We start from the raw sequence: 72089 nt of genomic DNA, 5'->3' as shown, positions 1-72089 counted from the left end.
GGTATGCAAGGTCAGGCAAATCACAGGAATTACTATTATTTTTTAATAGGTTTTTCCAGAAAAAATTCCGTAAAAACCAACGGTAGATTCGTGAGTGGCAAAGTCGTTTTTACGTCCAATCTTCGAGGTGTCTAAAATGGATGCTATGACTGAGGTCGAATTCAGTGAGGCTGTGTAGTCCCTCTACGTAGGTCATCGGGAATGTCGTCATGCAGCTCGTTCGCTCTCATTGACAGTTTTCTAAGTGACAGGGGGAAAATGCGTAATTCTCCGAAAGTATTTTATCATTCATGAAAATGTTGTCCAGTATTAAAGTTCCCAGTTTTGTATTGTTTAGTCTCTCTAATGCATGTTGAATGGTTCCTCCAATATCTGGGTTATTGCTTAAAACAAGGTACTTGAGGTTATTAAAATTTGAAAAGAAACCTACTTAAATTGTGTTGATACTGTTGTTAGAGAATGTAACCTCTTCTAAACCTTTTGTGCAAAATGAAATCACTTTTGGTTAATGTGGGTGTCCAAGAGTTCATAATCCTGCATGTTTTGTTATAACATAACTTGTAATAAATACGGCATCTCCTTTGCAAGGTTTATGACATGTAAATTCTGAATAGTCTGTGCATTTTATCATCATACAGGAGGTATCAAAAGATTGGACATCACCGATATTTGCATTATCAGCAAATCTTTCAGAAAAAAGGAAATATTACATCCTAACAAAGCAAACGCATATTTCTGTCCTTTGCAAACATTAATTACAAATAACACTGTCCTAATTAAGGTACATTCCCCTTTTTAATCCCCTACCGGAGAGGACTATGATTTCCTCCTCGTCTGCCTGTGTGTCTGTCTGTTTTTCCATCCGTTTGTCAGTCCCTCTGTCCTACTTGGTTTTCCGCACTTATTCCTTAAATGGATGCAAATATTGAGTCGAGTTTTGGTATGTGAGTCTACCTAAATGAGTTACGGATCCGATGTGCATTTTGTTCCGCTTCAATGACTTTTGATGGAATTACGTTCTTTTCAGTTTTTAAGGGAACGAGATTACACTTGTTGGTAGGGGACTTGTATTGCTTATACAATAATCTGACAATGCTTGTTCTTTCTGTCATTTTGTCCTTTTTTAGACCCCCATGGGTTCTGGCTTAAGGGGATGAAGGATACATGGTCACATGACTTTGTTAAACTACGTCATAGTCTCCATTTATATAAGTGCAAAACGTGTAAAGCATCAGTTCTTGTATAAATTTTGACATTTTTTTTTCTTTAATTACCATCTTATATTAAAAAAAAATAAAAAGTTCTTGTAAACATTAACAAATTATGAAAAAAGATTGATCCACTCCTCTGTTTCTTTAAACTGCGCGTCCAACAAGTCGGTGACGTCATACACGATCTGCTAGTACAGCAAGATCATACTCGGTGAATACAAGGGCGGTATTATTATGTAAAAACAGGTCATCATCAGTATATGATGAAATATTTTGAGAAACAGGGAACATAAAAATTATTTTTGCAAGGCTGATGATGGAAATCTTTTGTAGGTATATCTTATTTCGCTTATTTAGCTTACGTGTGACGTCATAGTTAGTTTTTCCCGTACTCGAGAAATGTAAACATGACAAGTTTTTGTCCTGCTTATGTCGTCTTTAACGATGTCCTGTGCAATATTGAGGTCAGCATCACCATTCGAAATTTTTACAGTTAATAAATAATTTGAAGGACTTGCATTTCAACGTAAATTTAAAAATATTGAATGATAGGATTTTTTTGTAAATTACGTTTTTTGTTGTTTAAGTTGTCTTAAAAAGTTCGTAATTTTCCCTATCCAGATGCAGTGTGATAGATGAAACTTGCCTTTTCGAATTTTAAACCCAATTCATACTCTGAAATATTTTAAAAGATACATGTTCACTTACATATTTTTTATCTATGCTTTTAAAATCCAATTATGAACAGAGTAATGAGCCCGGAAACATGGAGAATTAAAACTCCACTTAGATACTGTAGGGCATAGTATTTGTCAATCAATATCTCTAAAATAAGGTAAGAAACCTAATGATATAACTGCTTTAAGATATGTGGGACATACTTAATAAGAAATATACAAAATATAAAAAAAAATTGAATGACAGGTATTTTTTCAGCTAAAGGTCCTTCTTCCCCTTAAATCAAGGTTTGAGGTTAGTAAAATTTGAAAAGAAACTTGCTTTGATACTGTTCTTAATAAATGTAATCTTTCCTAAACCTTTAGTGCAAGGCAAGAGGAAATCACTTCACGAAGAGTTCACGATCTTGCATGTTTTGTTATCACTTGTAACATACTTGTAACAAGCTTTTCCTTGACAACGTTTGTGACATGCGCAATCTGTGAATTTTTTCTCAATAAAAGAGGTATAAAAAAATTGGATATCATCGAAATCAGCAAATACTACAAAAAAAAGGAAATAAATTCAGTAAGTTTTAATATCCTTGCAAACGCATGTTTTTTTTACCCTTTATATAAAAATGTACTAATAATACTGCCATAATTAAGGTAAGTTAGACTTTTCTTTCTGTCATTTTTAGTCTTTATCTCATTTTTAAAGAGCCCCCCCCCCCCCTAAAGATTTTTCAAAAGTACATACATTAAAAATAAATGTTAAAACAATTAACATTAATTTTTTAGAGGTAATATAAACATTGTGACTCCACATATGAAACTACATGTACTTTTTCTTAATTGTGGTGATCCTTAAATAAAGAATTTGAACAGGGATCTTTACATTAAAACGGGCTTCCATACAAAGTTACATAGTATTTAGCTATTTTCGGATTAGCTATTAATATTTTACCCCTATTCGAACAGGGGATCTGTATACATAAGCAGTCTCAAGATATATCTCATGATAAATTGATCTAAGCCTTTCTGACTGTTACATGTATAACGCAAAGTGCACCCCATGGGGAAAAGAACACATCCTTTGAACTTAAATTACACATGATATCCAAGTGTGCTTCACGTCGGTAATGACATCTTTGAGTGTACAAGTATTTCCGTTTATTCGATCTAGAATCAGTAAATTCCTTCAAAGCACGGTGTTGTTCTCGTTAGAATGGTGAAACAGATAATACAATAATGAAACAAGATGTGTTTGTGAAACACTGATGCCCCCGTATGGCAGCTTATGGCGAAGGTTAAAGTTTCTCAAATGCAAGTCAAAATCCAGGCCAAAAGATAAAAAATGTTGGTACCCAAAGAAAGGACTTGTCTCGAAGAATATACCTGTAAAATTTGAAAGTCCTAGCTGCAACTGTTCAGAAGTTATGGCGAAGGTTAAAGTTTTTTAAAAGTAAGTAAAACGTCAACGTCAAGGTCAAAGTTGTTGGTATCCAAAGGAAGGTCTTGTCACAAGGATTACATATGTGAAGTATGAAAGCCCTACCACCAACCATTCAAAAATTATGACCTAGGTTAAAGTTTTTCGAAAGTAGGTCAAACTCCTATGTCAAGGTCAAAGTGGTTGGTATCCAAAGGAAGGTGATGTCACAAGGATTACATATGTGAAGTATGAAAGGTCTAACATCAACCATTCAAAAATTATGGCCAAGGGTGAAGTTTTTCAAAAGTAGGTCAAACTCCTAGGTCAAGGTCAAAAGGTCAAAGTGGTTGGTATCCAAAAAAAGGTCTTGTCACAAGGATTATATATCTGAAGCATGAAAGCCCTAGCTCCAACCATTCAAAAGTTATGGCCAAAGTTAAAGTTTTTCAAAAGTAGGTCAAACTCCTAGGTCAAGGTCAAAGGGCCAAAGAGACAAGGTTAAAGTTGACAACAGACAGACAGGACAAAAACATTATACCCCCGGAATCTTTCGATCCGGGGGCATAAAAAAGGATGGAACTAATGAGCATCCTATAGTTTAAACTATTCCATCGTGCTACCGTTTTATAGTTAAGAAAAGCTGCAGTTTTTAAAACTAATATCAGCCAGCTGGTTTACATATTAAGTTATGTTTTTTCTTCATGGTGTAGGTAAAAGTCTCTGTTCGTCACACGCGCCATAAGAATTCAGTAATCTTCCTTTTCTGTGACTTTTTCTGAATTTGACGTAGACATTTGTTGCTATTACAACGATGACCATTAAACAGCACAAAACAATGGCGGTGATGACGTATTTATTAAATGGTTGACAATCTGTTACCTTTGGGGTGAATTTATCCAATGTTTGGCCTTTCCAGTCCGGTGGTTCAAAGCAATGGTATGAGTGTTGCCACTCGTCAACAATTTTTTGCAATTTTTTCTCAAGAACCCAATTTTTGTAAGGCATTAAATCGCATGTACAACGAAACGGATTTCCTGAGAGATTGAAATCAGTTACATTAGATGGTATGAAATTTGGATGCACCAATTCAATCAAATTATTTGGCAACCAGAATTTTTTTAGATTTTTGTTAGTTTGCTTTGATATGCAATCCAATGTTGAAATGCTGTTGTTGTTCAATTTCAGTTCCTTCAAGCTGTCCATTTGACTGACTATACAAGGAAATGTTCCTAACCCAGTTGAAGTCAAATCCAGTTTTTTCATTTTGTTTGTTATTGGCCCAAAAAGAATTGATAATTGTGGTGAATTCCACGACGCCATGTTCCATTTTTGCATTTGCAGACGTTGTAGTTTGTGCAAATTTTGAAAGGAGTTCATGTTATCTATGGAAGGTAGAAAAGGATAGTTTACTACATCATTGACACTCAGAGTGAGCAGATTCTTTGTTTTGATAAATGTAGGTAGCTGAACCATGTTTCTTATTCCGTTCATATATAGATGCTCTAGATTTGGGAAAAAAGAGAAGCTTCCGTTTGTTAGTGGCACTATAAACCTACATCGGTTTAAATACAGGGATCTAATATTTGCGAAACAGTTATTTTGGACGTCAACTGCGGATAGATTTACATCATTTCCTTCAATATGCAACACTGAAAGATTTGGAAGTACACAGGTGTAATTTATTTGAAACGTACTATTCCACCGAAAACCTGAATATGATAATCTCAAACGTTTCAAAGAGGATGCAGTTCTATTCATGAAAAACGTAAGGTTTGTGTTGTAGGAAAGATCCAGACTACGAATATTTGTATTTGAAATGTAATCCGTCGAAAAAAGCGCAATGACGTTGTTTTTAAGAACTAAATGTTTCAAGGATTTTGGTAGAAAGAGGTGTAGATCTTCCAAAATCGACGAGTTTACTCCCACATTTTCCAAAGACAATCTATTTAATTTAGTTTTATTTATATACAACAAACTATCCCTGACTGTGTTACCCTCCAGTGGGAGATTCGTCAGTCTTAAGTCTAAAAGATTAACGAACTTTGAGAAAAGCTCTTTTTCGATAAAGCGTATTTTAGCATCAGACACGTGAAGGCATGTCAGATTCTTTATATCTTTAGACAATATATACTTTTCCGTTAAATTTTGTCCATGCATGGTCTTCGACGTTATTGTAATACAGCCGGATTTTTTTGATTGACAAGGTAGTTTGCCCGATGTCAAGGCCCGGATGTTCCAAAGAAACAGGAAGCTCATGGCAGTGGAAAATACTTTCGCTTTCTGAAATAGCAAAAATAACTCGTATATTAAAAGGAAGTTGCGATTAAGCACATTTTGCATAATAATTATTTAAGAAAGTGATAATATATAATTTTATCGCTCTTTGTTATACTAGTACTGTAACGTATTTACATTAAACACAGGGATCGTACCTGGTCAATTCCAGGGTTTGGGGTGTTCAACATTAAATGATTGGAAATAATTGGTCTGATTTTAGTGGACTGCCGAAATATACAAATATGTCCTAACCTTATCTAGGTAAAATAAAATCAACTAGTAAATCACCAGAATAATCAGAGGCAAGCAACAATTAATTAACTGGTAGTCCTAACCTAAAACTGAAATAGAGCCCAGTCGCCCTCAGACTACCGCATATACTGTAGGATGCCTTATTCAGGACGGACAGTATATGTGATAGCCCTTCAACCACTACACTCACTGTAGGATGCCTTATTCAGGACGGACAGTGAGTACAGCAGCCTGGACGGACTGGTCAGCCAATGCAGACGAGATCAAACAAACTATGGCTATAGCCTCCATATTGGAGGTCAACCTCGTTTGTGGCAGGCCTTAACTGGTTTGGCCTTCAATATTCTCTCTCTAACTGTAAAGCAGGCGAGGAATATTGAACGTGAATACTTTATTCACTCCACTCGTCTTCTAACCTTGGCTGAGTCCGAAGAACAATTGTAAACGACTGCGGAGTCTCCGTATTTATACCCTACTAATGTCACGTGATGTTCACGGTGACTAATTGAGAAATCCGCATGGTCGTACCTTAAAATTCTGTAATCATTAAAGTACTTGATTTTAATTACTCGAATATCTGTAATAACAGAGTAGCTTAAGAATTAAGAGTTCATTTTGCAAAGTTTCATAAAGGTGAAATTCATATACATACACGGACACCATACATGGAAATGGCGAAGTGTGACAATAACATCATGAAGATTTACATGACTAGTATATTTTTCACTTGCTAGTTTTACTGATTTACATAATATCCACTTATTAGTCCCCTACCGGTGAAACCGGAGGGGACTATAGGTTTCCTCTGAGTCTGTCCGTCCGTCTGTCTGTCTGTCTGTCCCACTTGGTTTTCCGCACTTTTTTCCTAAACGCTTGCAGATATTGAGCTGATTTTTGGTATGTGAGTGTATCTTGATGAGTTACAGATCAAGTTTGCATTTCGTTCCGCTTCATTGATTTTTGACGGAATTACGGCCTTTTCAATTTTTACAGGTTTTCCGCAATTTTCTTCTAAACGCTTATAGATATTGAGCTGATTTTTGGTATGTGGCTTTACCTTGATTAGTTATAGATCAAGTTTGCATTTCGTCCCGTTTCATTACTTTTTGACGGAATTATGGCATTTTTAATTCTTAACGGGAACCAGATTACACTTGCCGGTAGGGGACTAGTATTGCTAATGCAATACTCTCAGAATGCTTGTTTCTTTTGAAAAGTGGCACGATTATCGTGATGTGAATTTTGAATTTTTTGGAAATTTTTGACATATTGAATTTACTCGCTGAAGGTAAATGCAAAATTTACATGATAACTAGTTATCATGTTGTAAATTTTGCATTCTCCTCCATCTAGTATATTCAAAATTTCCAACATGATACGACCTTAGGTTACACAATTTGAAAGAAATGGGGCTTACATGATAAAATATCTCTTGAAACATCTGCAGAAAGACGCACAATATGTAGTCGAATAAGATTTATAGCATACTAGTACATATCATTTAGACATCCTAAACATTTGGTGGTGATGATATTTTCTATGTTATAATCCTTTTAACCATTTTAGTTATTACTAGTGATGATATTCTTACTTGTGACAGAAAAATGATATACAAGTTTATTACACTAACATGGAAAACTAATGTGCACAAGATACAATGTCTAAATAATTGATAGGGGATTTTAATTCCAGACTTTAATTATCTTGATAGAACAGCTTGGAATATGATATTGATGGAGTAAACTATAAGTTGTAATGAAATCGATCAGAATAGAAGTGTCAATCCCTTCGATGCTGAGTAATACAATAGAAAAGAAATACAAAATAACTTTTAAGATTTTTAAAAATGAGCATTAACACTGGAAAGTTTGGAGTAGATATAAGCAAATTAAAGGGCTCGAGAAACAAAACTACTTTTGTGAAGGGGGGGGGGACTAAGCCCTTAAATGTCCCAATTAAGAATATTACTTGAATGAAGGGTCGTGCCATGTAGGGTTTCGTTATTTGATTGATTGTATGTTGTTTAACGTCCCATTCGAGAATTTTTCACTCATATAGAGACGTCACCGTATGCCGGTGAAGAGCTTCAAATTTAGACCTATGCTCGGCATTCAGTGAGGTTTTTTTTTCGTGCCAACGCCTACTGTGACACGGGACCCCAGTTTTTAAGGTCTCATCCGAAAGACCCGTGACTGCAACTTGGCAAAGGACCAGTCACTATACCTATTTTTACGTCTTAGGTGTGACGCGGGGCGGCGAACGAGAATCGAACCCGGGCCTCCCGATCACGAAGCGAGCGCCGTACCTCTAGGCTACCGTGACCGGTCGGGTTTCGTTAAACAACAGAGAGAGATAAGGGCATATGAAGATGATGGACAGAGATGAGGGCATATGTAGATGGTGGACAGAGATGAGGGCATATGTAGATGGTGAACAGAGATGAGGACATTGGTAGTACATGTAGGTGGACAGAGGTGAGGACATAGGTAAATTGATAAGACTTGTTAGGATAATGAGAACACTTAATAGAAAGGTTTATTCGAATATCACAAATACTGTTTGAACTTGAAATATCATGATAGTTGGAAAAAGCTTCTCTTTTTCCGACTAAATGTTCATCATCCCTCTCTCTTATCAAAGGATCGATTAAAGTTAAAAACAAAGTTAAGAATTTTCATGACCTAGTGGACTGCGGCAATAGTTTGGATTAACCCAAAAACTCTTTTATATACGGACGTTAAAATTGGTTTAATGTAACGAGACTCCTGATTAAATCTACTAGTATGATCATTGTGAATATTTATAAACTTATTTGATCACTATTGATTTAAGAAACTTAACAGTAAAACGAATACATTTTGTTCTTTGTGTACACATACTCACCATTGTGGATTTAAATGTTTCCTCGTTGATTTGATTATAAGCACTTATTTCTGTTCGGGGTTTTACGACCCCGAAACTATCGAGGAAGTACATGTTCATTCTCACGATTTTTAAAGGAAGGCTCTATTATTTCCGCATTAACAATATGTTTTGGGTAAAAGATAATTAGGACCCCGCTCTGCGGGCACCCTATAGTGATCAGTCTGTCCGTCCGAGATCTCTTGCCTGGAGCATATCTTCTCTCTCCTTGGCCCAATCTGGCTCATACTTCACCCACAGAGTGCCTTTAGGTAAAGGGTGTGTAGTGACCTTGAACCATGGTTCTAGGTCTAAGGTTAAGGTCATAGCAGAATTATATGAAACATCCTTGTCCGGAGCATATCTTCTCTCCCCTTGGTCCAATGTGGCTCATACTTCACTAACAGAGTGCTACTGGTCAATGGATGTGCATTGACCTTGAACGAAGTTTCTAGGTCAAGGTCAAAATAGCCTCTCTGTTTAAAATCTTTGTTCGGTGCATAATTTCTTTCCCTTAAGTCCAGTCAGCCTCAAACTTTACCAATTGACTTTGGGTGCAGAACATTTTTCCTTCCATATTTTGATAGAGGATATGCAACAATTTTCATAGAGGATATGCAACATTCGAGATTTTCGTGCCATTTTTTTTATTATAACAAGGATGACATAGAAGCATTTAGAGACTCAAACAACACATCCCTTAATAGTACACAAATGTTCCTCTTCATAATAAACCCTTTTCAGTTACCTTACATTTTCATGTTCGTTGCTGAAAGCGGGGCCCATTTAGATGGCCACCATCTCAATGATTTCTAGTTAAGGTTTATTGACCCTCTTATAAGAGAAATAACTCTCACCAGTATATTAAATGACTATCATCACTGTATATAAATGTCAAGTTAAAAGACTATTTCTGTCAAAGTTTGCCCTACAAGGTACAGTATTTAGGCAAGTTGAAATTATGTGCATTTTAATTATAAATTAGATTTCTATTGGAAAATCAGTAGTGTTAATGCAGAATTTTATGAGTGAGCAGAGGGATGAGGAACCTAAGATACTTATTTTCATCGTCAGTAACCAACACAGTGTGTAAAAAGAGAAAACCAATTTATAGCCTTCCTAAAAAACAATTCATATATATATATATATTTAAAAATGATCTTTAATAGTTGACGTCATTTTCTCTTTTCAAGTTTACACCCACTAAGTTCCCATAAAAAGACAACTTGAACACAATTGTCGTTTTTAGATAAAAAGAAAGAAAAATTACATTCATCATAAAATACACAAGCACTGGAAGTGTGAACTGGTTTGTATAGATTGAGAGAAATTTGCATTTGAAGATGAAAGGGAGACAAAAACAGAATTTTGAAATACTCATTTAAATCAACAAATCATTGATACAACTGAAGGGACATTTGCCGCAATAATCAAAAGGGTATTATCAATAAAAGACAGTTGTAATTAAAATATCTTTCGATGTTTGTTATAATGCCTACATCTCTTACATTTTGCACATTATATATATATATATATATATATATATATATATATATATATATATATATATATATATAAAGCACTAAAAACCAACAACACTGTATATCCTAAGTGTCGGATCTACTAAGTAGATACAAGGTCACCTTCAATTTATATAAAGCACTAAAAATGACCAACGACACGAACAATAATAATTGTCAAATTTTCGGGACGACCTGTCCCTTCCTCAGGACAAAGAAAAAAGTTAAGAAGTCATAAAAACAAAGGAAATAGAGAAGCAAAAACAACTAGCACTACTACTAAACTACCAAACACTAAATATTTACAATGTTACATGTTTAATTTGGAGTTTATAAACAGTTGTGAACAAAGAAATCCAGAGCGCTATGAATTGCGTCCGGTCTATCGGGTGTACACTGGTGAAGTGTGATTTACATAATTGAACGAATTAATTATCGCTAATTAATTACGACCAACAGTAAATCGTACATTGTCTTATTCTCTCAAAATAGCGTAACTCTACATGATAAAAAGAAATTAAAGAAAGATAATATGGAAGGGCAATTTTGAAATATGAATTTGGAAATATTATAAATTTGGAAATCGGAAAAAAGAAATAAACAAAAATGTAACCTGTAAATATTTGGGTAGGTTGTTCCAGGATTGCTAAAACGAATTAACGGTAAAGTTTACACTATATAGAGAGAATGAACTTGTTTGTTACAATCCGGGATTGGGTCTAGTTCACGTTCATCCTGGTGAAGTCATTAAGTTTGTTAATACCATTAGGGCGGAATGACTTCAGCCTGTGCATCCAGAACTTTTCCTTGCCTGTCCATCTTGGATTATGGTCAATAACCACTACTGTCATGTCCTCCCACTTGTGACCTTCAAGGTTGAAATGTTCCCCAACGGGTTCATTGAGTTTTTTGGTCCTAATGGTAGAACGGTGATTATTGACTCTCCTGCGGAGATCTCCTGTTTCACCAACATACTGTTTGGAGCAAACTTTGCAACTGATGAGATAAATGCAGTTGTCTGTTTGACAGGACAAATTCCCTAGTATTTTGTAGCTGCGGCCTGTAACGGGGCTGTTAAAACTGTCTGTGTCAGAGCTGTACTTACAGAGAAGACATCTTCTGTCAGAGCAAGTTTTAAAGCCCCCGAATCGGAGACCTCACTTCTTTCCAAGGGGCTGAATTTCTGTCCCACGCCACATGAGGTCGACGAAAAACAAGTCAGAGTGGACACCCGAGCTTTCTTTCGGAGACTTCGGTTGAAGGAGCACTTTTCTAGAAAAAACTCCGAAGTTGACTCATATGACTCTTCTAAGCCACAATTGCACGACCTAGAGGAACACAAACTCTATCGGCCAAAAAGTGACTGGGAACCTGCACCGGGCAAATGCGGAGCCCTTGAGTCGTATATTGACGCCATTGAGTCAGACATAGAGAAACTCCTTTCAATGCCAGACAAGGCTCCCGACAATTTGAGTAAGGAAGAGAGATCCGCCTTACAATCATTAAAGAATCGGGATGACATTGTAATCAAGAAAGCAGACAAAGGCTCTACAGTAGTAGTACTTGATAAAGAGACGTACATGGCGGAGGCCATAGACAACTCTCAGACGAACGTTTCTATAAGAAACTGGACTCTGACCCTACTAAAGAATTCTCCACCGCCATCACCAAAACTCTTGACGAAATGTTTGAGAAAAACGAGATTGGTATCAACGTCTATGAGACACTCAACCCTATTGACTGTAGACCAGGACAATTTTATCTGCTTCCTAAGATACACAAAGAAGGTATGCCAGGTCGCCCTATAGTTAGCGCTATTGGACACTCCACGGAGAAAATTTCTGAATACATCGATTTACATCTCCGTCCACACGTAGAGAATTTGCCATCCTATCTCAAGGACACCACGGACTACATTAACAAGACGCCCTCTACTGGCCTTCCAGATCATACCCTTCTCGTGACTATGGACGTCACATCTTTGTACACCAATATTCCGCACGATGAGGGTATCGAAGCCTGTAGAGAAGTCTGGGATAGTAGATCCATACAAATTCCTTCTACCGAGTCCCTTGCCAAGCTCCTTGAACATGTTCTCAAGTAAAACAACTTCATGTTTAATGGAGAACATTACCTGCAGGTTAATGGCACTGCTATGGGTACGAAAATGGCACCATCTTATTCCAATACTTTCATGGGCAGACTGGAACGCAACTTGCTACTTCAAGCACCATTTAGGCCCCTTAGCTGGTTGCGTTTCATTGACGATATAGAGATGAAGTGGGTGGAATGTTGCGAGAGCCTCGAGGCATTCATTTCGTTTGCCAACACCTTTCATCAGTCTATCAAATTTACAGTAGACGTATCTAATTCGAAAAACATATTCCTAGATACTACATCTACCCTGACTGATGGTGAAATCGAGTTCAGTCTCCACACGAACCCACAGATTCCCATCTGTATCTTATGCCAACTAGCTGTCATCCCCCACACACATTTAAGGGTGTGCCTAAGGGTCTAGCCACCAGAATTCGGCGCATCTGTTCATCCCCTGCCTTATATCAAGAACAAAGCGGTCTCCTTAAGTCCCACTTATGCAAGAGAGGCTACAATGCCCGCACCGTACAAACTGCTATTGATGAGATGGCGGGACATGACAGGCAAAACCTATTACGCTACAAGGAAAAAGACAATAGCGGCAGGGTCCCTCTGGTAACCACATACCATCCCGTCCTTAAGAATCTCAGCGGTATCCTTCAAAAGAATCTGCCAATTCTCCACTCAAATAAACGAATGGCAGAGGTCTTTAAGGAGCCCCCATTGGCTGCATACAGGAACCTAAAGGACATGGTAGTAGGAACCAGATTGGACAATCCATTACCTAACGGGGGCTTTAATACTTGCTCTGACAGAAGATGTCTTCTCTGTAAGTACAGCTCTGACACAGACAGTTTTAACAGCCCCGTTACAGGCCGCAGCTACAAAATACTAGGGAATTTGTCCTGTCAAACAGACAACTGCATTTATCTCATCAGTTGCAAAGTTTGCTCCAAACAGTATGTTGGTGAAACAGGAGATCTCCGCAGGAGAGTCAATAATCACCGTTCTACCATTAGGACCAAAAAACTCAATGAACCCGTTGGGGAACATTTCAACCTTGAAGGTCACAAATGGGAGGACATGACAGTAGTGGTTATTAACCATAATCCAAGATGGACAGACGCGCAGAGAAAAGGCAAGGAAAAGTTCTGGATGCACAGGCTGAAGTCATTCCGCCCTAATGGTATTAACAAACTTAATGACTTCACCAGGATGAACGTGAACTAGACCCAATCCCGGATTGTAACAAACAAGTTCATTCTCTCTATATAGTGTAAACTTTACCGTTAATTCGTTTTAGCAATCCTGGAACAACCTACCCAAATATTTACAGGTTACATTTTTGTTTATTTCTTTTTTCCGATTTCCAAATTTATAATATTTCCAAATTCATATTTCAAAATTGCCCTTCCATATTATCTTTCTTTAATTTCTTTTTATCATGTAGAGTTACGCTATTTTGAGAGAATAAGACAATGTACGATTTACTGTTGGTCGTAATTAATTAGCGATAATTAATTCGTTCAATTATGTAAATCACACTTCACCAGTGTACACCCGATAGACCGGACGCAATTCATAGCGCTCTGGATTTCTTTGTTCACAACTGTTTATAAACTCCAAATTAAACATGTAACATTGTAAATATTTAGTGTTTGGTAGTTTAGTAGTAGTGCTAGTTGTTTTTCCTTTGTTTTTATGACTTCTTAACTTTTTTCTTTGTCCTGAGGAAGGGACAGGTCGTCCCGAAAATTTGACAATTATTATTGTTCGTGTCGTTGGTCATTTTTAGTGCTTTATATATATATATATATTAGGGATGTCAAAAATATTTATTATCCTTAGTCGATTATTCGATTGCGTTATTCGAACGATAGTCGAATATTCGGAATATTTTCTTAAAATAAAATTTTATTTCAAACTTCACTGGAACAGGACGTATTTATAACTCAGAAACCTTTTAGTTAAATTTAAAAAGTAACATATGAAATAAATTTAGATTCCTAATTCTCCAATATGTATGATCGGTCAGTACATGCAGTCAGTTTTTATTTAGCTATATATAGTAAGCATTAAAAAAATTGCCAGGCGATATTTTTAAAGTTTATTATGAAATGAATTGGGGGAAGGGGGGATCTCACACGGTGCCCGTGAAATTGTTAAACAGTTAGATAATTGATTGCTCCGGCTATTAAAATGTCCTTAAACAGTTTATAATGTAAGCGAATTGCTTTAAAAATTATCGAATTAAGAAAGATAACAAAAGATAATTGGTACCTGGTATTAGATCAAGTTCAATTAATAAATTTACAAACAAAGCCCAGTATATGCATGGGGTGGGTAATTTATTACAAAAACAACACAGGCGGTTACTGAAAAATAATTCTAGCACATATAATTACTGTGCTTTCTATACGTACATGGAGTCAATCGTTTTTTGTTGAGGAAAATTATCGATTGTCTCTGAGGAAAGGAGTTTTCTCAATTTAGTAGTGAGAATTCCATCTCGTTATTGCATTTTTTAAATTATAATAATATTCGAATGTCGTTTCATTATTCGATCGTCGGTCCATTCGACTGATAGTCGAATAGTCGACTATTCATTGACATCCCTAATATATATATATATATATATATATATATATATATATATATATATATATATATATATATATATATATATATATATGATTGTTAGAAACATACTGATGTAGGGCTATAAATAATATATCTTTCTTATTTCCGGGAAAATCTGTTTGTTTTTAATCCATTTAATATGGAGCTTTAAGTTTTCTCTACATTTAATCAAACATTTTGTTAAGTAGCAAGGGCGGAATCAGCTAGCAGTCCGTTGTAATCGACGATATCGGAACTTTGGATGCGTCTTTTTGTTAGTCTTTCTTTCTTTGTAACATTCAACAATATTGGTCACAAAAACTATCAGTACCATTAAACAGCACAAAACCATGGCAGTGATTACGTACTTGTTAAACGGTTGACAATCCGTAGGTTTTGGGTGAAAAAGAACTAGACTCTTGTTTCTTTTCTCTAAGGGATGAGCACAGAAGTATGTTTTTCTCCATTCCTCTACTAGTTTACTAGTATACAGTTTTTGTTCTTTGACCCAAATAATGTATGGAACTAGACCACACGTGCACCGAAACGGATTTCCGGAAAGATCCAATGTTTTAACAGTGTTTGGCAAACCATGAACATCCACAATTTCTATTCTATTATATTGGAGGTGTATATTTTTGAGAATCATGCTTTTAGATATGGCATTACCCAATTCAGTAATTGTGTTATTTGTTAAGATTAAATTTTCCAACTTTGAAAATGTCTGAATAACCGTTGGCAAAAAATTCAGGCCATTGCAACTGGCATCTAAATATGTCAGGTTTTTCAGTGGTTTTAAAAAGATCTCTAAACTACTGTGTTTCCAGGCTCCGAGGTTAAGTTTTCGAATTTCAAGATGTTTTAGTCTCATCAAATTACTGAACATATACATGGTATTATTATTTTCACTGAAAGTAAATTTAAGATCGTTCATATCCAAATGTTCCAATGGCATACTCATAACAGGTACTTGATATATATTAAATGTTTCGCTTAAGCTTAAATTTTTTAAATTAGACAAATATTTGAAGCTGTTGTTGTATAAACCATCTTCAAATATGCAGTGCTTAACAATAAGATATTGCAAATTTTGAAGACAGTTGTTTGCAACAGCTATCGTTGAAACGTTTACGAAAGTATGCGACAAGTTGAGGTATGCAAGTTCAGGCAAAACACAGGAATTCCTATTATTTGTAAACAATTTCTTCCAGAAAAATCCTGTAAAAGCCAACGACAGATTCTTCAGTGGCAGAGTCAAGTTTACGTCTTGAACTTCGAGGTGTCTAAAATGGATGTTATGACTAAGGTCGAGTTCAGTTAGGTTGTGTAGTCTCTGTACATAGGTCATCGGGAATGTCGTCAGCTCGTTCGCTCTCAGTGACAGAGTTCTAAGTGTCCGGGGTAAGAACGCGTAATACTCTGAAAGTATTTGATCATTCATGGAAATGTTGTTCAGAAATAATGTTTCCAGTTTTGTATTGTTTAGGCTATTTAATGTATGTTGAATGGTTCCTCCAATATCCGGGTTCTGGCTTAAATCAAGGTACGTGAGGTTAGTAGAATTTGAAAAGAAACCTGCTTGAATAGCCTTCATATTGTTGTTAATGAATGTAATATTTTCTAAACCTTCTATGCAAGGCAAGGAGAAATCACTTATGTTTAAAGTGGGTATCGGAGAGTTCACAATCGTGCATGTTCTGGTATCATTTGTAACACCGGCATTTCTGTCACATTTTTTGTTGTAACATGCGCAACCACTGCATTTTACATGTATCATCAATACAGGAGATATCAAAAGACTGGATATCATCGATATCTGCATCATCTGTAAATACTACAAAAAAGGAAATAAATCCTGTTAGTTTTAAGATCCTTGCAAATGCATGTTTTTCTGCCGTTTACATAAACATGTACTAATAATACTGCCCTAATAACATGAATAACTAATAGTATATTAGCTTTTTTCTTTCTGTGATTTGTTCGTCCTTATTTTATTTTTAAGCCCCCCCCCCCCCCACACACACACACACACACCACCACCACCAATAAAAAAAAAGATTTTACAACTTGAAAATAGTGACTGTTGAAATCTTCAGCACAAGGAATCAATTATAAATTATTAAGTTTGTAAAAATATTGTGGACATGGTCATTTTCTGTAGGACTTTATATCTAAAATTGTTACATTAATGTGTGTGTTGCATTTTGTTAGAAGATAAGCGAACAAGGCGTGCAGAATGCCTAAAGCTTCAAATATATAAAATCAATTTGTGAATTGAACATTTAGGGTAGAGTTCTCATTATTGATATTTTTTTAAATAATGACAAACAAAACTTATCTGAAGAATAATTTTTCGTCAAAAATTATTTTATTATTAAAAACTAATGTGGTAACCTTGTGGTTCAAATCCTAGCAGTTAAAATCTTGAGTATCACTTTCTATTGAGACTAACACGCTAACAACAATGCCAGGCAACTCCTGATAAAAAGTGGCATTTAAATCATGTGTGTTACATGACCCTTGACTAAATGGACCAGGGTTGGGGTCAATTACTTTTAAATGTAATTAAATACTTTCAAATACATTGAAAATTTGTCAAATACATGCAATTACAATTACATTGATTTTTACAAATGTAATTAATTACTCTCAATTACTTTGAAGAATGTAATTAAATACATTTCAATTACTTCTGTTTCACTTTCAAAAATATTGAAGAACAAATACATGTAAATTTAAAGGTAGGGGGACTATTTAAAATAAATAATGTCAGGTACCTGTCATGTTTGTGTATTTCATCAACAATATAAGACCTAGTCCTTAGACATGTACATTTATCAATTAATTGACTGCCTTTATGAAATTTGATTAAAAGCGAGTTTTCAAGAGTTTATGAATCAACCATAAATTACTCTCAAATTATTTCAGCTACAGGTAGGCAAGCTAAACACCTTAAATTGCAAATGAGCTTTCTTAATAGTATTTAACAAATCACCTCTAACGGTCATATCTTTAATTTAAACAAAGCATGGTATAAAATTGTATAAAATTTTGGAGGGTTGTTTTGATGGCAATTTACAGCTGGGAGTTGAAGGGCAACAAGGCAGGTCTTAATGACACATAAAATTATTTTCTATTCTTTTTTGATAATCAAGCAACAAAAAATTGAAATGTTTCATGCTTATACCAATGAGAGGTCGAACAAAAATTTTGATAAACATTAAACTAGTATTAATTCTTTATGTGCATTATAATTATAAAACAAACTAATATTTTCATATACAAGCCAATATATCAAATTCATTTGTTGAGAAATAAAAGAGTTTAAGCTTTTTTTTGAAAAACAGAAGGGCTTCTTTGAATAAATTAAAATAACTATAAAATGTGACTGTGTTCGAAATATTTTCCTATTAAATACACATAATATGTATTATGTAAAGTAATTGAAATGTAATTGAAAAGTAATTGAAATTACAGGGTATTTTTATGCCCCCGGATCGAAAGATCCCGGGGGTATATTGTTTTTGTCCTGTCTGTCTGTTTGTCTGTTTGTTTGTCTGTTTGTCCGTTTGTCTGTTTGTCTGTCTGTCTGTTGTCAACTTTAACCTTGCCCATAACTTTTGATTGGTTGGAGCTATGACTTTCATATTTCACATGTGTATTCCTTGTGACAAGACCTTTCTTTGGGTACCATCATATTTGACCTTTTGACCTTGACCTTGGAGTTTGACCCACTTTTGCAAAATTTTATGAGACGTTAACCTTGGCCATAACTTCTGAACAGTTGGAGCTTAGGGTTTCAAACTTCACATGTGTATTCTTTGTGACAAGGCCTTCTTTTGGATACCAACAACTTTGACCTTTTGACCTTGACCTTGGACTTTGACCTACTTTTGAAAAACTTTAATCTTGGCCATAACTTTTGAACAGTTGGTGCTTAGGGTTTCAAACTTCACATGTGTATTCCTTGTGACAAGACCTTCCTCTGGATATCAACCACTTTGACCCTTTTGACCTTGACCTAGGAGTTTGACCTACTTTTGAAAAACTTTAACCTTGGCCATAACTTTTGAATGGTTGGAGCTAGGGCTTTCATACTTCACATATGTAATCCTTGTGACAAGACCTTCCTTTGAATACCAACGACTTTGACCTTTTGACCTTGACCTAGGAGTTTGACCTACTTTTGAAAAACTTTAACCTTGGCCATAACTTTTGAATGGTTGATGCTAGGGCTTTCATACTTCACATATGTAATCCTTGTGACAAGACCTTCCTTTGGATACCAACCACTTTGACTTTATGACCTTGACCTAGGAGTTTGACCTACTTTTGAAAAACTTTAACCTTGGCCATAACTTTTGAATGGTTGGTGCTAGGGCTTTCATACTTCACATATGTAATCTTTGTGACAAGATCTTCCTTTGGATACCAACTACTTTGACCTTGACCTTGACGTTTGACTTTTATTTAAAAAACTTTAACCTTCACCATAACTTTTGAACAGTTGTATCTAGGTCTTTCAAATTTCACAGGTGTTTTCCTCGAGACAAGATCTTTCTTTGGGTATCAACATTTTTTTTATCTTTTGGCCTGGATTTTGACTTGCATTTGAGAAACTTTAACCTTCGACATAAGCTGCCATACGGGGGCATCAGTGTTTCACAAACACATCTTGTTTTCCTTGTAATTAATTTTATTCAATTACAAGTAGTTGAAAAAATGGTCAATTACAAATTACTTCCAATTACTTTGAAAAATGTAATTATATAATTACACTGAATTACAATTACTTTTATCAATTACCCCATCCCTGAAATGGAGCAAAGCTACAAATGAGTGTTTTTTTAAGGTATAGTGGGTCTTTGCTCCATGTTTTTGTTAACTAAAACATTTATATTTTTACGCAATCTTTAAAAAAGGTGGAGCGAAAATTCACTCATATAGAAAAATTGTGTAACAATATAAGATAACGATTCTTTTTGTCCTCTTTGCAGTGTGTAAGCTATTTCAATGACATAGTTTCAATCTTTGTTAGAGTTTTGCAAATTATGGAGATTTTAGTATACTTTAATGTTAGAGAAAATATCGAAGAAAATTTTGTTATACTCGTAATTGAGGTTGACTTGTCACCTTTATACTTGTCCCGCCATAGGGAATTCGCTCGCCTTGTTCACCCATCTTCTTCCGTCACTATTATACTAAGTGACAAGGAAGTATTAGCATGACTGGAAAGAAAAAAAACCCTTTTACTCGTTATGTATAACCTTTTTAGACAAAATATTAATACTTATAAACTTAAAGGGTTTTTATAATTTACAGTAAATAGATATCGCTGTTTCAGAAAAAGATAAAGGAAATAGTATAGTTAAATATTGACGTACCATTTTCCGATGTTTGATAATCCCGTATTTTAGTTGATTGCCATTTTATTACGGAAGATGTTTATATATTTTATTTAAACTAAAGCACATAAAAAGTTCCTGGTTACATTGTTTAAACACATCTGTCACAACTTGATTAATGGAATTTTTCCCTGTATGCATTGCCCTAGAAGCATACAACCACCGAGTGCATGAGTATGTGCATTCGTGTGATATATATCACTGAGTGCATGAGTATGTGCATTCGTGTGATCCACTATATATACATACATACATACATACATACATACATATATATATATATATATATATATATATATATATATATATATATATATATATATATATATATATAACACTAAAAATGACCAACGACACGAACAATAATTATTATTGTTCGTGTCGTTGGTCATTTTTAGTGCTTTATATAAATTTCCATCCGTGACCTTGTATCTACTTAGTAGATCCGACACTTAGGATATACAGTGTTGTTGGTTTTTAGTGCTTTATATATATATATATATATATATATATATATATATATATATATATATATATATATATATATATATATATATATATATCGCGCTTCATGAAATATGCCGGCGTGAAGCGTCGTAGTTCATGTCCTCATGAATCTTCAAAAATTAAATTCATTTCTTATATTTACATTATTTTTTCCACAATTTACGCAATTCAACTGTCATTTTTAAAGCAAAACAGTTTGCACTATAGCTTTGACGTCAAGTACGGTATTCTGACGGAACAATGGAGATATTCATGCTCATCCATGGTAGTTCTTGAGAAAATGAACAGTCTTCTAATTTGCAAAGAATCTTAAGGAAAAATTTTTGGAAATGTAAATATATGATAATATTCTTCCCGTAAGGATTTGACCTCTAATAATAGAGTGATGATGATAAGTCCGGCTCGGTTAAAAACAGGAGGCGTCCTTTTTTAAAAACAGATGAAACTGTTTACTTTATATGGCTCATTACGTCTTTCAGGGTTGCAGCTGGCTCCAGGGGACACTGGCTAGTCCGGATCTGAACTCCTCCTCAATAGTTAGTAAGTGCTGCTGTCACTGTCTCTGGCAGACAATTGCAGTCTCTCGCCGATCGTGAGAGAAATTCTTGTAAACTTCCTTGGTGACACAAGGCTGTCTGTACCTATGGAAACCTCTGATTTTTGTGTCCCCAGGTGTGTAGTATTTGTCTGGATTAATGTCCACTAGGTGGTTCCTAATCTTGTAGCATAGAGCATATAGAACTATATGGTGTAATGTTCTCCTATGCTGGAGAGAGTCCCAATCTAGTTGGCTCAATAATGAGGTTATACACCCAGGAAAGGTTTCCAAGAACCGGGCTGCTCTATGCTGTATGTGTTCAAGATCCTTTGTTAAGGTGGCCTTATAAGGACTGATAACACACAATGATGAGTATCAGAAAGCCCAAGGTTCTTGTAGCTTTCCCCATGTTGGTGTAGATGTGGTTGGTCCCAATAGATCTTGGGAGATGGTAACACCAAGATACTTCACACTCTCCACCACTTCCAGCTGATGTCCACGCAAGGTGTATGATGTTTGCAGAGGCTGTCGTTTGTTGGAAATCCGAATGACTGTGCACTTTTTGGGGTGGAAACACATCTCTCTAGTTTCGGATCTGACAACATCCTCCAAGTAAGCTCCGTGTGCTCTCCTGGATTCCCTCTGTAGTTGCCCTTTGAGTGCCTTGGATCGCCTTAAATCTTTTGGGCCATTGCTACGCTTAGCACCGGGCGGAATAAAGACATTTTGCTTCCTGTTGCAAGGGTGTCTAAGCTCAAAGGACATACTATTTGATAATATATGTATATATTTGAATACAGTCATGTTTATATTTGAATTACATAGGTTTTACAAAGGATTTATAATAATACTGAAGTGTATTTCCCCTGTCTTTAGCTTTATTGTTTGTGTGAGTGGGGAAGGGTTGATACATTATTGAAACTTACAGGCATGATACAAACTACTAAAATTACGTGAAAATGTTATATTTTGCACTTCAAATGCATACATCTAACTATTAAATTATTGGATAATACAAGTGTATATATATTTGCATTACACAGATATTCTCCCTGCCTTTAGAACTGTGAATATATTTGTGTGAATGATGCAGGGGTGATACATTATTGAAAGTTGAAGGATGATATAATTCACAATACAAACGTATCTAAAATTGCTTGAAAATTTAATGTTTTTTGCATTTCAAATACATGCATCTAACTGTGAAATTAATGGCACTATCAATAGCTAAAAATATCTTACTGTGCTGCGTATTTAATTTTCCGCATGCACGTACGTGTTACAAGTTTACCAATTAATCCCCCACATCTCGAAACATCTGTTGCTAAGAGGTCTGAATTATTATCGCTTTTATTCACATTCATGCAAAATTGATCACTTCTTCCAAGCTTGCTTTGATATAATTTTCTTTTATATATATATTTTATGTATAAATCCCACGAATTTCGCTTAAAACCCCCGTTTTTTCGGTAGGCGTATTAATCTTTTTTCCATACTAAATACTACATGACCAACCCCCCCCCCTTCCCCCCTCGCGTCAGATACTACGTGTCTGTGTGGTTCTATGAAAAGAAATTTAAACACCCCCCCACACACACAGAGAGAGAGAGAGAGAGAGAGAGAGAGAGGGGGGGTAATGATTTTAACATGTTTAATGATTGTACTTCTAAAAAGGTTCCAAATTTGTACTCACTTCTTGGGTACAACTGATCTAAAGATCACATTATGTCATATGGTATATATTTATCATAATATTACACGTTGCTTCTACCTTTTCACAAAACTGTACAGATATGATTTTCTATAATACATGAATTTTAATTGATTTTTCTGCTGTAATTCAAATAGTTTTCAATGAATGGAAGATTTTTTTTATATTCCTGATTACAAGTACACGTGCATAATAAAATCAAGAGAGCCATGGGCCACAACGCTCACCTGATGAACTTTAACACTGCTGTTCTCAAGAAGATTAAGAGATTTTTTATATTCCCGTGAAGAAATAATTACCCCATTTTAATAGTCTCAACCTAGTTCTAGGGGATCTCTCATTCCACACAACATAGGGATTCTTCAACATCAATATGACTAACATAGTCCTGCAATTATGGAAAAGAAAATTCTTTTCCTATATATATATATATATATATATATATATATATATATATATATATATATATATATATATATATATGTATTATGTAATCTAGCTTTTATCCAGATGAGAACATTTCTAAAAATGTTTCTTATATAGTCCAACGCAACACTTCCCCTATTGTGGCTCCATCATATTCCTAGGGCCATGATTTGAACAATTTAGAATCAACATTATAGTTAGAGAGCTCTCACCCTACCCTGGGGACAAACATTTTAACAATTCATAATCTATATTACACATTAGTTTTATATTTTCTGGTCCAGTGGTACAAATTAAAGAAGAAGATATCTAGAGATGTTTTCTTTACATACTTTGCTACCCTTTTGTGGACCAAACCTAACACGGGGGCCATGATTTGGAAGATTAGAATCTACACTACCTCATGATGCTTTTACATAAGTTACATCTTTTCTGGTCCAGTGGTTCATTAGAGGAAATTTAAAGGATTTTCCCCATATATTTCAATATAAAACCTTGATTCCCTATTGTGGTATTCCCACCTTACCCCTGGGGGCCTTGATTTGAATAATTTAGAATCTACATGACAGGAAGCTTTCATGTAATTTTCATCTTTTCTGACCCAGTGGTTCATAAGAAGAACTTGAGATCTTGAATTTTTTTTTTATATGTATTTCAGTGTAAAGCTTTAATCACATATTGTAGTTCCATCCTACTCCCTGGGTCATGATTTGAAGAAGTTAAAATCAGGATTTATTTAGGGTTTGATATAAAGGCACAGGCACTTGTTTCTGTAATAAATTTTTTAACTCATAGTATACAGTAATAATAATATACTATGGGTTTAAAATTCATTACCGAAACAAGTGCCTGTGTATAAAGGGCCTGGGCTTATCCACTTGGAAAAGAATAGCAATATTTGTTTGAAATTGAGAAAAAAAATATTTCAGACAAAGAAGAAGGTAAAAAAAAAAGAGCATTAAGGTATAATTGGACTCCTTTTACTATCAAATTGGTCAAAGTTAACCTCATTTAAACAAGCAAAGGCCAAAATATAAAATGCCCACAGGACTTGAATGCCATGTCCAGAGTTCATTAATAATGCAACACTAAAATTTCTTTTAGTGTCTAGGAAGTTTGATGAAAATATCTTGATTCATTGATTGTATGCTGTTCGAGAATTTTTCACTCATATAGACACGTCACCATATACCGGCCGTGAAGGGCTTCAAATTTAGACCTTTACTCGGCACTCAGGGCTATTGAGCAGTGACGGTTCTTTATTGCGCCAACGCCTACCGTGACATGGGCCTCGGTTTTTAAGGTCTCATCCGAAGGACCCGCAACTTTCACTTCAAAGTGCCGAGAGCTTGGCGAAGGAACAGCTGCTACCTATATTTTATCGACTTCGGTCAATCGCGGCCGCTATTCGAACACACGGCCTTCCGATCACGGAGCGAGCGCTTTCAGAAAATGTTGATGCACTTGAATAGATCTCATCAATATGTATCGATCAGCATAAGAAGTTTGATAAAAATATCTTGAATATAGTTTCTTTGAAATAAGCTAAACTCAAAGTGTGATGGAAAGACAAGACAGAAGAATGGAAGATGGACATGATAAATACTATTATTAGGTTTACTTATCTATTATAAGGCAAAATTTAGAATCAGTGGGTCATTTTTTTTATATAGATTTAGAAGCATTAAGGCTATCCTGCTTCGATTTTTTTTTTTCATTGTTGAAAAAATACCTTCTTTTTGGCCTTATTTCACCCCCTAAAAATAACCATAAGCATGTACACTACCTCTGCATGCTTTCACTTTCATCTTCTCTGGTTTAGTAGTTCTTTAGATTTTTTTCCTAATGGGGTCTCATTCTGTCCAGGGAGACCATGGTTTGAACAATTTAGAATCTACTCTATACCTCAGGATGCTTAAATTCATACAAGTTTCATCTTTCTTGGTCTAGTAGTTCATGAGAAGGTTTGAATATTTTTCCTATACATTTTAATTTAAAAGCATTGATCCCCTATTTTGGCCCCAAACTACCCCCAGGGGCTATGATTTGAACAATTTAGAATCTAAACTACCTCAAACTACCTTAATCTGGCCCAGTGGTTCTTGAGATTTTTTAATAAACCCACCCTCTTTTTGCCTTTTCTTGATAATCTCCCTATGTTTGTTTGTATGTTGTTTAATGTCCCTCTCGAGAATTTTTGAATGTCATATGGAGACGCCACCACTTGCCGGTGGAGAGCTGCAAATTTTGTCCTATGCTCGGCACTTACGGCCATTGAGCAGTGATGGGGTCTTTTTCGTGCCAGCACCTACTGCGACACGGGACCTCGGTTTATACGGTCTCATCCGAAGGACTGGTCTCCACGTCCCACAGTGGGATTCGAACCCGCAACATAAGGATCAACTCCTTACTTCGCGACTCTAGAGCAGACGCTCTAACCACTGCGCCACGCGGGCGACAATAATCTCCCTATGGAAAGGGGCTTTGCCCTTTATTAGAACAATTTTGAATCTCTCCTTTACCCAAGGATGCTCTGGGCCAACTTTGATTTTAAAGCTGGTCCAGTGATGCTTCATCAGAAGTTAAGGCCAAAAAATTTAATCAATAGTTTCTCAGGCACTGCCACATCAGGTCAAAAACTGCCGCATTGATCAATTTTATCGACATATTGAAATGGGAAAAAACTCAATTTTCTATTTTTCCAAGTTGAAAAAGAAAATGAGTTATTCCCCTTTCTATCCATGCGTAAAGATGGACCAGATAAACAATATATTTCTTCCAATACGTATTTTTTGAATTAACATTAAAACAAATGTTTGGCCGAAATAACATTATTTAATGTTTTATAACTGATGTAAGAGAACAAAAAAAGGTAAAAATCAGTCGATTTCATCTTGTTAAACGACTGACATGATAAGTAAACATATTACCTGCTCTTCAAAAAGAAAAAAAACCCCAAAAAAACCTGCCTGCCGCATTGAATTTTGAAATTTTTGGCTTGAGAAACTATTAGTTAATTTTGGGGGGCCTAAAGATCTGAAAAAATTAATTTTACAGATGGACAGACAGACAGCTCAACAGATGGATGGAAGGAACCAAAAAGGAACCAAGACAACAAGAGATCAGAAATGCTCACTTGAGCTTTCAGCTCAGGTGAGCTTAAAAACAAATACAGAAACAAATGCAAACAACATTTATTTGGGTAGTATAAAATTAAAGAAAAACGGAGGTAGGAATGAAACAACAATGTTACACGCATTAAGAAGTAAAGACTAAGTTCAAAAAAAAAAAAAAGAACTCATCACATGTATTTCAAAATGACAACCAAGAGATAAATTTTAGAAAATACATGTATTCATGTAGCAAGAAACATCGACTCTCAGTAATGGACTGCAAATCCTAGTTTTTAAATTCATGCCTAAAACAAGCAAAGAAAGTTGATGGTAATGTACTGGCTTTGTTATGTGGTAACTATCCTAGATTGCATTTAAAAATGAAAATACACAAAAAATATATATACATATAATTACCAAAGATTTAAATTGTTAAATGCTTCAACCTTACCTACAATTCAGTTCTGATTCCCAAAATTATAACTGCTTTTCCTATGTTACAAATCTATTTAAAAATTAACTCAGGTTTTTAATAAGGCCAAAAAAAAATTAATCAATAGTTTCTCAGGCACTGCCACATCAGGTCAAAAACGGTCGCATTGATCAATTTTATTGACATTTTGAAAAGGGAAATAACTCAATTTTCTATTTTTCCAAGTTGATAAAAAAATTGAGTTATTTCCCTTTTCATAACAAATAATAAACGTTTTTATTAGATAAACAATATTCTTCTAGTCTATACAGTTCTTTATTAATTAACTTTTAAAGAAATGTTTAGAATAAAATAATTTAAAGTTGAGTACATTATAATTATTATATTAAGTGAACAAAAAAGTAAGAATCAGTTAATATCATCATTTTGTTGAACTACTAACATGAAAAAAAGATACCTGCTTCAAAAAAAAAAATAAAAAACAAAAAAAAAAACAAAAAAAAAAAACCTGCCTGCCGCATTGAAGTATGAAATTTTTGGCCTGAGAAACTATTAATTAATTTTTTATGGCCTAAGAGACTTGAATTATTCAAAAGATAATTAACATGTTCACAAAAGCGATATGATATTTATAAACATAACAATACGCATAACAACCACAAACATAAAATACCAATATAAAAAAAACCCATTTCTGTTCTCCACTCTTGACTAGATAGATGGCACCATAATAAATTTTGGATTTCTGTGTTCCTGATTACAGCAACAAAGTATCTCTAAAGCCTAAATCCATATACGGTAAACTAACTATTATTCACGACATCTTTTATTCGCGATTCTTCAGTTAAGATTCCATCTGCGACTACTAATTTTCGCGACTGAGGCATTATTCTACATAAATACAAAGGTGAATAATTGGTTCACAACAATAAATATGAATAACAGAAGGTCACAAAACTCACGAATATTTCTCGCTCGCGAATAGAAGTTGGTTTACAGTAATGGAGATGATATGTAGTACATGTATATGTGCAGGTGATACATGGACTGTGTTAATTATGACATGAACAAATATTGTTACACATTTTTTGATTCTATTATGAATATGAAAGTTCTATTGCATCATTAATAATGTTAATGTTTGATAAAACATTCAATACACATTATTATCTTTCCTGTACTCCAAGAAATGATTTTCTCTTAAATCTAAGCAACAGTCAATGTTTACTGATTATTTTGTCATGGTTTTTATTCTATCTGTTTTTCTTTTCTTGTTTTGTGCATGAAAAACATATGCGAAAAATTTAAATTATTTTGATTGCTCAATACTGACAACTGAAATTAAGTTGTTTGTTTAGTCAAGGGTGTGGAAATCCTAAATCTCCGTAAGGTGTATATAAATCTCAATACATGAATTCACCAGGGTTGGCAAAAAACTGGGAAATACTCATATTTCCCAGGACGGTGGGAAATACTGGTAATTACCGGGAATTACTGGTATTTCCCGGGAAATACTGGGAAATAAGAAATAGCTACTTATTTCATTCATACTGACATGTAGTATACCTTACTGGCTAAGATACCTTCCTGGTATCACTGTCCCTGATTTAAAAAGTTCTGGTTTCCAAGTAATTCATTTTATACAATCATAAAACAGCATACTCATGTTATACCAGTCATGAGTGTCATTTGTTTCATGCTTGAGTCAGATGTAGTCTATAAAGGTCCATGAAATGAACCCAAAGATCCCAGTTGGGTATGTAACTAAAGAAGGATCTAAGAAAATTCTTAAATCTAGAGTGTGGTATAAATATCAAAGCTAAGAAGAAGCCTTTCAGTTCTACTCAAGGTAATTATTTCTCAAAACAGGAGCACAAAACTGTCAAGAGCAAATTTGTTGAAACAACATGATTGATTGTAATAACTGCAGTGTTTATAGAAGGATTAAAACAATTTTTTTGTTCTTGGATTTATAATTAATAAACTTAATAATTTTACAAAACTGAAAAATAACTTGAATTGGAAAACTTCAGTTTTATACAGTCAGGGAAATGTATCAGTATGCTTATGGGTATGGGACCTGGAGTAGTGATACATTCTGAATATGCTACAGCTGTAGATTGCAATATGAGGAATATTCCATATTCTTCTTCTGTTTTTATGTTTCTTTTATTTTTGAATTTTGAATAAGATTGAATGAATTAAAAAAATAAAAAACTTTAACTTTGTATTTCCCAATATTTCCCAGTTTAGAGAAAATTTGTAGTATTTCCCAGGACGGGAAATACTGGTATTTACCACTGGTAATTCCCACCACTGGTATTTCCCGGCCAACCCTGGAATTCACACAAATATTTTAAAAACTTTAACAGCATGTACTTCAAATATTATTAGCATCAAAAAGTATTACTATTGGTTTCCTCAGACTATAAATAGTCTTGATCAGATGTGCTTTCAATGAAAGATTATTTCATTGCATAGACATAATTATGGTGCAGGTAATACATGTATATTCAGTTTTAAAAAATAAATAAATTGAAAATGTTGAATGAACACATTAAAAAATATTTATCTTGTAAACAATCTTGCAAAGTGCAGCCTTTCAATATATAAAGAGTGCACATACACATGTACAATTTATAAATTAGCTTTGTCATCATATTGATATCAATTGATACATGTAACCATTCAATACCATACAAATAATTTTTTTTATATTTTCAGAATATAAACAATTTTTGATTAACAAATCTGGCAAACTAAAAGTATAAGATAGAGTGTAGTGAAAATAATAATACTTTTGTATATAGTAAAAATTGCTGTTGCATACAACTCAACTTTTACATGTAGATATATTGACGACATATTATCAATTAAAACATTGCTGTGAGTGTTAAATGACACAAAATAATTAATTAAACAAATGAATTCATAAAAATAAAAATTGAACTATTATGGATAGTAAATAGGTAAAGCCACAGTCCTTCATGAATTGGTTTAAACAGCAATAAAAGGAATCTCATAAATTAATGTGTTCATCCAACTTTTGTAAATTTCATTTGGCTCTCTCCAGGCTTGAGAAGCAGCTTCAGTGATCCTGTTTTTGAGTACCCTAGAATAAGTTTATAACTTCCAAACCAGCAGGCTACAGCCATAAACACAGCAACAACTTTTTGGGAAGTAGTGTGGAATCTATAGACAGTAGATATAATTAGCATAAATTCCCAAAGTATAGTAAAAAGTGCTATAATTACGAAAGTTACGTTGACATAAGGGGTAAGAATTCGGTAACTCTTCCTTCCTTCAAGAAAGTCTTTCATGTTTATGTTTTTGTTTTTAGGCAGATCAGGGTCATCGAACATTTCTCCAAGTTTTTTCCAATCTTTAAATATCTTTACTTCTTCAGATATGGTAAGTAGGTTGTGTATTAGCAGAAAAACGTGACCAGATATATCAAATCCAAGCCAGGATTTTCCATTTTTGATACATGCGTCTCTTCCAACAATTCCTTTCCCTGAACAAATTCCAACCACAGATTCAATATAATTTATCATGGAAACCATTGTATACCACCAGAAAGTTCCCATGCAGAGCCTCAGTAAATGGACTTTAACCATACCCGTTCTACCCAAATTATAGACATAACTTGTCTGTGTAATGAAGGCAGTCAATATCAAAAGGGTCCATCCCCAACCTAGTTTTACAAAATATTGATTAAATATGTTATCTTTACTGGATAAGTAGGTTCTCGGAAGCTGGACCATGTCAGCCAAAACTGATCCGATGATGACGCCAGCAAAATACAGTCCAATCTTAACAGATGTATCAATGAGAAGTATTTTTCTGCAGATCGACATAACCAACACCACCATAAAATGTGCAACATTTGTAGGCGGTGGGATTTGCTTTTTCTCTTGTGTTTTCTCTGTGGGTTTCTTGGACGAACCCCTGGTTGACGCCATGTTAGTTGTTTATATTTATCATGAAGGCATGAAAGTGTAATGTGATAGTGATCGGATAAATGATATGTAAATATTTATAAAAAATATTGTGTTTTTCTTTTCTCATTTATCACAATTGTAGTATATAAGTATAATGTTCAAAATTTAAATTGAGGGAAATAGAAATTATCATAATTAATGTAGAAAAATGATTAGTTTTAATTAATAGTTATAACAATTTTCCACTTATATCCGAAATACTTATTTTGAGTTGTCATTCCTTATTAGACGCCGTTTTTTCAAGCCGCCATTACAGACGTAAATTTTACACCCTCTCTGGCCTCGGTGGTTAGTAACAGTCCATTGGTGAGTATTTTTTGTTGTTTAAATTTACTCAAATTTTTTCGGTGAGAAGATGTAGCATGTAATGCAGAACATAGTATATTGCTGACTCCATTTCAAAGTTGAGTTGATGTTCACGTACGTACACAAAGTTTCGCATTTATCTTAAATTTGTAATACGTCTGCTTTAGCTTTTGGCAATTTGATTCTTTTTATATGGATTTGGATGCACACATCGATTATTTAAAGGCCCGTTTCAATGGTCGATGAGACACTGCTTTTCTCCCTTTTTGTAGGGGAGATCAACACACACACAACACACATATACAAATATTTTTAAGGAGTTTCTGTACTGCAAACTAAAGAGTACTAGGCCTAATGTATTTAAGTGATCTGTCCTTAGAATTAAGATCTAAAATAAGAATAAATTTTGTACAGTGTATTGCACTGATCGAAAGATCCCGGGGATATATTGTTTTTGTCCTGTCTGTCTGTTTATCTGTTTGTCTGTCTGTCTGTTGTCAACTTTAACCTTGCGCATAACTTTTGATTGGTTGGAGCTATGACTTTCATATTTCACATGTGTATTCCTTGTGACAAGATCTTTCTTTGGGTACCATCATATTTGACCTTTTGACATTGACCTTGGAGTTTGACCCACTTTTGCAAAATTTTATGAGACTTTAACTTTGGCCATAACTTTTGAACAGTTGGTGCTTGGGGTTTCAAACTTCACATGTGTATTCCTTGTGACAAGACCTTCCTCTGGATGTCAACCTCTTTGACCCTTTGACCTTGACCTAGGAGTTTGACCTACTTTTGAAAAACTTTAACTTTGGCCTTAACTTTTGAACGGTTGGAGCTAGGGCTTTCATACTTCACAAATGTAATCTTTGTGACAAGACCTTTCTTTGGATACCAACCACTTTGACCTTATGACGTTGACCTAGGAGTTTGACCTACTTTTGAAAAACTGTAACCTTGGCCATTACTTTTGAATGATTGATGCTAGGGCTTTCATACTTCACATATGTAATCCTTGTGACATCACCTTCCTTTGGATACCAACCACTTTGACCCTTTGACCTTGACATAGGTGTTTGACCTACTTTCGAAAAACTTTAACCTTGGCTATAACTTTTGAATGGTTGGTGGTAGGGCTTTCATACTTCACATATGTAATCTTTGTGACAAGACCTTCCTTTGGATACCAACAACTTTGACCTTGATGTTTTACCTATTTTTAAAAAACTTTAACCTTCACCATAACTTTGGGTACCAACATTTTTTATCTTTTGGCCTGGATTTTGCCTTGCATTTGAGAAACTTTAACCTTCGCCATAAGCTGCCATACGGGGGCATTAGTGATTCACAAACACATCTTGTTTTTTGTTGGGAAATGGCTGGGAGGGACCTTATCTTGCAACCTTTTGTTGAAAATGAAATAAATAAACTCAATGTTTTAATACACACTTAAATTTGTACAAAAAAATTCTATGTAAAAAATATATATTTTTCAGTGGATCTTGAAAGTACAGAAACTGGTAGGTATACCTGGTAGAAAAGATATTTTAACTGGTGGACGTCAGATATGTGGGGGCCCCCAGAAAATTAATTGGCGGCCGTCAAATAATATGTTTTTTCTTACCTCAGGCATCTACCAGCTTCTGTATGAAAGCAATTCTCTTTTGAAATCTAATTTTACCATGAATTGTATCTTTTATATTAAGAAACTCTTACTTATTTTATAACAATATTTAGTTGGAAATTGTTAAAAAAAATCAAAGAAAAAAAAAATGAAAAGTGTGTTTTGCTTATAGATAAGCTCAGAAATTTATTTTGATTAAAATTAAAGCTTAAAATCAGCAAGTCAGCTCTTTATTGATGCATAATGCAAATATTTAAAATATCTAATTTAAATTTGAAAGTGCAAATATTAAAAAAATCTATGGATTATTGAATTAATCTGTGTTTAATGTCCATCTCCCCCCCCCCCCCCCCCCCAATAAAAAATTATTTTAAAAAATAGAGATTCAATCTATTTACTTTTTGTGTTTTTATTGTTTTTAAATTTCAAAACTTGATATGTTGTTTCAGCCTTCTGTAAGAAAAATTTTGATACCAATGTTGATGTCATCTATACTGGTACATGTAAATTTAGAGCTGTGTACAACAGTGACTACTGAAAAAGCTCTACTGGTCAGACCAGAAGAGCTAGCTTATGTGATAGTAACTTGGTGTCTGTTGTCTGTCTGTAAACTATTTTCCAAAATGTTATACTCCTCCTACAGTTTTCATCTGATTTCAATATAACTTAGAACACTACTGACTAGTAGTAGACAAAGATACATAATATATTCTATATATATATATTGTTTTTTTTTTTATTTTGAAGAGCAGTATAACCATGGTTACTAAAAATAGAAATTTCTGTGAAATTCTTTCGAAACGCAACTTTTCCTACAGTTTTAGTCTAATTTCACTGTAACCTGGTACATAAACAGACTACACTAAGATACATTATTCTCTTTATTGATTTGGATTTCCTTGAAGGGTTTTGCCATTGTTACTAAAAGTAAAAATTTCTCTCCTACAGTTTCAGTCCAATTTCAGTGTAACTTGTTACACAAGTAGATTTCACTAAAATACATAATTCTATATATCAGTTTTTGATTTTGATGTATGGTGTTAATGTTGCCATGGTTATAAAAATACATATTTCTGTGAATATGCTTCTCCTCCAACAGTTTTATCTGATTTCAGTATAACCTGGTACACATGCTACACTAAGATACATAATTCTATATATTGGTTTTTGATTTTATTGAACAGTTTTGCCATGGTTACTAAAAATAGAAATTTCTGTAATTTTTTTTGAAAAATGCTTCTCCTCCTACAGTTTCAGTCTGATTTCAGTATAACTTTGTACACAGGTAGATTACACTAAGTTGCATAATTCTATTTATCAGTTTAATTTTGTTGAAGTGTTGCCATGGTTACTAAAAATAGAAATTTCTGTGAAATTCTTTCCAAATGCTACTCTTCTTACAATTTCAGTCCAATTTCAGTGTAACTTGGTACACAAGTAGACTACATTATGGTATATAATTCTGTTTATCAGTTTTGAATTTGTTGAAGTGTTGATATGGTTACTAAAATTAGAAGTTTCTGTGAATTTCTTTTCAAAATGCACACAATCAGGTTCTGTGCAATATTTTCCCTTCTTTATGGATTGATCATCTCTAACTATCTTAGATAGGTGACCTATTGTAAAGACTTGTCAAATAAATGCAGTGATGTACGTGTCACTTTTTCTTTTCTTTTTCCTTTCAGAAATGAAAGTTTGATGAAATATAAAAAAAACCAGTACCTTTAATCACCATGGATACATTTATCTGTGGATCATGTCAGATGACCTTCAATGACATAGAACAATTTGTTATCCACAAAAAAGATTGCAATGTTAATCTTTTGCCCCCAACAAGTCAGCCAGAAACACAGAGTGGTCAACAAGTTGAGAATGAAAATGTTGGCCATGTAGTAGTTTCAACAGCAGGTTTGTTCTGTTAAATAGAAGTTGAGAGTGAAAATGTTGGCCATGTAGTAGTTTCAACAGCAGGTTTGTTCTGTTAAATAGAAGTTGAGAATGAAAATGTTGGCCATGTAGTAGCTTCAACAGCTGGTTTGTTCTGTTAAATAGACGTTACCGTAGAATAATTGTTATTTTTTACTTCATTTTTAAATTTTATCTAATTTTATATATTTTATAAATTTATGTACATTCTGTAAAAGCATTGCTTTAATAATGCAATTTAGTCATATTATACAGCATGTTTACTAAAGTTCACAATGTAATATTCTTAGATTCCAATGCTGAGGACCAGGTGATGGCATTTCCCGAGGGAAGCCGCGTGGTCACCACAGAGGTGGTAGATTCTGTGACTGGAGAACAGCAGACCGTCATCATTATACAACCTGCCCCAGGATCTGAGATGCCAGGGTCACAAGGGGTCACTCTAGATGGTCAGACTCCAGGTAAGAGAAAACTTCTAATAATGTCTGAAATGATTTGTATGTACATTAATTAATAATACAGGTAGATTTATAAAACAAAAATATAAATGGATTAATTACTTTTCATACTGTTCCATATTTATATCAATGTCAGCCTAAAAATAAAAAAGGGACATTTTGAATGAATATATAACCTTTCATTCGTTGTCTGTCTATTATTTTCACCTAAATCGCTAGACCAATTTAAACCAAATTTACCACAAAGCATCCTTCGTTGAAAAGGGATTCAAGTTTATTTAACTAAAGGACCATGTCCTTTTTAAAGGGAGATAATCAAGGAAAGATGAAACTCATGTGAAATTTTTTCTGGCAAAGTGTAGATTCAAAATTTTTTTTTTTTTTGAATCATGGCTCCCATAGGTAGAGTTGGGATCACAATGAGGCATCAAAGATTTGCATGGAAAATATAGGAAAACAAGATGTGTTTGTGAAAACTGATGCCCTTACATCTTCGCTAGCCAAGGGCTTCTGATACGCTACTCTCCTCATAAGCCCTTGGCATACAGTGTTAAAAAAAGTTAGGATTTATTTCTCAAGTTGTGATTGGAGTTGATCGACATCGTTCGACCAATCAGCAATTGTTTTTTGTAAATAAAGACACTTGTGTTCGGGATATATCTTGACTCTTTAATATCGGTAATGTAAAACGTAGGTAAACAATGATCCATAAGATAACATGCCATTCTATGAATAGCAATATGGTGTCATCCAATTTCTAAAGCAACGTGCAAAATATGTGATTAAGAATCTATACTGAAGATGTAGATTTGCATTTTTACATGTTTAAATAACAAATTAACATAACTCAATACCTTCTTGTTAATTATTCTTTGAAAACAAAATTAAATACGCTTTTTATTTCTGTCGATGTCACAATCTGTGCGTATCTGGTAAGAATCATGATCACGTGACAAAAACAATCCCGTCTTTTGTCAGCACCATATGCAAAGGTAGCAAAGATGATGCCCTTATAGCGAAGGTTAAACTTTCTCAAACACAAATCAAATATGTTGGTACCCAAAGTAAGGTCTTGTCTCGAGGAATATACCTGTGAAGTATGAAAGCCCTAGCAGCTAGGGCTGTGTATTGAGCAAAAAATTCAATACGATACGATACAATATTTTATAATGTGATATCTGATATATTGGATTCTTTAACAAGTCTATCAAAAAAGTCTTATAAATCATTTACTGCATAAATTTCATAAAAACTAATTGTTTTATAACCCATTTCAAAAGTCTTGTCTCACTGTCTCTACAACTTACACTTCAAATTCAAACTTTTAATGACTGTAGAACAACATGTTAAAATAAAATTGTATATGTTTTTTGTAATATTTATCTAAGATGTGCTATCTCCTTAATGATTATATCATTATTGATCAATTTTAATTCAGAACAGTGAAAATATAACCTTTGGTGATTGAAATTCCCAACTTTTTCACAGAATTATGAGAAAATCTGCCTGTCCGATACGTATTGGAAGTTATTTTTTCGATACGATACATTCTTAAATATCGATACGTATCGATGTATCAATATATTGATACAGCCATTGAAAAGGTGAAAGTTTTTCAAAAGTAAGTCAAACATTAAGGTCAAAGTCAAATGGTCAAAATTAATGGTGCCCACAGACAGGCCTTCTCACAGACATACACATGTGAAATATGAAAGCCCTAGCACTAAGCATTCAAAACTTATGGCCAAGGTTAAAGTTTTTCAAAAGTAGGTCAAACTCCAAGGTCAAGGTCAAAGGGTCAAATTTATTGATATCCAAAGAAAGGTCTCGTCACAAGGATTACATATCTGAAATATGAAAGCCCTTAGGGGTAGCACCAACCATTCAAAAGTTATGGCCAAGGTTAAAGTTTAAAAGTAGGTCAAACTCCTAGGTCAAGGCAAAAGGGTCAAAGTTGTTGGTATCCAAAGGAAGGTCTTTTCACAAGGATTACACATTTGAAGTATGAAAGCCTTAGCACCAAATGTTCATAAGTTATGGCCAAGGTTAAAGTTAGGTAAAATTTTGCAAAACTGGATCAAACTCCAAGGTCAAATATGGTGGTACCCAAAGGAAGGCCTTATCACAAGGAATACACATGTGAAATATGAAAGCCATAGCTCCAACCAATCAAAAGTTATGAGCAAGGTTAAAGTTTTTGCTGACGAACAGACAGATGGATGGACAGACAGGACAAAAACTGTATGCCCCCAAATCTTCGATTATGGGGGCATAAAATCTTCATGAAATCTTCCTTTTAAGAACTAGTGCTTATTCATTAGTCATGAATATTAACATGCAAGCATATTGGGTAGTGCAGATTCAAAATTTGTTTAAATCATTTTCCCATGGATTGGATGGGTCTGCAGTAGGAGATCAAAATTTTACATGGGAATAAAATCTTCAAGAAGCTTCTTCTCAAAAACAGCAGGACCATGACTAGTCACATTTTATATTCAAGCATTTTCAGGTAGTGTAGATTCAAGTTAGTTCAAATTATGGGCTGATGGGTAGAATGAGGTTTAAGTAGAGGATGAAATTTTTAGGTTGTATATAGAAAAAAATCTTTTTTAAAATTTTCCTTTGAGTAATGGCAAAATACTCTGAAGAACAGCAGCATAACGATGATCAGGTGAGCAATGTGGCCCATGAGTCTCTTGTTTTTTAAAATCAGTTTGATGCCTTACCTGTATCTTTGATAAAGATATACATGTTACATTCGAGTTGAAAACTTTTGCTTGAAATTTGAAAATACATGCCTTGGCTTTTTTCAGATTCTAATATATGAACCTTATAATCAAATTTAAAAACAAAAATTGAATGTTTTAATATTTTTTAGGAGTATTATTTTCAGGTTCAGGAAAAAAGAGAGGTCGACCTAAAAAGGAAAAACAAACGGATTCAATTCCAGTAGCAAAGGTGCAGAAAGTGGAAAAACCTTCAGTTCCAGAAATGGGTACATGCATAACCAGAATAATTAAAACAAATACAACTCCAAGATTTTTTTTTTCATTCCCATTTAGAAATAACATGTATATTGAAAGTTGGAAATTACAAGAAGAAAAATGATGCCTCTGACTAGGGCTGGGTATTGGCTAGAGATTTCGTATTGCGATATTTTTAACTGTACTGCGATATGTATTGCAATATTTTCAACAAAAATATCGTCTGCATTTTACTTTGTTTATAGTAATGTCATCCGCATTTTTTACTTCAATAGATAAATTTACATGCTTGATTATTCTGATGACGACAATCTCTGGTTGAAACCGGTCAACAAAATAAATTTACTGCTGCATTCTCACAAAGTATTGGTGATCTGTTTTATATCTTTAAGTTTACAACTTTAGGTACAGACCCTATTGAATACCTTTCGGTATCCACACGTGAGAATCTCCCGCAATTTTAACCTCAAGGTGTTGGTCTCCAGTTTTTCTTTGTATTGTAAAAATTTAAAGGGTATATTCTTATTATATTAACTTCTTTTTACATGTAGAATATACCTTACTTTGATAAATAACCAATTAAAGATATCTTGTTCATTGAATTACCATTAAGCAAATTACTGTTTTATAACATGATCGCAAACCTTTCTGACAACTTTTCTTTATATTTTATGATAGAATTCCTGAGTCCAAGCATTTTGCTGGTATATCTGTATTACAAAAACGTATTGCAATACAAGATTTTGTGTCAACATACCGCAATATATTGGAATATCAGTATTATTGCCCAGCCCTACCTCTAACTTTAGTGACAACACTTTTCTTTCAGGTGCTGATGGTAAACTTTACTGTAAAGCTTGTAAAAAGTCTTTCCACAAGGAGAGATTTTTTAAGACACACAGATGCATGCCAACAACAGACTATGTTGACATCACAAAGAAGAGTGTTCTCACTGTGGAATATGGTAAGTCAATTCAAGTTTTATTAAATTAAGAAAATGACAATATTGTTGTGGAAGACATATCAAACAATAATAATTAAAATTGTTATGTTTAACATGTTAAAGTTTAATAAACATTTACAGGATGGTTTTTATACATGTAAAAGGCACAATGAATAATTGTTGTACATGTCAAAATTAAATGTTCTGGGGCAAACTAAGTTGTATTTAATATTGGATAGCATCAAAAACCTTTCCTGCTGTGTGCCTAGCTTACACTTTCATCTTTGATCTGCCGCTTCAAACTGTTTGAGACCCAAATCTAGATTGTGACCTACATGACATCATATGTTAGTTGCACTTTCAAAATGCAATCTAAATAGTGCAATTTTTTTTTAACTAAAGGCATTGTAGAGTAGAAGCATTTTATTTTTGTTTCTTTTAAGCTCTCTGTAAGAACTAAATCTTCACTGATGTACAGCTATTCGCCGTTATCACACGGAATTGTGGCATCAAAACAATTCTTGGAAATTTCACACAAAAAATTTGCTGGAGGAATGTATGAATTTCCTATATTCTAACCACAAGCCCTTATATCGCTTTAAAAAATTAAGGTGTTAAAATATCTTTTTTATACACCCCAATTTTTTTAAAGTCGGATTTAAGCCTGTGGTTCTAACATGTATGTCTAAAGAACTCACTTTGCAAGTTTGCAAGCAGTGCTTTGTGCTGCTCATTGCATTTGCTAATATATTGGCCATTTACTGTACATTTGCTTATAGCAGGTATATGTATGGGATGATAATTAATGTATGGTTTAATTGTAAATGTAGGTGAGAATGAGGAAGCAGTGTCAGCTTCAGAAGATGAAGAATTAGACAATGATGAAGACAAGGATTTCAGAGTCAGTGACTACAAACTGAAGGATGCAGAGGAAGAGGAAGACAATGAATTAGAGGAGGATGGTGATGAAGAAGAAAGAGGGGAAGGTAAACCAAAGAAAAAGCGAAGATCTTACAAAGTCAGGATGGATGCTGATGGTGATGAGAACAAAGGGGCTCGTCCAACGGATCAAATTGGAGACGTTCCTATATTTAGAACGGAGGCTGAGAAGTCTCTTTTTGAGCAGAGCTTAAATGTAGATCTGAGTTTTGTGGACAATCTTTTTCGACAGCATATGATTGAGCAGGATTTAAATGATAAAGCTCCCGTGGCATCTCGTATGACAACCAACACACTGAGTCTGTACTCTTGTAACATGTGTGATAAAATCTTTAAGACTTTGTCTCACATGAGATTGCATTGCTTGACTCACACTGATTCTAAGCCATTCAAGTGCCCAAAGTGTCCCTACAGAAGTAATGGAAAAGGTAATACATATACATGTACATAGTATAATGAAAAATGATTTTGGAAAATAAAGTGTATTTTAAATGCATTTAAGATTTGGAACAGACCTCTGTAATATTGATTCTTCCATCTTTAATTAACTATACATATATTTTTCTTCATGTTAATGTGCACACATACTGATATGAAATTGGTATTAAATATAATTACAAATTGTATATGTACATGTATTATGATTTTCTTTGTTGAATTTAGGAAACCTCTACACACACATGAGGAAACACACAGGGCAGTATTTCCGATGTAAGTTTTGTGACTTCAAGTCTGTGAACAAAAGCCATGTTCTGGAACATGAGGCTGTACATAGCAATGTAAGACACCAGTGTGATCTCTGCAAGAAAGACTACAACACTTTAAAGTCCCTCATTAATCATATCAGAAAGTATCATAAAAACAGCCCTAAGGGTGAGGAGTACCTGTCCTCCTTTCTTCAGGGTGGTCGCCAAAGGGGTGCAACAGTTATTCATCAATGCCATGTGTGTAACAGAAAATTCAAAAAGAAGATAGACAGAGATCGTCACCTGTATGTACATGATATCAAGGATATCCCAACTATTCAGATGTGTTCACTTTGTGATTATACAGCCAGTCGGAAAGTTTATCTGGAAAAACATTTTCAGAAGCACCGGGTCATTTACAGATGTGTGAAGTGTGAAGAGAAATTCCTGAGTACCATTCGTCTAATTGACCACCTCACCAACACACATTTACAAGATGATGCCACTACTAAGTGGGAAAGCATGTTTGAAGAATGTATCAACAACAGCTTGTATCTCCCTGAGCCTGATGAGATGCTGAGCTCAGCCGAGAAAGAGCTGGTCAGTCTCCCTGCTGAGCTATCTCAGACCGATCTGGAGGGCAAGGCCAAGGTGGAGGTGGAACAAGTACCAGGGGAGACAACTGGAACTATTGAGGCAGTGCAGGGTGGGCAGGATCTTCCAATGTCTGAAACAGAGGGGCAGAGTAAGAATTTTATAATGTTAAAACACCTGTGAATTTCTTTGGAAATAGTAAAAAAATACAAGTACATGTACTGAATATTTTCTTTCTTTACAATACATGTATTTTAATTTGTTACAAACAGTAGGGAAATATTTGACACAAAATCTAAATACATATATATTACTATTGGACATATTTTTTCTGTAAGTTTCTAAGAATTTAGATAATTAGGGATCTGTAAATGTGCTTGATTTTACAACTCCAGATGTAGATGAAGTAAAACCTGAGGTAACACCATCTGTGGAGGAAGGGAATATCAAAACCGAGGAAAAGGACGATGAACAAATTGAAGACAATGACCTCCTAACTTCTGATCCTCAGTCTTCCTCAAAAAATGAAAACGCTTCATCCCAAGCTGAGGAAGCTCACCTTCCTCTTGCAGATCAGGAAAGTAGCACAGTTAATGAAAATGAGGACACTGTTTTGTCCTCTACTGAGGAAACTGGTGGAACATCAATTGAAGAGAATGTCCTCGAGATTCCAAAGGAGGAGAAATTAGATTCTGCAGACCTCATCAAAACCTTAGGGTACCGTCCTCTAACCCTGCAGGTATTTCACAAAATGAGGGAGACATTTGGGCACGAAGAATGTGAATACTGCGGAAAGTTGTATTACAACAAAATGGACTACGATCAGCATGTCAGAACACATACAGGTACAAGATGTAATGGAAGATACGTGTACTTAGCAAACTGACTGGATATCCTGTCAGTTAGAATGTTTTCTGACTAATCAACCAATTGAATATTCATTTTCAGGGGACAACCCATATCCATGCTCTATTTGTGGATACCGTGCCTTATCAAGGGATAGTCTGCAGTCTCACAAGGCTACGGAGCATGAAAAGTTGTCTTTCCCTTGTAAGGAGTGTGAGTTTACAGCCAACAGTCGGTCACAGTTGTGGAATCACAGCCTCAAACATTCTGGTTTTGGAGAAGACATGGGCATTGAGTGCCCTGAATGTCAACAAAAACTGCCAAGGTAGGGAAAAATAAATGTAGCAGCAGAAATTACCTATTATACATGGGAGATGTTATGAGTGCTCTCCCTTGGCAAAATTTGAAAACTCTTTGAGAAGTTATTGAAAATGGTGAATTGAAAAGATTTTTTTCTTTGTTTTTCATTTGCAATAGAGAAATATCTGACTTTTCTTTCCAGTTGGACATTGTTTAAAGACCATGTTAGCGAGGCTCATCCTGACAGCAAGAACAAAGAACTGAACAAGTTGCATATTTATGCAGGCTTAGAGAGCTCCCCCAAACACAAGGTTCAGGGGAAAATTGGTAAGACTGAAGGCTTGTAACACTAAGATTGAATTTTTTTATACTGTTGTTTGAATTCTATAATAATATCACTGCTTTTCACTTTTCATCATTAATGTACTGTAAAATCACATATTTTTGTGGGGTCAAATTTTTGTGATTTGAGGAAAAAATATGGGTTTGTGGGGATTGGATTTCGTGGGTGAAGAATTGTTGAGTAGTTATGTATATGACATTAATTTTATATTTGATGGTGGACATGAATTCGTGGGTCTCCTTATACCTTGAAAACAACGAAAATTAAACCCCCATGAAAATTAGTGATTTCTCGGTAACTGAAATAGATTGTATTTTTCTTCTTGAAGGGTTATGTATTTGTTTAAATTTAGTTATGTATATGACATTAATTTTATATTTGATGGTGGACATGAATTCGTGGGTCTCCTTATACCTTGAAAACAACGAAAATTAAACCCCCATGAAAATTAGTGATTTCACGGTAACTGAAATAGATTGTATTTTTCTTCTTGAAGGGTTATGTAATTGTTTAAATTTTAAAGATTTTGTTGTGCATAACTATTAATATATGGGTATATGCACTACATGTAAAAATTAACATTCTAGGCCGCCGAAGTTACAAGTGTCCATACTGTGATAAAATGTTCTTCCGTGCAAACTCAGAACTGCAAAAACACATCTGGATTCACGAGGGAGTGAAGCCATTTAAATGTCCTTTGTGTCCCCATGCCTGTAGGAGTAAGAACAACCTACAAGCTCACATGTTAAGACATTCCAATGAGAAACCCTACACCTGCACAGACTGTAACAAAGCCTACAAATCAAAAACAGCGCTACGGTGGCATGTCAGGTCCCATAAATCAGGAAGACTCTTCAAGTGTAGCAAGTAAGGAATTTATATTTTCAAGACTTCTCTTTATAGACTCTTAGATGCAAGTCTATAATAAGTGTTTAGCAATTTATTCATTTTTTCTTCTTGCTAGAGAGAAATTATGTAGTGGCCAATTCTTTATTAACTAAACAAATTTGGACATTCATGAAACAGCCAGTACTGCTTGTGAAAAACTGCTTTTGACTACAGAATGTGTCATAACCCCATCAAATCCACCACACCCCCTTACCCCCTTTCCAAATTAAAAAGATCTGTTATATCAATTGTTTGTTCAGCATTTGTTTTCCCATCAATTTACATGACAGAATATTACACAGTATAAAATTATTTGGCATTTCAATATCAACATAGGCTTAAAATTCTCATATGTTTAAAAATCAAATATCATTTAACCATCATTGTATGCATGCTGACATTTTTCTTAAGGTGTCCTTATGAGGCAACTCAGGCAGCCCACTTGAGACGCCACATGGAAATTCACAATGTCATCAAGAAGTATGCCTGCCAGCACTGTAGCTACACAGCAAATACTCTGAGTTATCTAAAGGTCCACCACACAAGGAGTCACAAAGGAGTGCCCTACAAAAATGTAGATGTTCCTGTGGTAGAAGAGACAGGACATGATTCTACTGGGGCATCTCAGGTAGGTTTTACTGCCAAACTCAATAAATATTTTACTGAAAATGAATATATACGTGTACATTAATTGATTCAAGTATTAACCACATTTGCAAGCATGCATTTGCAATCTTTTTTTTTTTTTGATGATGGCATTTGTATAAAGACACATAATAGACAACTCTTTATCATGCATCAATTTAGGTTGAAAAATAAGATCAGTTACAACCATTTAAGAATTAATCCAATCAAACATCTCTCATATGCTTTCTGGTACATGTACATGTACAGTATATGTATCTTCCTAAAGTGTCATGTAATAAGTGCTTTTATTTTATATTTCAAAGTATTTTGTTGAAAAACTTACAAGTTATGAGGATTTTTGTGGAAGCCAATCAGAAACATGAACATGTAGATGAACTCAGTTTGAGTTCATGCTAAATCAGTGAAATCATCTTGTGAAGATATACATGTACATGTAAGTGCATGCACATCTACTTGTAGATTTCGTCTTCACTGGATGATCACTTGCAGACAAAAACAAAGTACCAGAGAAGAATCACTGTTTTGAGAAACATAACAATAACTGTGAAAAACATCATTTTTCAGGTTTACAGATGTTTAAGCTGTGACTACTTGTTTGGAAACTTGACAGATCTAAAGAGACATTTAAAGATCAGACATCATCTGACACTCACAAATTTTGCTGGATTGGATGGAGATAAATCAACTACCATAACAAATCTGACAGAACCAGTAAGGAAAAACCATCAATTCTCTCCCTTAAACTCACCTGAGACAAAGGGTTAAGTCTGACAAAATTGTGTCCAGAATAATTTTTTTATCACCACATTTTTGCATAGAAGTACATGTTCTTGTAATGTAAAAGTGAATGGTTCCACTTCATACATATAGTTGTTCAGCCACAAATATCCATGTAATCGATAATCTAGATACGCTTGAAATAAATTATCCATTTCCTATAAACAATTTCAGGTGACATCATTTCCAGAAGAGAGTTCCACTACTGGTATGATGACAGAGGTAGGCCAGGACAGTGCTGTACCAGAAATCAATGAGGTCCATACTGTAGATGCCTCAGCAACAGGTATAACACTGCAAATTTATATTTTCTTATATTTTCTCTGATAAGAAAAATAACTCCCACCAGGAAAAATACCTATTTCCTTTATAAAATTGTCAAATTTAAAAGGCTTTTCTTAAAAATAAAAATCCCTCACAAAGTATACCAAAATTGTGTGCATTTTATTTAAAAATAAGATTTCAAAATCATTATTGCAAAAGAAGCTTTAAACAACTGCTCACTGAAGAGTTCAAATTACATGCTAGTTTTATGCAGCTCGAGTGATCTGCCCGTATATTTAAAATGGAATGAACAGAAATGCACGGAGAATGACGCACCTGATTAGATCAAGTATTTTTAACATTATTAGACCAAGAGAGAGTATTTTGAAACATTATTTGCCTGTATTTTGCCAATGTTACAAGTAAACAAGTGATTTCTGTTCCCTAAAACTTCATTATTTTTTAACAATTTTCCTATGGCAGGTAAAATGAACTAAATTTCTATTCTCCTTCGACCCCCCCCCCCCCCCCCAACCTCTGCCCTTCTGTTACTATAATCCAACTATTCGCATCATCTTTTTTTTCGCAATTTGCAGTTTGAAATCAATCTGCGACAATTAATTTTCACAACCTAGAAAACATCCTCTAGAATTAATAATAACAAAATGGTTTGTGGCAATAAATATTCCCGAATTAAGGAAGGTCGCGAAACTGGTGGATATCTATCTCGCACGAAAAATAGTGTACAGTATTATGCATTGCTTGTTAGATCTGTTGGCCATATTTAAATTTATTGAAACTTGACAAGTTGATAAGCTTATCAAAATCAATATATAATTATCAATCATATATTTTCATGTTTCTAAACTATATGAAATACAACTTTTAATGAAGTTTCTTCTAACTGTTTTTAGAGATAGATTCCTCAAATTTGGATGCGAAAACTGCCTCAGCTGTCAATATTTTACAACAGATATTTGGAATGTCACAACAGGTAGGCTAACAATCTCCATACAAGAAAGTGAAATTTCATCCTCATATTTTCATATCAAGCTTTCTTATTGAACAATCTCCTCCATACAAGAAAGTTAAAGTTTTTGCTTATATTTTCATATCAGACTTTTAATACACAAACATGTGCATGTTTATGTATTATAAAATACATGTATATTGAACATACATAATCATATTTAGTGCCTCTCATGTTGCTTCTTGTTTGCTACATACCAATATATGATTACAAGAGGCCCATGGGCCACATCGCTCACCTGAGCACATTGGCTAGGCAAAAGCACAATCAGTTCAGTATTGAAAAGAAGGGGGGGGGCTTGAATTTTAAACTACCTGATGATGCTTCCATGTCAATATAACAAATGGCTTTGTTGTACTTGAGAAGATTTTTTTTAAAAAATTCCCATGTATTCCTTTGTAAAAATTTGATCCCTCATTGTGGCTCCTCCCTATCCCAGGGGTCATCATTTGAACAAACTTGAATCTACACTACCTGAGGATGCTTCCATATCAATATGACTAAACATAGCTTTTCTGTTCTTGAGAAGAAATATTTTTTCTATATGTTCTTATGTAAAACTTTCCATCCCCCATTGGGCCCCATCCTACCCCTGGGGGTCATCATTTGAACAAAATTGAATCCACACTACCTGAGGATGCTTCCTTATCAATATGACTTAACATAGCTTTTCTGTTCTTCAGAAGAAGATATTTTCCTTTATATTTCTATGTAAAACTTTGATCCTTCATTGTGGCTCTGCCCTACCCCCGGGGGTCATGGTTTGAACAAACTTGAATCTACACTACCTGAGGATGCTTCCATATCAATGTGACTAAACATAGCTTTTCTGTTCTTGAGAAGAAATATTTTTTCTATATGTTCTTATGTAAAACTTTCCTTCCCCCATTGGGCCCCACCCTACCCCTGGGGGTCATCATTTGAACAAAATTGAATCTACTCTACCTGAGGATGCTTCCATATCAAAATGACTAATCATGGTTTGCAGTTCTTCAGAAGAAGATATTTTCCTTTATATTTCTATGTAAAACTTTGATCCTTCATTGTGGCCCCCGGGGGTCATGGTTTGAACAAACTTGAATCTACACTACCTGAGGATGCTTCCATATAAATATGACTCATCATGACTTTGCTGTTCTTGAGAAGAAGATTTTTAAAGATTTTTCCTTTATATTTCTATGTAAAACTTTGATCCTCCATTGCGGCCCCGCCCTACCCCGGGGGCCATGGTTTGATCAAATTTGAATCTACACTACCTGAGGATGCTTCCATATAAATATGACTCATCATGGCTTGCTGTTCTTGAGAAGAAGATTTTTAAAGATTTTTTCTATACATTTCTATGTAAAACTTTGATCCTTCATTGTGGCCCCGCCCTACCCCCGGGGGTCATGATTTGAACAAACTTGAATCTACACTACCTGAGGATGCTTCCATATAAATATGACTCAACATGTCTTTGCTGTTCTTGAGAAGAAGATTTTTAAAGGTTTTTCCTATATATTTCTATGTAAAACTTTGATCCTCCATTTAGGCCCCGCCCTACCCCTGGGGGTCATGATTTGAACAAACTTGAATCTACACTACCTGAGGATGCTTCTATATTAATATGACTCATTATGGATTTGCTGTTCTTGAGAAGAAGATTTTTAAAGGTTTTTCCTATATATTTCTATGTAAAACTTTGATCCTCCATTGTGGCCCCGCCCTACCCCCGGGGGTCATGATTTGAACAAACTTGAATCTACACTACCTGAGGATGCTTCTATATTAATATGACTCATTATGGATTTGCTGTTCTTGAGAAGAAGATTTTTTAAGGTTTTTCCTATATATTTCTATGTAAAACTTTGATCCTCCATTGTGGCCCCGCCCTACCCCCGGGGGTCATGATTTGAACAAAATTGAATATACACTACCTGAGGATGCTTCTATATTAATATGACTCATTATGGCTTTGCTGTTCTTGAGAAGAAGATTTTTAAAGGTTTTTCCTACATATTTCTATGTAAAACTTTGATCCTCCATTGTGGCCCCGCCCTACCCCCGGGGGTCATGATTTGAACAAACTTGAATCTACACTACCTGAGGATGCTTCTATATTAATATGACTCATTATGGCTTTGCTGTTCTTGAGAAGAAGATTTTTAAAGGTTTTTCCTATATATTTCTATGTAAAACTTTGATCCTCCATTGTGGCCCCGCCCTACCCCCGGGGGTCATGATTTGAACAAACTTGAATCTACACTACCTGAAGATGCTTCCATATAAATATGACTCAACATATCTTTGCTGTTCTTGAGAAGAAGATTTTTAAAGGTTTTTCCTACATATTTCTATGTAAAACTTTGATCCTCCATTGTGGCCCCGCCCTACCCCCGGGGGTCATGATTTGAACAAACTTGAATCTACACTACCTGAGGATGCTTCCACATGAGTTTCATCTTTCCTGGCCCTGTGGTTCTTGAGAAGAAGATTTTTAAAAGATGCTATTAATTTTTCACTAATTCTTTAGTATCTCCCCTTGAAAAAGGACATGGCCCTTCATTTTAACAAATTTGAATCTCCTTCACCCAAGGATACTTTGTGGCAAGTTTGGTTGAAATTGGCCCAGTGGTTCTTGAGAAGAAGTCGAAAATGTTAAAAGTTTACAGACAGACAGACAGACAGACAGACAGACAGACAGACAGACAGACAGACAGACAGACAGACAGACGGACAGACAGACAGACGGACGCCGGACAAAAAGTGATCAGAAAAGCTCACTTGAGCCTTCGGCTCAGGTGAGCTAAAAACTAATACACAATGTTGTTCAAACTTAAGTGTGCTAATATATAATTGTGCTAATCAGTTAAGATGACAATTGTGCTAAATTTTGAGTGTGCTAACTTAAGTATGATTGCAGTACATATTGCTTTAACAAAGCAGTTACCCACAGTGCAAAAATGTACTGCCTTATTTATACATGTATACAGTGCATGTTCTGGAGAAATAGATTTTTTTTTGGATGTAGTTCAAGCCTAGTGACTTGCTTGTTTTACTCTCTAGAATTCTGGTGGACCACAACAATTCACCATACAGTCTGAATCAGGAGAGGTAATGACTGTTAATCCAGAAACTATTATAGTCCAAGAAGGTGGGGAACAAGTCTTAGTAACTGACGGGAACCAGCCAGAAAATGGACACCAGCAATACGTTATCCAGTATGTCAACCAGGATCAAATAGAGAACTCCATGGTGGAGATTCAGACCATTCAAGATGTTCAACATTTCCAGACTATTGAACAAGAAATCATTCATTCCATGGAAGCCCAACCTCTTGGGGACAATGTTGTTGAGCAGCAAATAGTGCAGAGCTGATATTAATCATTCCTTTTAAATTCATTTTAAAAATTCCCTATTATGGAGGATATTATAATTATTATTTATGACAACAAACAGATCTAGACTTAAGTATAATCATCAATATCAGTGGATCTTTGGCTATGAAAGAAAATTCCTTGTAAATTTTTTGACAACAGCCAAAAACCATTGTGATCTTTCTCTGATGATGAATAAAAAAATGTAAGGAATTGAAATTTCAAGTTTTTATTATTTGAGTCTGCAGGATTTTTGTCCATGCCAGATATGAATTGTGAACTTTTGAACACAGTGAAGTTAACTTACTGTAAAAGCAGGAATATTCGTTGGGGATTAAATTTTGTTTATTTCTTTGTTAACAATTATCAACAAAAATTACATACCACATAAATTTTTTATATGACTTTATATTGAATGGGGTTACTTTCAAACAATGAAATTAAATGCTCAAGAACCCTTTTTAGAGGACAAATCAACAAAATTTTATCCCCACAAAAATTTGTGCTTCTACAGTATTATTTTAAAACTTTTTGTTAAGAATTTTAAAAAAATCTGTAATCTCCAGTAGATCATCTGCATTATCCAGATGCCATAATGGAACAGTTTTTCATTATAATTTTACGAGTTCTACGTTATAGTTCAGCTTAAGATGGCATTTCTTTTTTAGGATTTCTTCTCATTTCCACTTTTTTCAGCAATTCCAAGCTCCATACGCAATTCCTTTGAATCATAAATCCTGAAAAAAAAGTTTTTATTTTAAATTCACAAAACTGTACATTTCAAAAACTCATTACACAAGATGAACCCCTTACTTGGAAAGCTGAAGTCCTCCTGTTGTTTTGATCACATTTCTAACTTTCTCATGACAATGTGCCATAGTGATAAACAAGGCCAAGACACATCTGATGACTTCATCGCCAACATCTCGACCTAAATCAAAATAAAAAAGCACTTTTTCTGCCACAAAATCAGTAAAAATGTGTAACTAGAACTGTCCAAAAGGGACAAATACCCCCCCCCCCCCCCCCCCCCCCCCCCCCCGGTTGGGTTTTTCAGAGAAGGTACCAAATCACTAATGTTTTCTAGATGTGAGAGGTGTTCACAATTTGCTTTAGATTGACAATTTAATTACTCATTATATTTTTTTTAATGAATGAAACTAAGGTGCACCCTAATAAAACATCAATACTAATAATTACAGTGTTTTTTATTACATTGAAAAAATAGTTTGCAACTATCTGTCATCTTTGTGAGACATGACACTCTGCAAATTGATTGTTGAAAAAAAAAAATCATAATTAATTATACAAAATCAAATTGATCTTAATACCTTTATATCAAACTCATTTTAAAAATAAAAGGCTGGTTCCAGTAACTATGTATTTTGACAGACATAAATTACAATTAAGAGACTTAGACAACAGAGATCTTTATTTCTTTCTGCCCAATTCCCAGGAGATATAGATAAGACCTGCTTGATCAGAGATCCCCTAACAGCTTCCCACACTGAACTCATTAATTAATCTTTAACTGGATGCATGTCCACTCATTACTCCCAAGGGACAAATGGATTTACACTATCTGCTGTGTAATGTAAAAACTGTTTTTAATACTTTGTGATTTTTTTTTAAGCTCTAATGAGTTGTTTTAAGCTGTAGTTTACATTTTTGTACATATGTTCTAGATTCTATGTCTTAAACCTTAGACATGAACCCAAAATGACCAAGTCAATAAAAATGAAAAAAAAACCTGTAAAATGCAGAAAAATTATCAAATAATGTTGAAAATAACAGGTGCACATCTTCATATGTAAATAATAAGGGCACAAATTTTCATACAAATCTATGCAATAGTCTCTGGGAACAGATCTGGATAAAACCACATAATAAAAATGAAAAAACACCTGTAAAATGCAAAAAAAATTCCAATCATGATGAAAATACCAGGTGCACACCTTCATATGGCGAATAATAAGTGTACAAATTTTCAGACAAATCCTTGCAACAGTTTCCAAGAAATGGTCCGGACAAAATCTCGTCTACAGACAGACGGACAGACAGAAAGACGGACAAGCTGATTCCAATATACCCCCCCTAAACTTCATTTGCGGGGGGTATAATAATTTTGATAATCAAATCATAAAACTGAGTATCCATGAAAGTTTATCTTCACGCTAGCTACAGATCATGGGTACTGTAGATCAAATTTTTGGTGACATCTTATTTTTTCAAGATGGTCATATTTTGCATTCATAAGGAAAAAAAAAAAAAAAAAAACATCACAAGTTTTGGTTACTGTAAACATACTTTTTTTAATGGGTCAAAATTCTGCAGAATCGCAATTTCTGTTCAATCTGCTGGTAGAAAATTACTTGGATAATTTGTGTCCGCTTACATAGAATAAATTCATACCTTGTGGGAAAAAGTGCTTCTACAGTATTCTTGTATATAATCTTTACAAATGTAAAAGAATGTAATTTTTGTGCTCAGATGGACTCGCATAAATACTCAAAAATGAAGTTCTCGACAATAAAAAGTGATGGAGAGTAATTTGGTGTTCTTACCTTGCACTGCAATGAAGACTTTAGCGAGCTGTGGCATCATTCCTGATATTAATACAGCTTTAACCAACTGGGGGTACATGGCTGTACAGGTTGTCATTGCTAAAATCAATAACAAAATATCAGTTACATTATAATTGTTTCTTATGAGATGGTTGACTGTAACATAACTCTGTGCAACCATAATTCAATCCATAATTCAATCACAATTTTTAAAATTGACATGAAAACATGCATAAGAATTACATTAATTTCATACTGTAATTTCTTTGAATTACTACATTTCAACATTAAGAAGCACATGCACTAGGAAGTAAATTTAGTAACAATATGCAAGGTGATAAGGTACATCTCAATGGACATGCATGTAGATGTATGAATAATATACATGTCAAAATGCAAGATGTACAACAATATTAGTACAATGTCCAAATGAAACCTCATGTATCTTTGTTGTACCTTGAATTGTAAGAAACCAGAGTTGAGAAGCCTCCTCCCAAAAGGGGAGATAATTAGGAGATACTGTCAGGACATCCTTCTTTCTGTTTTTGGAGCTGTTGATGAAGGCACCCTTCACAAATGTACAGGCACAGATAAAGAAGTGGACCAAGACGTCTTCAGCAGCAACTGTCAAAATATATTATAAATACATTTGTTAATGTACTGCAGATAACCAATATTTTGAGACACCTTATTTTCGTGAGAAAGTTATTATGGGTTTCCTTTTCACTAATGGTGATTATTATTGTAGATAATCTTTCATAATAAGAATAATTGTTTTAATGTCCTGGATTACTTTTTGCAGCTAGTTGTCTGAAACTACAATACATATACATAATTTGATCTTGTTGGTACTAATTAAATTCATGCATTTTTGGTGCTATTAGAATAATCTGTATTTATCAAATTTGTTAATAATACTATTTGAATGTTTGACATTTCTCCTACAACTTTCTGTAATTGTTACAGTTTTAATTGACTTACCACTTCTTACTGCACAGCTTTGATGCCTCAAATAAAACATGCCAAGTGTTACCATTTTGAGCCACAAAGGGTTAAATTCTGTTTTTCTTCCTGAAAAAAAAGGAAATTAAATAGTAAGACTACAAGCTAAATGATTGAGCCTATAAAAAACACACAGTTCTCCATCCCCGTCACCTGTATTTTATCTGTAAGAGTTGATGTCTACTTACCTACAAGAGGCACAGCCTCCATTACAATTAGTGTAACATTGACCAAGTGTCCACTCCTCCTCACTAAGTTGGGCTCTATCACGGCAAAGTTCAGGAAAATGTTACATAACAGCTCCAAGGCTTTCTACAAATGTTTAGAAAATATATACCTAAGTATATCAAAGTTGTAACAAGTAAACCATCAAAAATATTTCACATTGACCTTTTTTTAATTCAGTTTAACTGAAATCTAAAAATATCTTTAAAGGATTTCAATTGAACTCATGTTCCTTGGATGGGATCCCCAAAACTGTGGTACATATTACTTTTTGTTCTTAAATAAAACACTGATGCTCCCCTACAGCAGCTCATTGCCAAGATTAGGTTTTTCAAAAGTAGGTCGAACTCAAAGGACATAGTCATGAGGTAAAAAATGTTGGTACCCTCTAAAAGGTCTTGTCACAAGGAATACACATGTACAATATAAAATCCCTATCACCAACCATTCAAAAGTTTTTCAAAAGTAAATCAAATTACACTACAAGGTTGTGAGGTCAAAAATGTTGGTACATTGTACCTGAAGAATGCACCTGAAGTAAGTCAAACTCGAAGGTCAAGGTTTCAAATGAGGTCATCAAAAATGTTGGTATCAACAGACAGATCTTATCACAATGAATACACATGTGAAACATGAAAGCCTTAGCACCAGTCATTCAAAAGGAATGGCCAAGTTGACATTTTTCCAAGGTAAAGTCAAAGGTCATGAGGTAAAAAATGTTAGTACCTAAAGAGAGGTCTTGTTACAAGGAATACACATGTGAAATATGAAAGCCTAGAAAAAACTATTTAAATTTATAACAAAGTTTTCAATTTTTCAAAAGTAGGTCAAACTCCAAGGTCAAGAAGTTAAAAATGTAAGTATCAAAAGAAAGGTCTTGTCACAAGGAATATACATAAGAAATGTAAAAACCCTTGCACCAACTGTTCAAAAGTTATAGCCATGGTTAAAGTTTCTGCGGACAAACAGATGGATTGACAAATCAAAAACTATATGCCCCCAGAATCTCTGATAATGGAGGCATAAAAAAGCTCTAAACAATTTATACTGAACATCTATTATGCTGAGTGCATTTTGCAGCATCTTAAAACAAATGCAATAAATTACTTTTCAATTTGCATTTTTCACTCTTGCTCTAAAATTCTCTCATAAAAACTTTGAAGATTAAACTTTTTACAAGATACATACTACTACATTATCATTGGTGTCATCCTTAAAATATCTCTTCAACATGTGTTTCAAATAATGGTTCAACATGGGTAACAATTCATTGTCCACTAAGATTTGCCTCGGTTCATCTTCCGAGGTGAGATGACAGAGTCCAGGCAGTAAAAACCTCAGTAAATCCACACTCATACTGCTCTGATCTCCCAGATATGAGGCTTCATCCTCATCCGGATCACTGTCTACAGCTCCATTGGGAACATTCTCAGATGTTTCTTCCAAAGTATCATCAATCGGATCATTTCTGGGAGAAGCACTACTGTCCTCATGGTTCGTTTGGGAATTTCCATCACAAGAAATTGCTTCACAATTCTCCTTTGAATTTGCACTTTGCTCCTTATTATCCTCCACTTCCTCTTTCAGTTCTCCATGTTTCTGTGTTACATGTACACTCTTACTCTTGGCACACTTGTTTCCTTCCCTCTTTCCTCTTTCAACTTCCTGTTTTCCCTCCAAGTGTCCATCCCCCCCTTCATCAAGTTCATTTTGTCCATCATCTTTTTCACCTTGCTCATCCTCGACATTTTCATCTTCCTCGTCCTCCATAGTAAGGCATTCTGATAGTGCATCTGAAATGGCTTGAGTGTCTATATTCACTTTTTTCTTGATGTTTTCAAAACCAGTGTCATCAATGAATCCTTTTGGATTTGCATCCATGCCTCCCTGTTCAGAGCTTAATATGTGGGAAAACTCCATCTGTAGTTTGCTGGAAATAGAGAAAAATTTCAGCTCTCTCATATAAAAATGTTATTCAGTTCATTCCTCTTCATATATAAATATTATCATTCACATGAACAGCAAGTATCAGAATTACTATATACATGATATAACATCATGTACAAAAGACTGACATTTTAAAATAGGCAAAATTATCTTTTTTTTTCTCAAAGCATAATATTATACATATACATAGCAAGTTCTATAATCAATTGATCATAACTTTACTTTTGTTCAAAATCAAAAAAATTATAGAGATAGACTGAATACATACACTGTATATGTAATAACTAACACATACAAGAGGCCCATGGGCCACATCGCTCACCTGAGCACATTGGCTAGGGGAAAAAAAAACAAAAATCAGTTTAGAATTGAAAAGTTAATGGGGGGGGGGGGGGGGGGGGAGGGATTTGAATTTTAAACTACCTGATGATGCTTTCATATCAATATAACAAATGGCATTGCTGTTCCTGAGCAGAAGATTTTTTCCCATATATTCATTTGTAAAAATTTGATCCCCCATTGTGGCCCCACCCTACCCCCGGGGTCTCTCATTTGAACAAATTTCATTCTACACTACCCAAGGATGCCTCCATATCAATTTTACTAATCATGGCTTTTCTGTTCTTGAGAGAAAGATTTTTTCCTGTATATTTCTATGTAAAACTTTGATCCCCCATTGTGGCCCCACCCTACCCCCAGGGGTCATGATTTAAACAAACTTGAATCTGCACTACCTGAGGATGCTTCCATATAAATATGACCAATCATGGTTTTGCTGTTCTTAAGAAGAAGATTTTTTTAAATATTTTCCTATATATTTCTATGTAAAAATTTGATCCCCCATTGTGGCCCCACCCTACCCCCAGGGGTCATGATTTGAACAAACTTGAATCTGCACTACCTGAGGATGCTTCCATATAAATATGACCAATCATGGCTTTGCTGTTCTAAAGAAGAAGATTTTTAAAGATATTTTCCTATATATTTCTATGTAAAACTTTGATCCGCCATTGTGGCCCCACCGTACCCCCCGGGGTCATGATTTAAACAAACTTGAATCTGCACTACCTGAGGATGCTTCCATATAAATATGACCAATCATGGCTTTGCTGTTCTTAAGAAGAAGATTTTTAAAAATTATTTTCCTATATATTTCTATGTAAAAATTTGATCCCCCATTGTGGCCCCACCGTACCCAGGGGGTCATGATTTAAACAAACTTGAATCTGCACTACCTGAGGATGCTTCCATATAAATATGACCAATTATGGCTTTGCTGTTCTTAAGAAGAAGATTTTTAAAGATATTTTCCTAAATATTTCTATGTAAAACTTTGATCCCCCATTGTGGCCCCACCCTACCCCCGGGGGTCATGATTTGAACAAACTTGAATCTGCACTACCTGAGGATGCTTCCATATAATTATGACCAATCATGGCTTTGCTGTTCTTAAGAAGAAGATTTTTAAAGATATTTTCCTATATATTTCTATGTAAAACTTTGATCCCCCATTGTGGCCCCACCCTACCCCCGGGGGTCATGATTTGAACAAACTTGAATCTTTACTACCTGAGGATGCTTCCATATAAATATGACCAATCATGGCTTTTCTGTTCTTAAGAAGAAGATTTTTAAAGATATTTTCCTATATATTTCTATGTAAAACTTTGATCCCCCATTGTGGCCCCACCCTACCCCCAGGGGTCATGATTTGAACAAACTTGAATCTACACTACCTGAGGATGTTTCCACATAAGTTTCATCTTTCCTGGCCCAGTGGTTCTTGAGAAGAAGATTTTTAAATGATGCCATTATTTTTTCACTAATTCCTAATTATCTCCCCTTGAAAGGGGGCGTGGCCCTTCATTTGAACAAACTTGAATCCCCTTCACCCAAGGATACTTCGTGGCAAGTTTGGTTGAATTTGGCCCAGTGGTTCTTGAGAAGAAGTCGAAAATGTGAAAAGTTTACAGACGGACAGACGGACGGACGGACAGACGGACGACGGACAAAAAGTGATCAGAAAAGCTCACTTGAGCCTTCGGCTCAGGTGAGCTAAAAATGACATCTTACCATAAATGTAACAAAAAAGGCAGGATTTCGTAAGTCTTTGATCTGAGAGCAGAAGTCTCCTCAGCCAACCAGGCTCCTAAGACTCGCACTGTAGCAATTACTACTGGGTTTTGATACTGAAAGAAGGTTTTATTTATAAATGTCTATTTCTGTACATACCGTATATACTCGCCTATAAGTCGGATTTTTGGAAGTTAAACTTTGGTCCAAAACTCATGTCTGACTTATAGGCGAGTTATAAAAAGATTGGTATTTTAGAGGGTCAATCCCTCTAATATAAGCTTCAAAAATACAACCGACTTATAGGCGAGTATATACGGTAAATGAATGAAGTACATGTATTGTTCAGTCAATAAGCAAACCCCTTGCAAAAATGTAGCCATGTATTTTCGCTTCTTTGATCTCCATTTCAAATTGCAAAAGGTGTATAACAATCATTTTTCTCCTAAACTGTAGTAGATGCATACAGTGCACTAGTAAAGTACTGATTATTATTATTTTTTAACATAATTGAAAATACCATTCATTAGATGAAAAATGCAATTCTATTGGAAAAACCAGAGAGAAAGGCATGTTAAGCCTAAAAACTTCTAGGAAGATCTTTGATTTTCATACCTGTCCTTTGGCATTGTTTTCATCTGAGAGTTCTTTTAGGAAGAAGATGATGGAATGAAATGCCCCTAACATGGCTGAATGAAGCTGGAGGATTTGTTTCTCATCAAGCAGAAGACTAGGGGATGTGGTCAGATAGATAATTATGTTCTCCAAAAGATGATAGCAAGCACAAAGCAAATCTGCCTTCTCTGAAATCTAATAAGATGCATTTATGAAACAAAACAACCTTTGCATAATAACCTGGCCCATCATGTCTTCCAGTTCCCAAAAAAACAAGTATACATAGTGTGAACAGTTTTGAACATTTTGTTCCATACCTTATCAATAGGGAAATTTTCCAGGGCCATCCTAACCTCAATACAACTGAGGTGTATAATCATAAGGAGAACTTTGTTGTCCTTCATGTTTGGGGGCAGTACAAACTCCATTCCTACTCGATCTATTAGGGAGGCCACCAACTTCAGAGCTGGCTCTCTTTGGGCTTCTCCTGAAAATGACATTTTAAAGAATTATCAGAGGAATTAATTTTCTATGGACAAAGAGCATTTTACCTCGGAAGTAAGGATATGCTTTTGGAAATATTTCCTGAGTGTGTGCCCCCTGTTGAGAAGTTTCATTTCTCACATCCTTGAAATCCATTGAGGAATAACAAAAAACTCTCCATTCATGAAATTCAAGGTTTTGAAAGAAAATACTTAAATGAAATGTAATTGGATAAGTACCAATTTGGACTAACCTAATCGATTGCTGAATATATCTTGAATTCCTTTCAAGATTGACTTATGCCATTGTTGCTGTTCTGCTTTTCTGAACTAAAACAAGAAAAAAAATTAAAAAGCTTCAGAATAAAGATTGATTTGAAGACGAAAGGAAATTTCAGGCCTTTTTTTTTTAAAATAATTTCAAAGATCATTCAAATTTTCAATACATGTACGGTATATCAATTATCATCGTAACATAAACATTCAAATCTTACCTCAGATATAGGTGTCACTCTTAATATCATGCCAATGAAATTACAGAGTTCAAATTTTTCTTGATCCTGAATCAAAATCATGGAAAAATAAGCAATAACACAAGTTAAGTGTAACACAGGAAATGAATCAAATCATGAATCTACAAGAGTGACAAATACATATAACTTGTGGTGTTGTAGTGTTAACTATATTCATGCCCTCAATAAAATTGTAAATTCAATAAACTGCAAATACCGTACAGTTGAATTTCAGTATCTCAAACACTGATATCTTGAATACCATTGATATGCAAAAGTGATTTAGAAGTCCCGACCCCTTATTCTTTTAGTACTTTACCCTGGATATCTCGAATCCTCAGATATCTCAAAGTTTTTCCTCAGTCTCACTGAGTATTTAACAAGATTTGACTGTAGTTAACATTATGTCATTATAATTATACATGTTGAAGTGATACATGTACTTGACATTTGCTGGAAATTAGACTCTGCAATTTGGTACCAAAGGAAAATGAACAAATCTACCCTCTACTACTTTAAAGCTTGATAAAGTAACTAGTGCTCATTCTTTGCAGAAGCTGTTTACCTGATTTTCTGCCATTTTCTTTGCAAAATAGTTCAGCAGCCTTCCCAGAGCTTGTTCCTGACCAGTCCAGACACAAGGCTTCATTGTATGTAGGATGTAAGTCAGCAAATCAAAGGCTTTTTTAGCTCCTGTGTTTAAAAACAAACAAAACTACATTGTACTTTAAATGAGCAGAATTTATACTCTTTATTGCAGTCACAACTCAAATAACACTCAGTCACTCACCTACATATCAATACACTTGTAAGACACAAGCACTTGAAACCCCCTTATTTTAATTTCTAGTGATCTACTGTATGACTTATAATATTATAATAATAAATTCTTCCTCTATCACATATTAAAGTACTGTTTATGTTACAAACTCCGAGTCAAAAGACTTAATTCATTGTAATACTTGCTACTATCTGATTAATCCTAGGGCTGTTAATTTGAATTCATTGCATTCTCAAAGATTAAAACTACAGATGTGACTGATAATTAATTTACTCTATACTGAGAATAGGAAGATGTACATGTATATTACCATATAATTCTTTAGCAATGACTTTGGTCAAGGCAGAAATAGTGCCATTGTCCAAAAGATGTTGTATTCCCTGCTGGGATCCAGCAAACATCTTCAGGATTTCAAACGCATCATTAATCATGTTATCCACCTCTTCATCATTGTTACTATGGTAGCAATCAACATAAAACAATCTTTAGTACAAATGCATTTCATTTTTTGAAATAACAAATCAATTTATTTCTTTTGGAACATTGAGCATGTTGTACAAGTATAAAATATAAATACCTCCTGATCAGAATGACCTCGTTCAGTGGTTTAAGAACGCGATACAATGGGGCACTTTGCACCTGGAAAACATATTTTCAAAGTATAAAAGTACATGTACATCAGTATAAATATAATTAAGTTCAAAAATGAACATTGAATGCATCAGTAACATATTCATTTTAACACACATTCCTAGAGTAGACAAGTTACATGTCCATTGTACATTAAATCCAATCATACAAAAATCATGGACATAAATTATAATTAACAATACTTTTCCACCTGCTCATTTAAATACCTCATATGTGTGAGTTCCATAATAATGTTACATGTATAAGATTCTTAATTACCAAACTTGAATATCATTTCTTACCAAGTCAGTATCAGCACAAAGCCCAGAGAGAACTGTTAAGGCCATGCATTTGTAAATATTGGCAGAACATTCCTCTGGCTGGGAATCTGCAATCATCAACATTTAATTACATGAATATTTCTCACTGTTTAAAGTACAGCAAAATGTCATACATTTAAAATGTTTTCCATATCCTCCCATCATCAAACATATTTATAAAAAGTCATTAAAATGAAGGTTTAAAATAAAAGGAACCAGATTAAAGTAAAAATACCGTTAAGGGTACTAAGCCCGATTTATATTTTAACTTCTTTTGCTCATTAAAGTGTACCAGAACATGTACCGGTACATGTGGAATTTAAACTGTTCTTTCTGACCATCATATAAGAAAATGGAACAATACTATACCCTGATAATTAATGTTAAGAGAAAATTTATAAGTATACATATGTACCTGATTTCAGAAGTCTGATGAGAAATGGCAATCCAATGGCATTAAAAATTCTCTTCTTTTCTTCTTTACTCATGTCTGAGCATCTTGTAGTTTTGGCTACCTAATTAATGAATTTATATATACTAAGTAATATAAACATCATCCAGTGAACAAAACTGAACATGTATATCCTGTATACATTTTGTAAAAAGTACTTTTCAACAAATGTAAAAGTTTCTCCTGGCAATGATATCCCTAAATCACAGTACACAAAGATAAGTTTAACTTTACAGTATCCATTAATGTTTATAATTACATGTAACTGCTCAAAATGTTAAGTTGAACAGAATTACCATCAACATGGCTGCAAACTTTTCATTGTCAGATGTTGCTTCCTGTAACTTGACTATGCATTTCTCCAAGTTTTTGTTCTCCATGGCTTTATTACTGCACACACAGAACCTAGCAACAAAAAACAGTATAGACTACAGTATATACAAGATTTACTTACATAAAAGGAAAGTTTAATTTCATGGCTTCAGACTGAAATGTTGCACAGTTCATAAGTAACACATGACTTCTAGCTATATATTTCTGTGACTGGCAGGTGAGAATTACTGGTACATCCAACAATATATCTGATGCCTACACCCCAATACTTTGAATTATTTGTTACAGTTTATATGCCTAACATTATCCTTTGAGAGAATAATCACTTAATGTCCTGACAGGTTTGTTACCGTCTTTGGTTACTGTAGATTCCTAAATATACGCGAGGAATTAATTATCGCGTAATTATGCGAGAAGAACCACTCACGAAATAAAATTACTTGCTTTAATATTTGTGGTACTGAAATCCATATAAAATATCTTAATCAAGCGCCCACTCGTGAAATATACTTCTCGCGATTTGTCATCTAAGGGCCATTTTGTGATATTTAGTACTCGTGTAAAATAAGGAATCTACAGTATATATTGGGTTGATCAATCTAACAGACAGCATGGCTTCACCTTAATGTCATTGAAATTGATCAAAAGGACATATTTCCATAGACAGTACAACAAACCTAATAAGTAATAATATAATCAAACTCATAATATGTTGACGGTGCGACTGTTGGGGCTAGCGCATTGTTACTTAATTTTAAGATCCGCCTCTTCAAACTGCACGAGACATTTGGAACGTCTAGACTGTGATGTCACATGATGTCGTATGTTAGCTGCATTTCCATAAAGGAAGTTTGAAAAGTGCAAAAATTTTAACAAAGAACGTTTAATCTACTACCTGTAAAACATATGCAATATCCACTAAATTAAGGTGAGTTCATTTTTTGTGAATTTTTAGTTGTTGTTACCGTGCGAACGAAGTTAGGAGTGAGAACAACAAGCGATACACTGTAGTTCCAGAATTGCTGTGGAAAAAATTCTACTGAATGAATGTGAAGTAGTCCAAATTTTCTCTTCGCCCAGGCATGTCATTAGAGCTTGCAGTGACGGGCGGCGCTTCGCGTCGCTTGCTGGGCTCGCTATAAATAATTTTTAAGATAATCACTAGCCAGTGTGAGTAAAATCTGCTGTTGGCAATTACATATTGAAAACCTGGTCACTTACATGGTGATAAGATATTTTTGGAACATAATCAAGTTTCAATTTTATCTACTATGTATTTTCAGTTTTGATGAAACATTCTATCAATCAAGTTGTGTTGCATGCAAAGCAGATATAGGTGACCTAGAACAAGCATATGGCAAGTAGAAATAATTATTTTGAGGAGTATCAGAGCAAATGATTAAGATTGTTCTCACAGAAATATTGTAACAATTGGCTATTGATGTCAGACACTTCATCTGGAATGGTTAGTTTCTGGTGTCAAATATATAATTCAACAGTAAGTCAGAATCAAACTTTGTCTCAGATCTTATTTCAAAAATTTGGCCATTTGAGTATCGCCATTCAAAAATCATGATATAGAAGGTATTTTTTTTTTAACTTTACAATAACTTTCTTTTCATCTTCAAGTTTACAATAACTTGTTAAATAAGATGGCATCCAAAAGCATGGTGGCTAATGAAACTTAAGAAACAGTATCAAAATTAGAAACTCATTTACTTCTAAAGTTATCAGGTAATCAAATTTTCATAATATTTTTTAATATCATATAAACATAGAGTTGTATCCTAGCTGTGCCAGTATATTTACTGATATATGTATCATATCGCAGAGTCAGTGCTCAAGCTTAGTTATATGGTTCACTCTACCATTGACCCCTCTGAAAGAAATACTTACTGAAGAATTTTTTACTTGCAAATAACCCATTCTGCATTAAATTTTGTAATCCAAAACATTTTGCTACTTTAAAAAATGAAACATATTATGTGATACACCTAGTTACCTTTGGCTTTTAGCTCAAAAAGACGGAAATCATTCGTTTGATTGAGTCAATGTTGTGCTATAAGATTAATGATACAGTAGCATGTTTTTGATAGTTTTGAGGAAATTCGAATAAGTAACGTATCATGATGCACGACTGTGGACGTCAAATCTTCACGATACCTGTCAAAGGTTTCTACCAGTACCTTTATCCAAAGGAACCTTTAGACAGACTAGACTTTCCGTCGAGCTGTCGCGTGTGTCCTCCTGTTGATGGCTGTTCAGAAACCCAGATAAAATCTGCAGCCACTAGGCCTACTCACGATTCGTATTCGATCGATACTTCTTAGCCTCCGAAAATTAAAGAGTTATACAAAGAAAGGTAACTCCGATTAACTGTACTTTCCAATCGTCTGTCAATCTGTCACAAAAAATTTAACCTTGGTCATAACTTTTTAATGAGAAGAGATAGGGCTTTTATATTTCACATGTATATTACCTTTGACAAGGCCTTTCCAAATATACTATGATTTTTGACCTTGACCTTAAAGTTTGCCTTTAAAAATGAAATCAAATCCAATTTATCCGTACTATATTACACGACCCCCCAAATTGCCAACAAAAGGGAGAAAATAAAATAGATAATTTACAAAAGCTTTTTAAACGAACAATTACATTTTTAGAAACTGTCTCTTAGAGCAAATGCTGAATTATTGTATGCATGTAGTTAGTTTACACTTAGTCTAGAATTCATAAATGAACACCTAAAAGAATGCATTTTTTAAAAAAAATCTATATTCCTCTGATTTTCTGTTATTTATTTATTTTTGTAATTTTTTTTTTCATTAATTTTATTATTTATTTATTAAAAAATATGCTCTCATGAAATTCTATGTAGTGACCAAACGATATCGAAGCATCACATTCAATTTTCACATTATGCAATCTTTGGCATTAAACTTTGTAAACTTTGCAATTATTGTTCCATTTTTTTTTCATTATTGATATATGAATATGTATTTATATTTTATGTATATTATAATCTAACTTTTGTATGAAGTATAAGAGGGTGATCTGGCCCTCTATACATGTTGCTAAGTGGTGTGTTGGACAGTACTTTAATTGTGTGTATTCCCCTTGCAACATACATGTATAATTATATCTATCTGTTCCATTACTGGTTCAAATATTGTTATATTATTTTTAAGTAAATATATTTTGCTATCCAATCTAGGGAGCCCCTGGCACCCATAGTGAGGGTTGTGACACGATTGCGGTGTTTTTCTTTGAAGTTTGCTGTTCTGTATATATTAGCAATACAGAACGGAAATACAGTGGGCGGAGCTACTTTCCGTTCTGTATTAGCCCTCTATCAGTTCTGTATCTAAAATACAGCACGGTCTAAAAATAAATATGATTCAATTTATCAGAAGCACGTACAAAAAGTAAATGCTGAAATTTCTCAATCACTTTTTAAAAAATTATTCCACACAGAATCTACACGTTATTTCGATCCAAACGAAAAGGAAAATTCGCAATTATGGAAAACATCCTATGTTGGAGAAATTCCTGAAAACCTGTTTGCTTTCCCTGCTTTTTGTGTCCCCTTCAAAATAGTAAAGCCAATGGGTTCGCGGATGCAGCATACATTACGTGAAATTCGCACTCCCCCTCCCCCCATTTTCCACTCTTCTCGTGCAAACTCAATCAAGTCCATTTTTCAGGGTTTTTTTTTAAATTTCATCTTAAATCCTTATCGCTGATGACTGCCGCACATCTCTTTCACTTCGTTTTTAATGTCACATTTCAATAAGAAAATAAAAATCCGTAACATCAAAGTCCATAGAAAAACTGTCTGTATCGCCTGTATGTGTATCTATAGTTAACTGAGATTTTAAGACCACTGAAATAAATTAGGATCAATCTCCATCTACAACAAGGTTAAATTGTCCACCTTATCAATGAAGACTGACTTCGAGTCTGTTACGTCTACCCCGTTGTCAAAACTAATCTGACTAAATCTTACGTTGTCCATGGAAATATATATACTGCGGATGTATACTCCCCGTCGAGGCCTCATCTACAGAAAGAATGAACTCTGGCGGAAGTTTGGATGCTGCACAGGTATGAAGTGGGCGGTGCTTTTTTTTTTATTGATCGTGTCACAAATCATTTAGAGAACTCGACAGGTTCAGTATCGTAGATACAAATTAGGGGGTGGAGACTCGTGCTACACACTCGTCCACCCCCAAATTTGTATCGTACCTGTCTCGTTCTCTAAATAATACATAACTTTTGAAAGAGAAAAGATAGGGCTTTTATATGACATGCATATTACTTGTGACAAGACCTTTCTAAACAAACCGTGATTTTTGACCCATGACCTTGACATTTGACCTACATTTCAAAAATGTTATCTTTGGCTATAATTTTTGATTGAGAAAAGATAGGGCTTTCATATTTGACATGTGCATTACCTGTGACAAAGCCTTTTCAAATATACTATAGTTTTGGACCCCGTGACCTTGAAGTTTGACCTACTTTAAAAAAAAAATTAACATTACTTTAAATTAGTCATAAAATTTGAATGAAAAAAAAGATAGAGCTTTCATATATGACATATGTACATTAACTGTGACAAGACCTTTCCAAAAATGCTATGGTTTTTGACCCTGTGACCTTGAAGTTTGAAATACCAGGTACTTTTCAAAAATTTTATCTTTTCCTTTTACTTTTGATTGAGAAAAGATAGGGCTTTCACATTTGACATGTGCATTACCTGTGACAAGATGTTTCTGAGCATGTTACCAATTTTGACCACTTGCCCTCGATCTTCCTGTTTGACCTAATTTTCAAAGATTTTATCTTTGGTGATAACTTTTGACTGGCATATAATAGGGCATTCATATTTGACAAGTGCAATACCTGTGTCAAAATGTTTTCAAATGTGCTATGATATTTAATTGACACCATTACCTTGACTTTTAAGTTTGACCTAATTTTCAAACATTTTATCAGTGTTACTAACTTTTGAAGGAGCGAAGATATGGCATTCATATTTGACATGTGCATTACCTGCGATATTCATTTCCAAATGTTCTATGATTTTTAACCCCATGACTTTGAAGTTTGACCTAATTTGAAAAAAAATTAACATTGCTGATACTTTTGAATGAGAGAAGATATGCCATTTACATTAAATTTTGACATGTGCATTACCTGTTTCAAGACCTTTCCCAATGTATAATCTTGTTTTTGATATTTTTTCACATGTGCATTACTTGTGTCAAGACTTTTCGGATTGTATTATGATATTTGACCTCATGACCTTGATCTCGAAGTTTGATGTACATGTAGCTTTGAGAAGCTTTTATCTTTTCCATAACTGTAAATAATTCAATAATTTAGAATCGGCTTGGCCAAGATCAGGTGCCCATGTTGGTTGCAGATTAACAAAAAAATGAAGTCAAATGAAATGTATTACAAGTATGTTCTATGTAACACTACATCCTTTTGGCAGATTGTCTGAAATTTCTGTCCATTTCTGTCAAGCGGTTAAAAAGATTTCACTCTTACTATAGCAGAAACCCAAGGAGCTACGGACTATACATATTCAGGCATAACATTCATCTTTATCATATTCAACTTAACAAAAAAAGTATAATTCAAATACAAACTCTTTACAAAATATTGTCTGAGGAAAACAAATCACATAATTCATTTCCATTTAAATGTTACCGTATATAAAGGACATGGGTAAGTTTGTTAATCTTTGAGAGTTTTTCTACTCTTAATATTTGGACATTTGAAATACAAATACATTAAAGTACTTTCAATTTTTCTAAATATACTGTATATGGAGATGAGAATTTCAAACTTATTTGGTAATACTCAGAGAAAAACTGTGTCAGATATTTTTTGATTGACTATTTTGAGACCTTGGGCTACGGACTATACATATGGTATTTTCATTTAATGAGAGACCATAGAAAAATAGTTGCTTTTTTCAGTAAATATTTGTTAAAATTATCATCTTGGAGTTCACATGTGTTTAATAAATCCTTTCATTTGGATATTAAATCAATTTATACAAAATCCTGTGAAATTTAACAAAATAAAACAAAAACTTTATATAAATTCACAATAAGAGTAAAATATAAATAGTCAGAAGAAAATAATACATGTCAGAATTACATGTAATTGGTGTTTGATAATAAAATATTGTTTAAAACCATCTAAAGACCAAGAATGAGCTTTAATTTCGCATCATAATTTACCATAGAAGGATAAATTTCATGTAAGCACGGTGGCTACGGACTATACCGTTAATCATTTCTATTGTGGACAATGAACTTAAAGAAAATATAATTGTTTAATTAAATTTTGGGCAATTTTTTTATTAATTGGTTTTCTATAACAGTTCACACCACTTAGTTTGAGTATTTATAATACCATACTTAAAATCAATTGTCTAATGTACTATGTACTTTCAATGCCAAATGAAATTCCAGTTCAACTAATTAAAGCATAATTGGTGTTCAAACTATAATGAATAAAAGCAACAGGAGCTGAAATTAAATCAATTTAAGGCATGATTTGTGTGTGGGGGGAGGGGTTACGGACTATATTCATTATTGCTTCATATTTTTTTTTCTTGATTTAATGTAATGCATATAACTCAAGATGGTCATTCAAAAGGTGTATCAGTATATAATTTATTATAATCATATAGTGTAAATAAAAAAAATAAATTGCAGAACATGATTGACCATTTGAAGTACCGGTAAAAAACATAATAGCTAGTACAATATTACCCATAAAGAATCAGTGTTTTTTTTTTTTAAATTAACAATTCAGTGATAAGTAGATTGGGTGGCGCAATTATAAGAGTCGAAGGCCTCACTTTGTACTAAATTGCAAAGTAAGGAGTTGATCCTTATGTTTTGGGATCAAATCCTACAATGGGATGTTAAGACTGGTCGATGAGAACTAATCAACCATTGAATCCCCATTTTGCTGTAGATACAAGTAGGAAAAAAAATCTCTTGCTAATACAGAAGTACGGTTATATGGTCTGTAAATTTGCTAAATTTATTTGTAGAGTCCGTAGCCCTTTTGTAAGTAGGATTTGTGTGGATAAATATTCTTTTAAAAATATTCCAATGCTAATCATTGTAAATGGATTGATAGTATGTATCACAAGAAGGAAAACTTTATCATGTATATTTAGAAATATGTTGTGACCACAAACATAACAGGGCAGACTACAGAAGCAAGCTTTTAGTTGAAAAATGTTAATTTTCAGATATTTTATTTTTAATTACAGTGGTATTTGTATTTAAAAACATTGCATTTGTTCGAATAAACATATTTTTGTATTGTAGTTATTGTATCAATAATGTATATGACTTTTTCTGGAAGTTATTATATTGGGGCTACGGACACCAATCATTCTTCTATAACTTCTTTTGGTGTTAGCGCAAAAGCTATTCATTACTGTTTTTTACTTTACTGGAAACTGTGAAAATATTAAACAAGAGCATGATTAATTCTACATTCTTTTGTTGAAAACAAACTATAATGAAATATGGGGCTACGGACTATACAAAATATTAGACCAGTATGGAAAATGAAATACAAAATGCGCACACATTTTACAATATAACCACTATATTATTCTCATAGTACTTTTTTTCTTAAGTTAAATAAAAATTTTTAAACAAATTATATTTGCTTGTTTTTGATAGAAATTTATGCATTTATTCAGACATTGATAAATCTTAAATTGTATAACAAAGGTATATCAGCACACATTTATTCATGATTTCCACAATTTTTATCCTTTTTCTTTTCTGTAAAAAATAAACTTAACCAGAATGATTTCTCTATAATAAAGTACATTTATTTTGGAATGTTTCATTCAAAATAATTTGTATTAACCATTATTTAAAATGTAAGAAATCAAGTGCAACAGCATAACGCTTCAAAAATTATGAATCTTTGACTGTATTCTGTTGTTTTTTCAAAAATGCAGATACTATATATATGATATTATATACCAATGGAAAGCTCTCATTCTGATCTTTGCAATGCAACAAAAGACATTTATATTATATGTAACTATAAAGAGTTACTTCTATATAACATCATTTAGTTGGAAATGGGCACCTGATCTTGGCCAAGCCGTCCCAAGTGAAAATTTTCTCAAACAAATTACTAACAAATTGCCTACAAATTGCCCAGAAATCACTTAAAAGTGATTTGTTTCAGTGATTTGTAAGCAATTCATTTAACAAATCATGAATGAATCATTTTCTACCAAAATGATGACTATGATTTGTTTACAATTTGTTACGAAAGAGTGATTTGTTTGTGATTTCTTTCACATTTCATACAATTTCTTAGTGATTTGTTAAACTTAGGAAATTGCTACAGTGATTTCTTCATGATCTGTTGAACTTAGACTTTCTTCAAGGTGATTTGAAAATGATTTCTAGAACTTGGTCTTTCTTCAGAGTGATTTGAAGATGATTTGTTAACTTTGTCTTTCTTCTGGATGATTTGTTAATGATTTGTTGAACTCATGGTCCTTCTTGAGAGTGATTTGATAATGATTTACTTCATTACTTCCGCTGCGCTTGCTGATTGGTCAGTTAAGAAACTCTACCGCCAATTTTCATTCATCAGATTTGAATTGAAATGATAGGAGCTAGATTGTGCCGTTCTAGATTCATACCTCTCTTCTTTTGTTGAAACTGATGTTCATGCCATAACCATGCAGCATATAGTTTTTAAGGTATGTATTATTGTATTATGCTATCATTTCCTCCTTAGAAATGACAATACTTCAGTTTATTACCATGATTACATGTTCTACCAACAACAAAGTCGCCGCCAATTAATGTATAAATAATCTATATAAAGCTATAAGCTTCAGCAAAGTGGCTTGTTCACAGTGTCTGTAGACAAATATTTATTTCAGAAAAAAAACATTTACCAACTTCTAAAACAACAATTAATGCCTATAATCTTCCAAATTTGGAACCAACTATATCTGAAGTACATGATGCCAATTACACCTATATAATCTTCCGAATTTGAAACCAACTATATCTGAAGTACATGATGCCATCTTAATGAGGATACATCCCAGTAAATGTGTATATTTTCAATGCACAGAATGAAAATGCTGTTGCCAAAAGTGTATTGTTAATTATAACAAATATGCATGTGTTTCAAGTGAATATTTGAGGGATGGTTGAGCATCATGCATACATTAGTGTGTATCCACCTGGAGTGATTTGATAGTGATTTGTTAAACTGAAGTGATTTGTACACAATTTATTTGAAATGATTTGTTTGCAATTTATTCAAAGTGATTTGGTTGTGATTTGTTAAACAGAAGTGATTTGTAAACAATTTATTCAGAGTGATTTGGTTGTGATTTGTTAGGTGATTTGCTTACAATTTGTTCAGAGTGATTTGTTAGCTCATTTGCATGGGAATTTGCATCACTTACAAATCATCTTCAAATCACTGATTCATTAGTGATTTCTTAAAGTGATTTGTTTGAGGATTTTTTTCACTTGGGGTTATGTCTTTTTGTAAGATGCATAGACAAGACAGGACACACAAACAAGAAAGTTAATTACAACATGCCATTATAAATAATGGCATCCCATCCACTAAGACACCAAAAGCCCGAGACCACAATTCTTTGAATTTGCTTGTTCAGAATAACAGTTTTTCGACATATTATATATTATCAGTTTAAACATAGACCTAAGGCAAATTTAGGTCTATGGGTTAAATAGATGTGATGCTGACATACATGGCATGAGTACTTTTGGGTGGTCGCAAAAAGGGGGGGGGGGGGCAAAGAGGAGAGGATGCCATTTTTTTTTTCAATTTCTTCGTATTTGTTAGTTTGTTGATGTTGTTTTTTTTTTATTTTGTTTGTTTGCATCTTTAAAATTTTGGCTATATTGAAAGCATAACAAAATCTTCCCTATGAAAAACTTAAAGCCTCTTCTAAATCCTTTCATATCTTAATTTGATAATTTTAAATAACACATATAATGCATTGGTGTTAGTATATTTTCAGATTAGATGTATGGATTTCAAAGAAATACTTTTCTTTGGAATTTATTTTTAAAT

General features: G+C 34.0%; 4 protein-coding genes and 1 pseudogene across 5 annotated transcripts; 1 reads left to right on the top strand and 4 right to left on the bottom strand.

The window, feature by feature from the left end:
* LOC133204679 (uncharacterized) overlaps positions 1–862 on the bottom strand; it is a 1315-nt pseudogene extending 453 nt beyond the window's left edge.
* Positions 863–15103: 14241 nt separating this feature from the next.
* Positions 15104–20526, bottom strand: LOC133205876 (toll-like receptor 4). The gene is made up of 3 exons (XM_061341763.1): positions 20353–20526; positions 20102–20196; positions 15104–16802 (listed from the first exon to the last, which is right to left on the bottom strand). The coding sequence occupies exons 2-3, from the start codon at positions 20147–20149 to the stop codon at positions 15189–15191; spliced, it is 1662 nt and encodes a 553-aa protein (XP_061197747.1). The 5' UTR covers positions 20150–20196; positions 20353–20526; the 3' UTR covers positions 15104–15188.
* Positions 20527–29874: 9348 nt separating this feature from the next.
* Positions 29875–31069, bottom strand: LOC133205164 (acyl-coenzyme A diphosphatase FITM2-like). Its single transcript, XM_061340911.1, has one exon. The coding sequence runs from the start codon at positions 31061–31063 to the stop codon at positions 30137–30139; it is 927 nt and encodes a 308-aa protein (XP_061196895.1). The 5' UTR covers positions 31064–31069; the 3' UTR covers positions 29875–30136.
* A 3657-nt stretch (positions 31070–34726) lies between these two features.
* On the top strand, positions 34727–50228 carry LOC133171822 (zinc finger protein ZFAT-like). Of its 2 annotated transcripts, none has more exons than XM_061306619.1 (15): positions 34727–34940; positions 35249–35419; positions 38310–38411; positions 39230–39364; positions 40174–40710; positions 40946–41713; positions 41964–42407; positions 42511–42733; positions 42911–43035; positions 43639–43918; positions 44351–44567; positions 45152–45298; positions 45539–45650; positions 46543–46622; positions 49707–50228. In XM_061306619.1, the coding sequence occupies exons 1-15, from the start codon at positions 34766–34768 to the stop codon at positions 50016–50018; spliced, it is 3828 nt and encodes a 1275-aa protein (XP_061162603.1). In that variant the 5' UTR covers positions 34727–34765; the 3' UTR covers positions 50019–50228. The 2 variants fall into 2 exon arrangements, with proteins under 2 accessions (XP_061162603.1, XP_061162602.1); XM_061306618.1 differs by having other exon boundaries at positions 41958–42407.
* Positions 50229–50230: 2 nt separating this feature from the next.
* Positions 50231–64214, bottom strand: LOC133171823 (neurochondrin-like). The gene is made up of 19 exons (XM_061306620.1): positions 64139–64214; positions 61916–62024; positions 61584–61683; positions 61151–61236; positions 60796–60857; positions 60529–60674; positions 60003–60130; positions 59420–59485; positions 59180–59255; positions 58761–58930; positions 58444–58638; positions 57829–57944; positions 54997–55738; positions 53772–53895; positions 53563–53652; positions 53038–53205; positions 52582–52680; positions 50831–50948; positions 50231–50754 (listed from the first exon to the last, which is right to left on the bottom strand). Exons 2-19 carry the CDS (start codon positions 61997–61999, stop codon positions 50682–50684), a joined length of 2643 nt encoding a protein of 880 aa, XP_061162604.1. The 5' UTR covers positions 62000–62024; positions 64139–64214; the 3' UTR covers positions 50231–50681.
* Positions 64215–72089: the final 7875 nt, after the last annotated feature.

The sequence above is a fragment of the Saccostrea echinata genome, unplaced genomic scaffold (assembly GCF_033153115.1).
Source record: "Saccostrea echinata isolate AGI-Se365-2 ecotype Australia unplaced genomic scaffold, CSIRO_AGI_Sech_v1 ptg000054l, whole genome shotgun sequence".
In the NCBI taxonomy this organism is placed as follows: Eukaryota; Metazoa; Mollusca; class Bivalvia; order Ostreida; family Ostreidae; genus Saccostrea; species Saccostrea echinata.
The sequence above is the reverse complement of the archived record's forward strand: the minus strand, read 5'-3'. Positions and strand labels throughout refer to the sequence as shown.

What these genes read in the sequence shown, in the direction of transcription:
- LOC133205876 (XM_061341763.1), bottom strand. Translation starts at nt 20,149, where the DNA reads ATGGGTGAACAAGGCGAGCGAATTCCCTATGGCGGGACAAGTATAAAG. An exon ending in ATGGCGGGACAAGTATAAAG is followed by an intron (nt 16,803 to 20,101) that starts GTGACAAGTCAA and finishes CCTTTTTTGTAG; the next exon opens with TATTTACAGATGATGCAGAT.
- LOC133205164 (XM_061340911.1), bottom strand. Translation starts at nt 31,063, where the DNA reads ATGGCGTCAACCAGGGGTTCGTCCAAGAAACCCACAGAGAAAACACAA.
- LOC133171822 (XM_061306618.1), top strand. Translation starts at nt 34,766, where the DNA reads ATGGATACATTTATCTGTGGATCATGTCAGATGACCTTCAATGACATA. An exon ending in CTACAGAAGTAATGGAAAAG is followed by an intron (nt 40,711 to 40,945) that starts GTAATACATATA and finishes TGTTGAATTTAG; the next exon opens with GAAACCTCTACACACACATG. An exon ending in GCATGTCAGAACACATACAG is followed by an intron (nt 42,408 to 42,510) that starts GTACAAGATGTA and finishes ATTCATTTTCAG; the next exon opens with GGGACAACCCATATCCATGC.
- LOC133171823 (XM_061306620.1), bottom strand. Translation starts at nt 61,999, where the DNA reads ATGGAGAACAAAAACTTGGAGAAATGCATAGTCAAGTTACAGGAAGCA. An exon ending in TATATTCAGCAATCGATTAG is followed by an intron (nt 58,931 to 59,179) that starts GTTAGTCCAAAT and finishes TGTCATTTTCAG; the next exon opens with GAGAAGCCCAAAGAGAGCCA. An exon ending in CCTTTTTTGTTACATTTATG is followed by an intron (nt 55,739 to 57,828) that starts GTAAGATGTCAT and finishes CTCTATTTCCAG; the next exon opens with CAAACTACAGATGGAGTTTT.